Genomic DNA, 72,089 nt, shown 5'->3' with positions numbered 1-72,089 from the left:
ATTTAATACCCTTCTGTCTTCACATGTTTGAGTCTGTAAAACAATTTTGTTCTAAGATACTGAAGATAAACTTCTGAGGTTGAACAAAAGGATTTACTTGTCTCACCAGAAATTCAAAATCATTATGAAATAGAAATCTCACTTTCCCTCAGTAATAGAGTAGCCATGAATCACAGCGTCATGCTGGCTGGATCATAATCTAACACTTCATGCTTCAGACAATAACTTGATTTGTCAAGAGAATATCCCTGTGAGGGCTGCCAATAGTATTGATGCGCACTGAAGAGGATATAATTAAGCCTTTGGTGAACTAATTTCATTTTCTTTAAGAACCTGAGGTGCATAAATGTAAAACACAGAATAAAGAAATAAAAGGTGCTAAAGAAACCTTGCTTTGCCCAAATCTGGTTTTCACCTCTCTGATCTGATAAAGGATGTTTCATGGTGGTGGTGGTTTAGTTGGTAAGTCATGTCTGACTCTTGTGACCCCATGAACTGTAGTCTGTATAGTCCATGGGATTCTCCAGGCATTAATACTTAAAGACATTCAAAACATCCTTCCCTCAAATACCCCACGTTTACAGCATATGTGTTTGTTTCTACTAACTAAGCACCATCAGGCTTTCTCCAGGTATAACAGTTTCTTCCAAATTAACTGCAGAAAAGCTCAGCGCATCATGTTTGTTATCTGCTTCTATTATGGCTTGAGGACAGAGAAATTGATTCTGATTCACTTTACCACTCGCTGTGAGCAGTTTGGAGTAAAGGTATTTGTCGATTAGGGTAATTTCTTAGAAGCTTGTTATTTGCTAGGGAATACATTCATTACCCAACTGGAAGTATAAGGAGCAGAAACAGCCTTACTTTTAGTTAAAGTAAGAATTTTATGTTGAGACAGGTGAGTAGCAGATTAATAGTAATTTTAATCATTCCTATATTGGGATCAACCCTGAAGTTGCATGAGACAAGTGTTCTATGACAAAGAAATAATCTCTACATCAAAAATTCTCTTCATCTTTGACCTTTAAGCACCTTTCATAACTAAGTATAATTCCTTTCAAAATACAGGGAATACATACATACATTATGTATGTCTTGGTCTTATATGCCTTGGTCACAGGCATTATATTAGTTGCGATATTAAGAGGGCTACACTGATTATCCTGAGTTCTGCCCCAAACTGATAACCAATAAGATTTATCAATTTGTAACTCCCTAAATCCTGGGCCCATCCTGGTGGGATGTACAAGCTAAAATGCATGGCAGAGCCTATGTCAAGAGTGGGGTGCACAGTAGTCCATTCATAGAAGCTCTGACAGCGTAGTAGGCAAAGCTGGATTCCTTAGTAGGTAAGAGGACACAGAATGTTATTGAATTGTGTTTTTAAATTGTCACTTTATGATGGGAGCCTAACCAGATGGTCACTTTCACCACTTTCAGGCTCCAGAGGTTCTAATCAGTCAGGGCTAGTAAACAGAGCCAACCAAGGCTGAATTTGTTCATAAAAAAGGGCACAACAAAGTGAATTTAATATATATGTCCTCACTTGGCCTTACTGGCTTTTTTTTTCTTTTTGCCCTGTCTGCCAATATTCCCAAATTCCTAGAGTTTTCAAACTATGAGTTTCTCTCATTCCAAGAGGAAATACTATCCCATAATCTACACGTGCGTGTGTTTGCTATGTTTTGTCTGAGAATCACTGAAATTTTCAAAAGCAACAACAGGAGAAAATACAAACAAAAATGAGTTCAGACTTGTAGCACCTGGGTGTTGGAGAATTCTGGGGGCAAAGGATCTTTCTCAGACTTCTGCCCTCAGGATACATGAGGATTTTTCTTGTTTCCTCCATGCCTGAGGTCAGATGAAATACCCTCATTGATTCTCTGTCGTGGTGTAGTCTAAAACCCAAATCAAGATTTGGGAGACCAGGAGTGTAATACATAGAGGAAAATAAGCTAGTGGTTTTCTCTGTCATTGGTCCAGAACATCAGAATAAATGGGAATCCTTTCAAAGTTTCCTTTCTAGTAATAGAATGCCAGACTAATAGTGTTTTTAAGCAAATAGTGATTTGTTTATCTAACAACAAGGAATTCAGAGGCAGTTTCAAGCATTATTTAAGCAACTCAAATCCACATATAGGTATATCGTTCATTGTCATCTTTCTTTTTCTAACATCAACTCTTTTTTTTCTTCTTAATCACAGACCAATCCTGGAGGGCTTACAAATTAGCCCTAACCATTTCCTACATTTTTTTATTTGTCTATCTCTTCCTGTATCAGCAAGAAACTAATCACTAATGCTAGATTTACCCCCCACCCCCTGAGGGAGGAACAAAGTAAATAGGAATGAGAAGCAGTGGTGAATCATAATTAACTGACTGAACATGGACTGCTTCTCATTGCAGCTGGGGCTCCGGGGTCAGTGCATATTGCTGGGAATGGGTTTATGGAGTCTACAGCACCCTCTTAGATAAATAGTAAATGGAGCATTATTATTCTATCCCAGTGAATCCCTTTGGCCACTCTTACTTAGCAGAGTAAAGAATAGCAGGTATATGGGCTCATCCCCTAGACTTTCCTAGTCTCTCCATGCAAGAACCTAGTTTTGTAAGACGCTTATAAATGAATGAACTATTTCCAAGTGTGAAAACCTGAACCTTCAGATGAAAAAAAAAAAAATCTGTTCAGGAAATGTATCTAGACTGATTTAAAGAGGAAGGCACCTCCTCTTTATCTGAGCAATTCCTTTTGTTAACTTTGGATCTAGACTGTTGTAGTTTCTGTATCTCTCAAGTATGTCTCACTGGAAACTTGTTTCACTTGTTTGTGATCCCAGCATCAGACACTCTTCCTCACAAACTACTTTCCACTCCTATTCCAACTAGATTTCCATAAATTTTGAAGTTTTATGATTTTGAAGCTTTAAAACATAAGCTTTTTACTGGTTCCATGACAGCTCACCCCAGCTCTTCTATGATTTCTGGGGTTTTATGAGTCTCCTTGCCCCTGAATACTGGCTTTATCAGAGATCGCTCTTTTTCTCACCAAACTTTATACATATTCTGATTTTCTCTTTAAATTATCTGACCCATCCAACCACAAACTCCCTGTTGGTTCACTGCATCCAAATTTCTATCTCTTGGAGAAGGAAATGGCAACCCACTCCAGTATTCTTGCCTGGAGAATCCCATGGACAGAGGAGCCTGGTGGCCAAGGTTATGGTTTAAAGCTTCAAAATCATAAAACTTCAAAATTTCTATCTCTAGCCAACTTTATTCTCCTGATATGGGGAATGCTATTTATAATTTCCTTGTATACATCACAGACCAAAAGACCCATCAGCAGGTTGTTTTCAAAGTTTCAAAATGTAACTAAGGGCAACCTACATTAAAAATATGTTTAACATCATTAGCCGTTAGGCATGTGCATATCAAAACACAATGAGTTATCACTATACACATATCAGAATTGCTTGAGGAAAAAATAGTTGCTGTTATGGATGTGAAGAAACTGGGTCATTTGCACATTGCAGGTGGGAATGTAAAATGGCATATCCCCTCTAGAAAATGGTTCGACAGTTTTTTTAAAGTATGTAAATATAATATGACCTAGATTGCCCTCTTGGGAATTTATCCCAGAAAAATGAGAAATTATATTCATACAGAAACTTATAGATGAATGTTCATAGCAACTTTAACCATAATAGCCACAAACTGAAAATGACGCAGATGACCTTTAATAGGTGAGCTGTTAAAGAAACTGTGGTACACCCATACCAAGGAATAATACTTAGCAATAAAAAATGTATGAAATATTGACATATGCAAAATTTGGGGCAGATTTCTAGGAAGTTAATTATAGTGAGTGGAAAAATGACAATTCCAAAAGGTATGACTACTTATATAACATTATATATAACTTATATAACTACTTATATAACATTCTTAAAATGACAAAATTTTAGAAAGAGAGAGCATATTAGAGGTTCCTAGAGTTGGGAGCTGGTGAGGTGGGGAGAGGTGGGTGGGTATGGCTTAAGAAAATGGCCAGATGAGGAATCTTTTGGGACTGGGAACACTGACTGTATCAATGTCAATATTGTGGTTGTGATATTGCTGTTTTACAAGATGTAACTGTTAGGTCAAACTATGTACAGGATGCTTGGAGCCTCTCTGAATTATTTCTTATAACCATGTGTGAATCTATAATAATTTAAAATTTTTAAATATAATGAAAATTGTAATCATATTTGTTTCAGGTAGTACTTAATAAATTAGAAGAGCAAAATAAAAAGAAACTTCAGTTCTTAGAATTAGAAAATTGCTCTTAAAAATTAAGTTGCATAGTGTAACAGCATCCTTCCTTCTAAATTTTTAATCAAAATTTGCATTAATCATATTCTAAAAGACTTAATTTTCTCTACCTTGCTAAGACAAAATTTGTATGACTCTTCTTTCCTGTCAGAAATTCTACATAAAATCAATTAATTTGGGATAAATCATGTCCTTTAAACCATAAAGCAAAAAACGTAGGAAATGTTCTTAAAAGGCACTATAAATATTTCAAGTATGTCTGATACTAAACAGATACCATGTAGTCTGTATTTTTACTGACTTTATACACCTCAGATAAATGTACTTTTTAGAAAAACGTTGCTTTTTTGAGTCAATACTAACGAATATTTATAATTAAGAAAGGGACAAAGCCACAGATAGAATCCTAGAAAGTACCAAGAATAAGGAAATGAGAAGAAGCCAGTGAAAGGGGAAAAGCAGAAGAACTGAGAAAGATTACTATGAAGTGCAAGGGGAAACATATGCTACATTCAACATAATTTCTTCAAATATGTCCTCCACTTAACTTATTCTCTTTTCAACCTTATTTACACTGCTCTTAAAATTATTCATTGAGCTTATTTTTAAATTATGTTTAAGTAAATAAATTTTATGAACAAGTATACAAATTGAACCCTGGTGGCTCAGAGGGTAAAGCATCTGCCTGCAACGCGGAAGACCTGGGTTCGATCTCTGGGTTGGGACGATCCCCTTGAGAAGGAAATGGCAACCCACTCCGGTATTCTTGCCTGGAGAATCCCATGGATGGAGGAGCCTGGTAGGCTACAGTCCACGGGGTCACAAAGAGTTGGAAACGACTGAGTGACTTCAAAAAAAACAAAAAACAAATTGAAAGTGTATAGCTCAATGAGTTTTCATTGAGTGAGCCAAGCCATGTAACCACCACCCAAATCAAGAAATATATCACTAGAACCCCAGAGACCTTCACTGTGCTCTGCCCAAGTGACTAAGCATGCTCTTACCAAAGTTAAATAAAATTCTGACTTTTGTGACCACAAATTATTTGTGCTTGTTTTTGTACATTATTTAAATGGAACTTTAACATATTTTTTAATGAAATTATATTCCCCACAATATACCCTTCTCTTTAAGTGTTTCCTATTTTAGCTTCCTAAATTAGAATGCTTCAAGTCTTCTTCTTCTCCCTCTCCTATTCCCTTATTTCATCAAGTATTATTTCTGGTGTCAGTTACCCAAACATTTTTTCAAATTTTTCCTTGACTCTTGACTACTATTGGCACTGAGGTTATTAAAAACCTTTTTGGAAATCAATAACAAACACCCAGACTGTCTCCTGGCCCTTAATAGTACCCTCTCTTGCTTAAAATGTTCTCCCTACTGCTTGCAACATAGCCTTTCTAAAATATAAACATCATCAAACATATTTAAGAGCATCTAAGATCTTTGGTTCACCTTCAGGAAAAAACAAATGTCCAATAATTTCAGCTGGTTTACAGATGCCTTAAAGATCTGTCTCTGGGATATTTTTTTCATGTTTACTCTGCCTATAAGTCTTTGCATGCATTGTACTCCAGTTATGTGGTATTATTTGCAGTCTCCAAAACATACTCTTTCACACATCTCTAAGTATTTGCATATGCTCTGCCTTCCCAGGATGCTTTCCTACCTCTTTATCAGCCTAGTAAAGAGCCTATTTAACCACAAAAACTCATTTAAAATATCCTCACTATCCCTCATCTCACCCTTAGTGACAGTTAGTAACTGCATGACACTCTTTCCAGTGTAATCTACAACTGCTTCTATGTAACACTAGGCATGTCTTTCTGTTCCACAGATTGAGGAATTTTTCTACTTTTCCCTATATTCTCCATGTTTAGAAAAATATACAATAAAATAATTGGTCTATTTGAATGAAGAATGGTAAACAAAAAAAGAAAAACAAATGACAAAAGTCAAGTAATTAATATTCTCTAGCAGCAACAAGAAAGGAAGGAAATGTCCTTATACAAAAGGGACATTTTAAGCTCAGTCTTCAAGAATGTGTATAATTTAGGTAGGCAAATATTGATCTCTCATTACTCAGAAGCAGTAATACTTGTTTGGGAAAGGTGTACCTGGTGGATCTCAAGCACTTAGAAAGGGTTCAGAGAAGTTCAGAAAATAAACTACTTCACTGGGTCTGACCAAGACCCAGACACTCAGACACAGACACTGTCTCCTGGATGTATTTTGAAAAACTAGAAATCATGAAATAAGCATTGGCCTGGGATTTGAACAATCCTAGGTCATATCCCTGCTGCTTGTAGAATTTGTTGTTTGGTCCTTTATAGGACTCTCATGCATTATCTGTATGATGGAGGTAACACATTCCTTTTCAAGTGGATTAATGAGAGCATCACAGGAAGCAATGTTTATGAAGTATCTAGCACACTATTTGGCAAATAGTCAGTGCCCCAGAATTTTTGGTTCCCTTTTCTGTTCACTCAATGTACGATTGTGATATTTTCCTATTTATACATTAACTGTATGTTGCATACTGCACATTGAACCAGGCTGAGAGGGTAGAGGTGCAATACTGTGTACGTTAACTATGTAGCAAACTGTGGAGGACACTGTAGCCCCAGCCAGGGCTGAGTATCCACAGTAAATCCTGCCATGTGAAGTGTGTTCTGTTGACGTCTGAGATTCCCAGGAGGCTCAGCATGGCCTGGATTGCTGACACAGGCATGATGAGAACTGTGCTGCCCAGTGCAAAACAGCTAGCTTACTTCTTCTGATTTTGCACGGATTCAGAGCACCACATTCATTTCATCTGATTTGTGCTTAGAAGAGGTAAAGGGAAACAAATATCTGAAAACAAAACCCAAATGCTAAGTCAGCTAGTTTTGAAGCTCCAGTCAAGATTGCACATAAATGAATTTATTTTTTCCCAGACAGCTTCTATTCCTGTGCCTTTCAGCAACATTGTATAAGCAGTAGAGTAGAAACAGTTATATCTTACACTGTGAGGACAGAGGGACTCATAAAAGCAATGGTATGACCATGATTTAGCTGCTCAATACATCCATTGCTTAAAAAAAAGAAACTAGTTTAGTCACTACATGTTTTTTCTCTGAATAATGCCACTTACACTCATATATTTGACACATACTTTTTAAGCATCTACAAAGTGCTAGACATAGTGTTTGCAGTATGCTATAGATTCAGTGGAAAACAACACAGATGTGGCCTGTGATCACAAAGCTTAGTGTTGATCAATCAGTTCAGTTCAGTCATTCAGTTATGTCCAACTCTTTTCAAGTCCATGGACTACAGCATGCCAGGCCTCCCTATCCATCACCAACTTCCGGAGTTTACTCAAATTCATGTCCACTGAGTTGGTGATACCATCCAACCATCACATCCTCTGTTGTCCCCTTCTCCTCCCACCTTCAATCTATCTCAGCATCAGGGTCTTTTCAAATGAGTCAGCTCTTCACATCAGGTGGCCAAATTATTGGAGCTTCAGCTTCAACATCAGTCCTTCCAATGAATATTCAGGACTGATTTCCTTTAAGATGGACAGTTTGGATCTCCTTGCAGTCCAAGGGACTCTCAAGAATCTTCTCTAACACCACAGTTCAAAAGCATCAATTCTTCGGTGCTCAGCTTACTTTATAGTTCAACTCTCACATCCATACATGACTACTGGAAAAACCATAGCCTTGACTAGACGGACCTTTGTTGGCAAAGTAATGTCTCTGCTTTTTAATACACCATCTAGGTTGGTCATAGGTTTTCTTCCAAGGAGCAAGTGTCTTTTAATTTCATGGCTGCAGTCACCATCTGCAGTGATTCTGGAGCCCAACAAAATGAAGTCTCTCACTGTTTCCATTGTTTCTCTATCTATTTGCCATAAAGTGATGGGACCAGATGCCACGATCTTAGTTTTCTGAATGCTGAGTTTAAAGCAACTTTGTCACTTTCCTCTTTCACTTTCACCAAGAGGCTCTTTAGTTCTTTTTCACTTTCTGCCATAAGGATGGTATCATCTGCATATCTGAGGTTATTGATATTTCTCCCAGCAATCTTGATTTCAGCTTGTGCTTCACCCAGCCCGGGATTTTGGATGATGAACTCTGCTTATATGTTAAATCAGCAGAGTGACAGTATACAGCCTTGATGTACTCCTTTCCTGTATTGGAACCAGTCTGTTGTTTCATGTCTGGTTCTAACTGTTGCTTCTTAACCTGCATACATATTTCTCAGGAGGCAGGTCAGGTGGTCTAGTATTCCCATCTCTTGAAGAATATTTCAGTTTTTTTGTGATCCACACAGTCAAAGGCTTTGGCATAGTCAATAAAGCAGAAGTGTTTTTTTTCTTTCTTTTTTTTTTTTTCTGGAACCCTCTTGCTTCTTTGATGATCCAATGGACATTGGCAATTTGATCTGTGGTTCCTCTGCCTTTTCTAAATGCAGCTTGAACATCTGGAAGTTCACGGCTGTAGCCTGGCTTAGAGAATTTTGAGCATTACTTTGCTAGCATGTGAGATGAGTGCAATTGTGCATTTTGCACTAAAGATGACAAAATATTTCAGTGTATTAGCACTAATGCATTTTACATACATACTGATACATTTTACATACATTTTTACATACATACTAATACATTTTTCATAACTTACATGCACTAATACATTTCAATTTGTACTAAAGACCACAAAATATTTCAGTGTGTAGCACTAATAGATCAAATTTGTTAAATTAAGTGACTGAGTCTATAAAAATTAGACTCCTGCCTATAATGAGCAGGTTTTCAGAGTAACTAAGCCAATGAAAAGACAACCTATTCTTTTTACACAAAACTTTGGATGGATGGGATAACAAGGAATATATCCCTTTTTTCTAATGTCCTTGGAGAACAGTGGCTAAACTACTGTTATAAGCTAGTGTAACTTAAGTAGGTATCTTACTAGTTTTAAAGACATACTTCATTCTGGCTCAGTTCTTGGTGTCATCCAATAAATCACTCTGATATCATCCTCCAGGAGTCACAATCTTCACATCTAACAAGAACCACAAGATTTCAAAGAAGGAAACCTGGACTGTGAACGTTCCCTGTTTTGGGGACATGGATTATATACTTGGAAGACCTACAACTGATGTCACTGCATCCTTAGGAACCCACTACATCTAAAATCTTTCTTTTTTGAGAGACTAAAATAAAATGCTCAGTCAAATGGGTCTACATAGCAATGTTAATGAAAAATTAGTTAGGATTTTGTATTCTAATGGAGAAACCCAAGGAAGCTGCAGTGTAGCAGTTCTTTTGATAATGTATGAAAGTGAGTAGTTCTAGAGCATTGGGCTTCAACCTTTGGTATGCAGGTTCTCATACACAGAGACTCTGGTGAGGCTGGACTGATTTTAAGGTAAGTGGTCTTGAAACCATACTTTAAGAAATGCTGTTCTACAGTAACACAATAACAGTGAGAGATTTTAATATCCCACTCATGACCTATGGATAGATCAACCAAACAGAAAATTAGCAAGGAAACACAGACTTTAAATGATACAATGGACCAGTTAAAACTAATTGAAATCTATAGGACCTTTCACCCCAAAACAATGAATTTCACCTTTTCCTCTAGGGCACATGGAACATTTTCCAGGATAGATCACATCCTGGGCCATAAATCTAGCCTTGGTAAATTGAAAAAATTGAAATAATTTCAAGCATCTCTTCTGATCACAATGTGGTAAGATTAGATGTCAAATTACAGGGAAAAAAACTATTAAAAATACATACATTTGAAGACTAAACAACACGCTTCTGAATAAACAACAAATCACAGAAGAAATAGAAAAAGAAACCAAAGTATGCATAGAAACAAATGAAAATGAAAACACGACAACCCCAAACCTATGGGGTTTAGTAAAAGCAGTGCTAGGGGAAGGTGCATAGCAGCACAAGCTTACCTCCAGAAACAAGAGAAAAATAAAATGAATAACCTAACCTTGTACCTAAAGCAACTAGAAAAAGAAGAAATGAAGAACCCCAGGGTTAGTAGAAGGAAAGAAATTATAAAAATTAGGGCAGAAATAAATGAAAAAGAAACAAAGGAGACTATAGCAAAAATCAACAAAACTAAAAGCTGGTTCTTTCAGAAGATAAATAAAATAGACAAACCATTAGCCAGACTCATCAAGAAAAAAAGGGAGAAGAATCAAATCAAAAAAATTAGAAATGAAAATGGACAAATCACTATGGACAACACAGGAATACAAAGGATCATAAGAGACTACTATCAGCAGCTATATGACAATACAATGGACAACTTGGAAGAAAGGGATGAATTCTTAGAAAAGTATAACCTTCCAAAACTGAACCAGGAAGAAACAGAAAATCTTAACAGACCCATCACAAGCACAGAAATCAAAACTGTAATCAAAAATCTTCCAACAAACAAAACCCCAGGGCCAGATGGCTTCCCAGGTGAAGTCAATGAAAAATTTAGAGAAAAGTCAACACCTATCCTACTCAAACTCTTCCAGAAAATTGCAGTTTGTAAACTGCCAAACTCATTCTATGAGGCCACCACCACCATAATACCAAAACCAGACAAAGATGCCACACAAAAAAAGAAAACAGGTCAATATCACTAATGAACATGGTTGCAAAAATCCCCATCAAAATTCTAGCAATGGAAACATGCCATATTCTTATAGTTCATTAATGCTGCCAACCATATTGAACGGGTTTATATGACTGTAAGAGATGTTTCCCTATCCATCTGTTACACCCAACCCATTCAAAATATAGGCATTGAACCTGTGGGCAAATTCAGCACCTGGTTACAATGCTTGTCTCTTTAGCATGATGTGAAGGGCTCATCCAAGTTTATTAAGACCTTCCTTCCCAGTCTGCTTCCCCAACACTCTGCTGCCCTTGCCTTTTTGAATAGGGTGGGCTTCTTCAAATTGCTGTTTGATTTCTGTCAAACTCATGGACTGTCCAAAGAGTCAGGGCTGTCCTTAGGAGTGAGTGCTCGAGCCTGGGGGTCAGGTGAGGGATTGAAGGAAAAAGTTCAGGATTTCAGACACCCTTGAAGGTGAGGCATGGGTCTGGCAAGCCTTGAAGGATGGTGGTCCTGAAGCACACTGATGGGATTCAAGATTTCCAGGGATTGAAGGCAATAAAGAATAGTCTTTCCTGAATGACAATCACCCAAATAGTGTTGATAGATTCCTTAAAGGTTTATGAAATTATAGGCCCTAGGATTTCTGCATTTGACTTTGTGCCATCAAGACTCTATAATGTCTTCACATATACATGAGTGGGATCTATATATGTAGCCACTGGAACCTTGTGAGAACCAAGTAATGCATCTTGAAATGAAAAGAGGAGCTCTGTGCAGCAAATCTTTTAAATGACACCACAAGTGTGTTGAAATGACAGCATTGACTTCCCTCCCAAGTTAAAAGGGGGAACCACAGATGCATTTTCTCTTTTTTGAAAGGATGAAAGAAGAACCAAAATTTGCATCACTACAGAATAAAAATGATCACACTACATTAAATGTACAATGTATTTCTCATTAAAACACTTAAAAATTAAAAAAAAAATTAGCAAACAGAATCCAACAACATAGTAAAAAGATCATTCATCATAACCAAGTGGCTTTATCCCAGGGATGCAAGTATTCTTCAATATTCACAAATCAATCAATGTGATACACCACATCAACAAATTGAAAGATAAAACCTATATGGTTATTTCAATAGATGCAGAGAAAGCCTTTGACAAAATTCAACATCCATTTATTATTTAAAAAAAACCCTCCAGAAAGCAGGAATAGAAGGAACATACCTCAGCATAATAACAGCCATATATGATAGACCCACAGAAAACATTATCCTTAAAGGTGAAGAATTGAAAGCATTTCCCCTAAAGTCAGGAACGAGACAAGGATGCCCACTCTCACCACTACTATTCAACATAGTTTTGGAAGTTTCAGCCACAGCAATCAGAGAAGAAAAAGAAATAAAAGAAATCCTGGTTGGAAAAGAAGAAGTAAACTATCACTGTTTGCAGGTGACATAATCCTCTATAGAAAACCCTAAAGACACCACCAGAAAATTACTAGAGCTAATCAGTGAATATAGTAAAGTTGCAGGATATAAAAGTAACACACAGAAATCCCTTGCATTCCTATACAGTAACAATGAGAAAACAGAAAGAGAAATCTAGGAACCAATCCCATTCACCATGGCAATGAAAAGAACAAAATACTTAGGAATAAATAAAACTATGAAACACTGATGACAGAAATCAAAGATGACACAATAGATGGGAGCAATGTACCATGTTCATGGATCGGAAGAATCAATATAGTGAAAATGAGTATACTACCCAAAGCAATCTATAGATTTAGTGAAATCCCTATCAAGCTACCAACGGTATTTTTCACAGAACTAAAACAAATAATTTCACAATTTATGTGGAAATAGAAAAAACCTTGAATAGCCAAAGCAATCTTGAGAAAGAAGAATGGAACTGGAGGTATCAACCTGCCTGACTTCAGACTATACCACAAAGCTACAGTCATCAAGACAGTATGGTACTGGCACAAAGACAGAAATAAAGATCAATGGAACAAAATAGGAAGCCCAGAGATAAAGTCACACACCTACGGACACCTTATCATCGACAAAGGAGGCAAGAATATACAATGGAGAAAAGGCAACCTCTTTAACAAGTGGTGCTGAGGAAACTGGTCAACCACCTGTAAAGGAATGAAACTAGAACATTTTCTTACACCATAAACAAAAATAAACTCAAAATGAATTAAAGATCTAAATGTAAGATCAGAAACTATAACACTTATAGAGGAAAGCATAGGCAAAACACTCTCTGACATAAATCACAGTAGGATCCTCTATGACACACCTTGCAGAGTAATGGAAATAAAAGCAAAAATAAACAAATGGGACCTAATGAAACTTAAAAGCTTTTGCACAACAAAGGAAACTATAAGCAAGGTGAAAAGACAGCCTTCAGAATGGGAGAAAATAATAGCAAATGAAGCAACTGACAAAGAATTAATCTCAAAAATATACAAGCAGCTCATTCAGCTCAATACCAGAAAAATAAATGACCCAATCAAAAAATGGGCCAAAGAACTAAACAGACATTTCTCCAAAGAAGACACACAGATGGCTAACAAGCACATGAAAAGATGCTCAACATCACTCATTATCAGAGAAATGCAAATTGAAACCACAATGAGGAACCATCTCACACCGGTCAAAATGGCTGCTATCAAAAAGCTTACAAACAATAAAAGCTGGAGAGGGTGAGGAGAAAAGGGAACCCTTTTACACTGTTGGTGGGAATGCAAACTAGTGCAGCCGCTATGGAGAACAGTGTGGAGATTCCTTAAAAAACTGGAAATAGAACTGCCATACAACCCAGCAATCCCACTGTTGGGCATATACACCAAGGGAACCAGAAATGAAAGTGACATGTGTACCCCAATGTTCATCACAGCACTGTTTACAATAGTTAAGACATGGAAGCAACCTAGATGTCTACTGGCAGATGAATGGATAAGAAAGCAGTAGTACATATACACAATGGAATATTACTCAGCTATTAAAAAGAATGCATTGAATCAGTTCTAATGAGATGGATGAAACTGGAGCCTATTATACAGAGTGAAGTAAGTCAGAAAGAAAAACACCAATACAGTATATTAATGCATACATATGGAATTTAGAAAGATTAGGTAATGATGACCCTATATTTGAGACAGCAAAAGAGACACAGATATAAAGAACAGAGTTTTGGACTCTGTGGGAGAAGGCAAGGGTGGGATGATTTGAGAGAATAGCACTGAAATATGTATATTACCATATGGGAAATAGATCACCAGTCCAAGTTCATGCATGAAGCATGGTATTCAAAGCCAGTGCACTGGGACAATCTTAAGAGATGGGATGGGAAGGGAGGTGGGAGAGGGGTTCAGGATGGGGGACACATGTATACCCATGCTTGATTCATGCCAATGTATGGCAAAAACTACTACAATATTGTGAAGAAATTAGCTTTCAATTAAAATAAATAAATTAACTTAAAAAAATGCTGTCTAGGAGACAGTAGACAAACTAGGTTGCTGCATCTATGTAAAGACTATTCAGGCCTAGATTATAGTGATGTGGGAAAGGGAGTTGGGATAAAGTTGGAATCCTTTTTTTTTTTTTTTTTTTTTTTGGTGTTTTTTAGCTTAGACTCTACTTTTGAGGCAACAAAGCATCATGCCACTCAGAACAGATATTTAGCAGAAAAATATTCTCTCCCCTCAGTCTCTTTCAGCTTCCAGAGCCTGCATTTTATCATTTAGACAAATAACATCAGAGAATTCTATAATACAAGGTAACAACATAATGCAACTAAATGACATGGTAACAACTCCCTTAACATGTATTTGTAGGATCACTTATATCTATGTTCAGCTGGTGGGTGGGGGGGCAGGGAGCCAGTCAAGTCACAGAAAAACTTCTCAGTTTACAAAACAGCAACAAATTATAAGTGAACTACAAATTCTTAAGGAATGTACATTAGCACAAAAATAAGACATTAGCTTATTTTGAAATGAAAGTATTTTTATTCATCAACTAGAGAGAATTCAATAGCTTCTTGGTCATTCTTAGTATTTCTCTCGGCAGTAAAATTTCCACTTCAAGAAGACCTTGAGGAGGTTGGTAGGTTTAGAATGGAGAAAAAAAGTAAAAGTGAGACTTCATAAATTCAGATCTTTTCTTTGTGGTGAGATGCACTATGTGAAGTGAAGTGGCTCAGTCATGTCCGGCTCTTTGCAACCCTATGGACTGTAGTCTAACAGGGTCCTCCGTCCATGGGATTTTCCAGGCAAGAATACTGGAGTGGGTTATGTGGGCTCCCTTAAACATAAATCTGATGTTTATCTCCAGAAGAGGGAATCTATTTTCCTAGAGATGGAATCCCTCTGTGTCCCCAGAGGACTGGCCATTTGGGCATCCCAAGGAGGCTGGTCCAGGAGCCAGGGGGTTTAATGGAATGACCCATGGGCCCTTTGTTAGACTCTCCCTTCAGGAAGCAGTCCCTTCTGAAGCCACTGGAGTCTTAGTGACTGGCAGTGCCATGTGTGAAGGGCAGTGTTCGAGTCTGGAGAACTTGGTTCTTGACCCAGAGCTGCCTTGTACAACTTTAACCTACCTAGGTAACCATCCTGCACCTCACTTTCCTCAACTTGAAATTAAAGCAATTAAGCTAGATGAGAGCTCAAGCCTTCCATCTCTGCCATTATCCTGACATTGAAAGCTAAAGTTTTAAATGTGGGAAATCAGAGTAATCAAGAATCACAATATATAAGCATTTAAAAAAAGCCTCAAATTCTTGTGTAATCTTGTCTCTGCCTACCCAGTCAGCTCATTTCTAGACATTCTCTTCTAGAATAGTATATTATCCATACTCCCAATTATTTTCCCAGCATAAAGTCTTTGCATATTCTATTTCCTCCTCTGTAAGATCCTGCAGAGTCCTTAGCTTGGCTGTCCTCTACAGTCTAGCAAATGTCACTTTCTCAGGGAGGCTTTTCCTAACTCTCCCAACCTAAATTAGATTCTCAGTAAGCATAACTTTCTATAATAATTCCTCCCCTTTACACCATTATTGAAGTGTATCATGTATATCTGAAAGCGAAAATGTTAGTTGCTCAGTGGTGTTCAACTCTTTGCAACCCCATGAACAGTAGCCCACCAGGCTCATCTGTCCATGGAATTCTTCAGGCAAGAATAATGGAGTGGGTAGCAATTCCCTTCTCCAGGGGACCTTCCTGACCCAAGGATCAAACCCAGGTTTCCTGCATTTTAGGCAGACTGTTTACCATCTGAGCCACTCAGAAATTATTAAATGGCTTTTTCTTCAGAAGACTTCTCCAGAAGGAAAGAGATGGTATCCACTGTGTTCAATACTGGCACTTGAAACATAGTAAGTCATCTTAAATAGATGTCAAGTGAATGAATGAATGAATAGGTCAATGAGTCACTGCAATTCCTTTCCCCATTCCAACATCTTCATCAAAATACACTCACTTTCCATCAATGAATGAGATGTGCACCTATGTGTCTTTAATCTCTGCTCATAAGGGTGGTCTGTAATCTCACTTCCTTTGATGACTTCCCTATAATTTATGCATAACAAGCTGGGATTAAAAAAAAAGGAGATACACCTCTTTCATATTCTCCTTATGTATTTCATGAACAAACAAGATTCTCTGTTGTATTGGCTTCTCATTGCTGCTGTAACAAGTTATCATGAACTTGCTGGCTTCAGTTCAGTCGCTCAGTTGTGTCCAACTCTTCGCAACCCCATGGATTGCAGCACACCAGGCTTCCCTGTCTGTCACCAACTCCATCGCCCCCTTCTCCTCCTTCCTTAAATCTTTCCCAGCATCAGGGTCTTTTCAAATGAGTCAGTTCTTCACATCAGGTGGCCAAAGTATTGAAGTTTAAGCTTCCAGTGCTTGCTGAACTTAACACAGATTTGCTGCGTTAACACAGACTTATTATTGTGTAGTTTTGGTGCTCAGTAAATCCAAAATGGATCTCAATGGGCTATAATAAAAATGTCAGCAGAGGTGCTTTCATTTTGGAAGCTCTCTGGAAGAATTGTTTCCTTTCTCTTTCCCCATTTCCAGAAGCTGCTGTATTCTTGGGTTCAAGGCCCTCTTCCTCAATCTTCAAAACTAGTAAAAGCAGGTTGAACCCTTCTCATAAACTCATTCTGACTTCTATTTCTTTAGTTACGTTCCATGTAAGGTAACATTCAGCAGTTTCAAGGGGTGAGGGGTAAGGTGGCTTTGTTGTATGTACCACGCCTGCACTTTCTCCCCATCTACCACAATATTCATACCTGACTGAACACTCCAAGGACTTACTTCTTCTCCTTTTCTCTTTCTATCTCATAAGATTTTCTCAAGAGTGTTACTACACCACAAAGGAGACTATGCATCACTCACTTGTAATTTACATATATGACTTTAATACTTTTAACTATTTGCTAAAAATCTATAAAGTCCAGTACTTTTTGCATAATACCTTTGCTGAGGCACAAATTTTAGTCACAAGATTTATAAATAAGATTCTTAGTGAAAGAGTGAACTAGTCTCTACATTCAATGTTTACATTTTACATTTAATATGACTCTGGAACAGTTATTGTAATGTTACATGATAAAAATTATATTCTGTAATGTAACCATGTTTGCATCACTCCAGAAAGTCTGTTATTATTTGTGAATATCAAAGATGTAGTTAACAAAAATATAATTATCAATGTCTAACAAGTACTGGAAATACCAAGTTTTATGAGTTATAATTCACATTTCACCTTATCATTTATTATCATAGCAACTCTGCTGGAGAAGCTTTACAGACAAGAAACAGAGATTCAGAGACCACCTGTACTTTACCAAATGTCAAACGCCTAATAAAGGGTAGATCCAGGACTTGAAAAATTTTGGTATAGCAGTCAAGTTATTTCCATGACTTCAAATCTCTAAGTGTATTTTTGTGGTTTCCTTTTGTTAACTTGTCATATAAAATAGCTGCAACTTCCAGGTGGTGGAAGCTCTCAGCTCAGCAGATAAGGCCCTAATTAAAGCCTATTGTATGTTAAACACTCTTCCTCTGGAGACCCAGATAAAGGTCTCAGGCAACTTTAAAACCTACCCAAGCAATAAATGCTGGAGAGGGTGTGGAGAAAAGGGAAACCTCTTACACTGTTGGTGGGAATGCAAACTAGTACAGCCACTATGGAGAACAGTGTGGAGATTTCTTAAAAAACTGGAAATAGAACTGCCATATGACCCAGCAATCCCGCTTCTGGGCATTGGAAACCAGATCTGAAAGAGACACATGCACCCCAATGTCCATTGCAGCACTGTTTATAATAGCCAGGCCATGGAAGCAACCTAGATGCCCATCAGCAGACGAATGGATAAGGAAGCTGTGGTACATATACACCAAGGACTATTACTATTACTATTACTATTACTCAGCCATTAAAAAGAATTCATTTGAATCAGTTCTAATGAGATGGATGAAACTGGAGCCCATTATACAGAGTGAGGTAAGCCAGAAAGATAAAGACCATTACAGTATACTAATGCATATATATGGAATTCAGAAAGATGGTAATGATAACCCTATATGCAAAACAGAAAAAGAGACACAGATGTACAGAACAGACTTTTGGACTCTGTGGGAGAAGGTGAGGGTGGGATGTATCGGGAGAACAGCATCGAAACATGTATATTATCTAGGGTGAAACAGATCACCAGCCCAGGTTGGGTGCATGAGACAAGTGCTCGGGCCTGGTGCACTGGGAAGACCCAGAGGGATCAGGTGGAGAGGGAGGTGGGAGGGGGGATCGGGATGGGAAATACATGTAACTCCATGGCTGATTCATGTCAATGTATGACAAAACCCACTGTAATATTGTAAAGTAATTAGCCTCCAACTAATAAAAATAAATGAAGAAAAAAAAAAAACCTACCCACATGGGACAGGGTTTCCCAAGTGGTGCTAATGGTAAAGAACTAGCAAGTGGTCATTTACCACCTGCCAATGCAGGAGACATAAGAGACAAGAGACTTGGGTTTGATCCCTGAGTTGGGAAGATCCCCGGGAGAAGGGCATGGCTACATGCTCCAGTATTCTTGCCTAGAGAATCCCACAGACGGAGGAGCCTGGCAGGCTACAGTTAATGGGGTCACAAAGAGCTGGACTCGACTGAAGTGACTTCTCAGGTACATACACGGAACAACTGGAACCTATTTTTTTTTAATTTTTAATGACATTTATTATTTTCTTTCTAATTTTACAAACAATACATGTTCACAGCAGACAACTAGAAATACAAAAAAGAATAAAGTAAAACTTAACAATCACTCATAATCCCCACCCCCCAATAGGTAACCATCACTAGCATTTTGATGTATTTCCACCCAGGATATGTATTTTTTAAAATTCAAATATAACTGAGCTACATCACTATGTTAGTTCTAGTTAACATAAAATGACTATGATATGTTAAAACAATGTGTTGAGAAGATAAACTCATTGAGTACAGGATCTTTGTCCATCTTATTCTGATTGGAAACTTTTACAGGAAAAAAATCTCACATTTTTGCCAAAAGGCTTTTACTCAGGACATCAAGATGGAGGGAGAGCAGGATACAGGAAATAGACCCAACGCTATTTGAACTTCAGTTTACAGTTAAGAATAAAAGCATTGTGGAAAACAAACAAACAAACAAAAAAAGGTATCTTTTTAGCATAAAATGTAGGGCAGTTACCTGAGTAGGAAGATAAGTTTGGGGTCAAAGAATTGCAGAATCTAATTAGCAATAATATCTGCAACATCAGAAATGACTGGTGAAAATCAACCTATTTCAAGTAACACCAACTATGGCAACATCTGACATTTCACTGTTTCCATGAAAGCCAAAGGAGTACGTCAAGGCTGTATACTGTCACCCTGCTTATTTAATTTATATGCAGAGTACATCATGCTAAATGTCGGACTGGATGAAACACAAGCTGGAATCAAGATTGCTGGGAGAAATATCAATAACCTCAGCTATGCAGATGACACCACCCTTATGGCAGAAAGTGAAGAGGAACTAAAGAGCTTCTTGATGAAAGTGAAATAGGAGAGTGAAAAAGCTAGCTTAAAACTCCACATTAAGAAAAATAAGATCACGACACCCAGTGCCATCACTTCATTGCAAATAGATGGGGAAATAATGGAAACAGTGAGAGACTTTATTTCCTTGGGCTCCAAAATCACTGCAGATGGTGACTGCAACCATAAAATTAAAAGATGCTTGCTCCTTGGAAGAAAAGCAATGACAAATCTAGACAGCATATTAAAAAGCAAAGACATTACTTTCTACAAAGGTCCAACTAGTCAAAGCTATGGTGTTTCTAGTAGTCATGCATGGATGTGAGAGTTGGACCACAAAGAAAGCTGGGTGCCAAAGAATTGATGCTTTTGAACTGTGGTGTTGGAGAATACTCTTGAGAGTCCCTTGGACAGCAAGGAGATCCAACCAGTCCATCCTAAAGGAAATCAGTCCTGAATATTCAATGGATGGACTGATGCTGAAGCTGAAACTCCAATAATTTGGCCATTTAATGCAAACAACTGACTCACTGGAAAAGACCCTGATGTTGGGAAAGATTGAAGGCAGGAGGAGAAGGGGACAACAGAGGATGAGATGGTTGAATAGCATCACTGACTCGATGGACATGACTTTAAGGAAGCTCTGGAAGTTGGTGAAGGACAGGAAGCCTGGTGTGCTACAGTCCATGTGGTTGCAAAGAGTTGCACATGAATGAGCGACTGAACTGAACTGATGCAAGCAAAACAATGTATTAAATTCACTTATGAAGTTTTCCACAATTCTAGCTAGTACCCCAATTAATTATTAAAATATAATTTCAAAAGGTTAAAAAATAACCAGCATTATAAGTAAAAAATGAACACATATCAAAGATTTAAAGTAATGGAAAAAAGCAGGAAGAGACCAGTTCCAAATACATTCAAGGCAAAGTAAGAATTGTAAAGATAAGACTGCACTGTTGAACACAAAGTTACTGCCCAACAGGGCACTAAATTGCTAAATTGGAGTTAGTTTTTCCACTGGTAAACTATCTTCACCTCTGTTGGATGAAAATGTTTACATTAACCTCTACCCCTAGATCAGGGTTTCTTAGATTGACTAGCACTATTGGCATGTAGTTGTAGGGGGCTGTCCTGAACACTGAAGTATGTTTAGAGCATTCCTAGCCAGTAGCTCACCTCCTCCCAGTTATTACAATAAAAAATGCCTCTGATGTTGTCATCTGCCTCCTGAGGGGCATATAGAATTGTTTCTATAAAGTTCAGCAGTATCAAAATTTATCTAAAATTTCAAAATAGACAAAAGAGATCAATGGGTCTTCTTTCAGTGCAGCACTGTGTTTATACCTTTGAGTTTTTTTGACAGGATTATTGTACTTAAATAGGCAGTTATTCCCAATCAGGAACACTTTTTGGATTACTTTTTGTATTGCAAGCCCACACTATTGACTTTCTATTCAACTCTGCTTCTCAATATGCTTTATCATTAGCTAAATAGGAAAAAAAAATACTAATTTGACTATATATTTGCAAGTAATACCCATTTTTCAAAGGGTGCAATATATTGTGAGCAGTCTTTTTAAATTCTCTTTTTATATTTTAAATCTGTTTTATTTGTTATCCTTTTCTAGACATTTGAGTCAGAATGTACCAATGTTAGGCAAGGACTGTAATTAAATGAAGTGTTGGCTGTTCACGTCTCACTTACAGGTGGCACCATTTTCCTACAGAACTATGTCCACTCCAATTTTCCCCTGCTGTGTACAGAGAAAAGATAATTACTTTATGACCTTCAGTGATGATAATGACAATGAAGATACAGGTCAATCATCCTTGCTGAAAACTCTTGATATGTTAATGAACACTCCCAGTGAGGTCTTGGTCAACATCCCATAACCAAAAACTTTAATATTTCTAGAACTAAACAAATGGACACACACATCAAAAGGGAATTAAAAAAATTTACCAATAAAATCACACCATCTTAGATAAGGCTTTGCTATCAAATGAGTTTGTGACAACTTTATGAAAAATATTTTGATTTTAAGAGATTTCATATGTCATAAATGTAAATTAGGGATTATGGATCTAGAATAATAATAATAACATAATGACAGTAGCAACAGTATCTGATATTTAAGTGTATTCACCAAAAAGCAGGCCCTGTATTGTATTACATGTGATTACATCAGTTCAACCTCCCATAACCCTATGAGGTAATTTTATTATCATCACTATTACACTGATGAAGCTTGAAGAGTTAGGCACTAGTTCAAGGTCATACAAGACAGACCTAGAACATCTGATCAACAGTTCAGGCTCTGAAGTGTGTAGGGTTACATGCTGAAACCTAAAAATGCCAGCCTCATTTAGTACTCAGCCTTTCCTTTTTGCTCTGCTTGGAGTCTACCAAGTATGAATCGAGAACAACATTTTAGTGAGTGATGGGCACTATATGTTCCTCTGCCTTGCCTAGATATTTTCAAGCAAATATGATTTAAAGGAGTACAACTGACTCATTTTACTCAGGTTTACAGGATTTCTTTGCCAGTTTATTCAACTTATCTTGAAGTTTCCTATCAAGAATTTCTTATGCACAAATACACTCAGTATGAATATAGAGAAAAGCTGGTAGTCAGTATTTCAGCTGTTTCCAAATGCATTTATCCTGCTGATACAGGCTCAGGGAGAATTATAATCCATGTGACACTTTCATAAAATGCTTCCCAAATGATTTTATTAAACATTTTCTGTGCAAAACGTCAGCTGAAGGACTGACCAAAAGACAAACAAATTGGGAGTAACAGACTGGCTAGAATATGAGCTTTCCCCTTACAGAACACTTAGAAGCAGGCTTCCCATTTGGGGAACTACAAATATATATCTTGTCTGTCACTGTGTTCATAATTTTCCAGTGCTATTCAAATCAGCTAAGACATGTTTTGTATTCTCAGTAAGCAATGCATCAGCATTACTTTTAAGACTACAGAGTTATCAGTTCATCATGTAATTTTACCTCTTTATTCCCCATTAGTCCTCATTTTTAGAATGATGAAGTAGTCCTATGCCTTGTAACATACATTCATCTAAATGTGGCTCTCTGTAATCTAGTAAGAGAACTGAACCATGTTGGCACCATGGTTTTAGATTTCCATCCCTAAGAACTCTGCCTCTTAAAATCCAGGGGAGAGATTGCTACATGCCACACAGGTATTATCATGCTGACACATCTTCATCAGCTCTGCCTTTGAAGAAAGGTTTAACCAAAGACAAGATCAGCTTGGTGACTGTGCAGATACTCCGTGGCTGGACTTACAGGAGAGTGTATCAGACTGGAAACCCTGTCCCTGGAAGTTTGGAGTCAAGAGGTACAGAGGGATGTAAGACAGAAAACAAGCTCCATAGAACCATCAGGATTCCAGAATGTCCTCACGCTGAGGAGGGTCACCATTCTTTGACCAAACAAACCAAAGGATGCCTATTACATACTGACTTATAGCAGGAACATGGGAAAGCATCTTCTACCTGCATTCTTCCTGGCCTTGAAATGGAGGGCAAAAGACCTAGTTCTAAAAGGGTGGGCTTCCCTGGTGGCTCCGTGATAAAGAATCTGCCTGCAATGAAGGTTTGATCCCTGCGTCAGGAAGATCCCTTAGAGCAAGAAATGGCAACCCACTCTAGTATTCTTGCCTGGAGAATCCCATGGACAGAGGAGCCCAGTGGGCTACAGTCTATGGGGTCGCAAGAGTTGGACCCAACTTAGCAACTAACCAACAACAATTGAAAGAACATCTGTAAAAAAAAGTCTGCATTAGAGGACTTTCAAATTTACCTACATTTCAAAGGAATTTTATTTCTTTCAATTAGAGGCATTAATGAAGACTAACAGCCATAAAAATGGAAAATAATAGGTTACTATCACATAGTATATCTTTTTTTCATCACTTTACTTTTACCCTATCTGTATCTTTGGTATATAACATGTGTTTCCTATAGACAGAATATATTGTTATTGTTGTTTATTTGCTAATCATGTCTGACTCTTGCCACCTCATGGACTACAGCCTGCCAGGCTCCACTGTCCATGGAATTTTCTAGGCAAGAATACTGGAGTGGTTGCCACGACAGAATATGTTGGTTCTTATTTTTAATCCAGTGTGGCAAACACCCCATAAAATTAGAAATAGCCATTTAAAATTAGCCTTATTGAGATATAATTAATGTAGGTATTGTTCACCCTTTTAAAGTGTACAGTTCAGTAGTTTTTAGTATATTTACAAAGTTGTACAGCAATAGATACTATCTAAATCCAGGACGTTTTCAGCTCCCCAGAGGAAACCCCATACCCATACCCCCAGCCCATGTTAATCAATAATCCACCTTCTGTTTATATGCCCATTCTTGTTTTAAATATTTCAGAAGTTGTTTTCAAACACCTTGAACTAGAAAGCCTGTGTTCTGATGATAGATCTGTCTTTGGGTATGGTAGTAATGACTAATTAATACATTTTCTGAACTTCAGTCTACTCTTTAAACCTACTCTTTAAATTGATGAAACTCAGAGATTTCTGCTTCTTATTAAAGCATGATAACAGGAAACTATATCCTTCACCCTTTCACCTCAAAAAATTATAACACTAGTAAAAATATGTGAAACAGCAATTTTCAGACTTTGAGAAGCAAATGGCAGAAGACTATGATTTCTAATAGAAGAAGCACAAATAAATAAAGTGAAACCTGTATTTTCCACAGCTTAATGTCTGAATGCAGATCCCCACAGGAAGTATGGGACAGGGGAACCCAAACTATGCTCAGCATCCTTGTTGAGTACAGAAGAAAGAGATCAGAAGTCAGGCAAGGTTGTTCAAATCCATGGGGAAATGTACTAGAAGAATGGAACAGAAGAGAGACAGCACTGGAGATCTGCAGAGGGTCCCCTCATGTCTTTGGCTGAGTATAGAGTTGTGCATGTGTAGAAAGAAATTACCCAAAGTCATTGAAAGAACAACTGAAAGGCAAAGGTTTAAACAATATTTGGAGCTCATACAGGTGAAGAATAATTCATGTTTTCATCACAAAGAATGAAAAGATCTCATAAAATAAGTAATGATGGATGTAGCTCTTTGGAGAGTATTATGTGACTCAGCATTTCCACTTCTAGATATATATTTAATAAATATAACATAAGCTCATTCAAAGACATGCATGCAAATGTTTCTAATAATATTATTCTTAATAGCCAGAAACAATGATTGGAAAATATTGTGGTAAAATGGAAAAAATATTGGATTGGGAGTTAAAAGAGACAAATTGGATTTCTACTTTTTGAATTATAGCATGTTAGTTTTTTTTTAACTACAGTTTCCTCATCAATAAGACAGAAAATAAATATTATACAGGATTAGTATGATGACTAAATAAAATAATCTTTTAAAATCAATGAAATTAGATTGTAAATGTATCCACATATTATTACATTAGGTAATTAGGTAATTATCTCTTTGACCTCTTAAAAAAGTCTAAACTTCAAATCAGAACGGATACATCATTTTACAGCACAATATAAATAGTATTCAACTAATATAATTACTAAGTTTGGCTTCTGTTTAAGTCAAATTCAAGTCAGTTATCAAAGTTTGGGAAGATATAGTTACAGCTTTCTTATTTATTAATATCTCTGGAGGAATCCTTTAGTTTCCATGTTCCTTAATCATTAAATCTTTAGTTTCATGTAACTTAGTTTTCTTTGTTTTATGTTTTATCAGTTTCTGTGTTTTATAAAGTATTCTTATTAATTATTTTATATATCTAGGTTTCACTATCTTTAAATCAAATAAAAATCACTAAAATCTGTCTTTCAAAATTAATAACATAGCTTTGACGTCTCATAAACCTTGAGCTACAGACATTTCCAGAATACTACAAATAAGTTCAAAGACTCAGTCTCTGAGAATCTCAACCTAAAAAGTTAGTAGAGTAAAACAGGACTAATTTAATTTTAGTAATCACCTCGATATCCAAGACTACTACTCATCAGCTTTTTTTTTTTTTCTGTTCTTGTTGCTGTCTACTAAATTATATTTCTACCCTTGTTAACTTTTAATCACAATTCTAATTTACTGTTGTTTAGCTTTTCTAAGTACTTGACATAAAAGTCACTTACTATAGACTGTGACTTCAAAACTTTCCCAGACTATAAAAATTCCTAGTGGTATCATTACTCAATATTTATGAAGTATCTACTTGACTTTTTCCCTTCTGGGATCCTCAGTTTCCAGATATTCAAACTGATGAGTGTACATTCAATATTATGACCTTTCTCCCTCTCTCTATTTCTTTCATTTACTATCTGGCTTCTATTCTTTTTCAGGGTTTTAACATGTGTACTTGTAATTTTCTTAGTCTTATCAAGAATGCTTGCCAAAATTGGTACAAATTTATTTAAAGTGAGATCTTTGGCTAGACTGATTATTAAATTTTATGTATTTTATCACATTACCCTGTAGAAATATCATGAATTTGAGAGCTAGACATTTTCTCAATCAAATCTGAGTTCTACCAGCTCCAAACTGTATTTGCGTAAATGACTTATTTTCAAGCCTGTCTCCTTATTTGCACATCAAGAATCATAATAAGTCTTATGGGGAGTGAAAAATGATGGATGCAATTTGATTATTACAGAAACAAGCAAGGATGAGGTACTCAGTAGTTTTCATGAAACATGTCAACACCTGGGAGAAACACAACACTCCGCCTCCCATACCCACCGCTAAACAGAATATGTGTTGTGGTTTTTGGTTCACTGAATCTGGTCACAGCTCTGACAAGTCTCACTTCAGGAACTCTCTCTAGAGATCCAGAATGGCAGGCCATTAACAGACTAAGGAAGGAGTGATTATTCTGGCAGGGGTCTTTACACATATATGATACCACTTCACAGGACAATATATTCCACTTGCTTCTTTCACATCTAATATAACATCTAGCAACACAGTGTGATTCATAGGGAACATCACAATTCTGGTTAAGACAGCAACTTGATAATGTCTTTCTCACCTCCAGAAACTTATATAAATTATAAAGAGACTGAAAGGAAAACAATTAAGAAAATTTGAAGATCCCCAAAACTTCCCCTTAAAAAGAAACTCAGCAAAATATTGGCAGAGCCCCACTGACAAAGCCTCTTATTCCAGGCCTGAAAAACTTGGAAGCCTTATTCATCCCTAGGAAGCACGTTGAAGATTTATATCATTTGAGAGTGCTTATTTATCTTTTTTTTTTTTGTCTCTCACCACCATTTATTTTCTTTTTTTAAACTTTTTATTTTATATTGGAATATATGCTGATTTTGAAAAGTCACTACCTTGAAAATATCTTCCTGATATCTTCTGAGATAATAGAGATTTCCCTAATATGTAAGTACTGGTAGCAGAAAAAAATCTAGGCATATCCATAGAATGAACCAATTAGAATCTATACCACAGAGACCCATGTTAACCAACAGCTAGCTTTGGCATAGTGGTATCTTCCAATGCAGGAAAGTAAAATTCCACAACCTAAACAGCCAAAAGATGTAGTCCAAGCTGTTTATCAAGATTCTTAAGCTAAAATAAATAAATAAATAAATGAAAACTTTTAGCTGCAGTATCCTAAGTGGCTTACATAAATTTACATAAAATAAACAAAAACCAGTATTGACCTCAGCCATACCTCTAAGAGTTCCAGCTGAACAAATCTCATAAACCATTAGTGTCCATCTTAGAAAATTAAGGGACTTTGTCCTTAAATTTCTGTTTTGACTTTTTCACTTGGCCTGGGCCTTAATCTAGATATAGTAAGATGCATTGAGAATTGTACAGAATCCATCTTGACCCACAAAGAGGATGTCTAGGGAAATTCTGTCACTTATTATAAGCTTAATCAGTGACCTGAAGACCTCCAAGAGCTGAGCCTGTTTCCCTCAAAGGAAGCAAATTCTCAGGAATACATAGCATACCCCTGGAAAGAAAGTGTTGTCTATAACTAACATGGGATGTGCAGGTGGACAGGACTCCCAATGTGACCTCACCACTGGTTGAAGGCCCTAGGAATCCCAAATCAGTTCTAATAGTTGAGTCTTGTCCTTATAAGGGACCACCTTAGGTAGTCAGTTTAAATCTGTCCTGTTAGTTCATCCCACCAGGGGTTTTAGAGGGGACATTTGTTTCCCTCAGAGAATGGCTGTGTCTGGGAGAGGAATCATTAGGAGGTATTTTGCATGGGCAGTAAAGAAAAGAGGGTCATCCTTGCTACTTCTAATAGACTTTCTCAGTAAGGTTAAAGGAACTGGTGATCAAATCATGACCAGAGCCATCTGGAGGGGGACAGCAGATCCAGCAATCAGTTATACTTAAGGTACTTGCTACAATTCTGGAGAGCTTCACCAGGGCACTTTCCTTAGGGAGGAAGGCTTTAGGGCATTTCTGAAAGACGAAGATTATCAATGCCTCTCCTCCCTCCATATTTCTAGTGGTCCCTAAGTCTCCCTCACCACCCCCTCACTCATAATGCCAGGTCCGTATTTTCCTTATAACACCAAAAATCAGTGTGTCCCATTCCAAGAGCTTTATCTTCATCTGTTTTTAACAATCACATCCCCTACTTGTCCAGAAGGGTCACTAAGAATGTAAAGTAGGATATAATGAAAAATTGCTGAAAGATCCTTAATATAAATCTGCTATTAACTGAAAATAAAATATAGATTTAATGACATTGGAAATGTTGACATCATAAGATTAGTAAAATGAAAAAGATACAAATAGTTTATCTAATTTAACCCTAACAGAAAAAAACAAAAACAATAACAAAGAGACTTGAAAATATATTAAAATTTAATAATAGTAAATTATGAGTTAATTTTATTTTGTAGCTTTAAAGTTCTACATTATTATTCTTTTAACATATGTGTTATGTATGCTATATATGTGTTTACCTCAGGAGGGAAAACAAAAAATGCTATTCTAAAAATTCAAATGAAATGGGTGGAAAGTTCTATGTGTTGTGCTGTGCTCAGATGCTCAGTCATGTCCAACAATTTGCAATGTCATGTACTGTAGGTCACCAGGCTCCTCGGTCCATGGGATTCTCCTGGCAAGAAAACTGGAATGGGGTGTCATTTCCTTCTCCAGGGGACCTTCCTGACCCAGAGATCAAACCCGCATTTTTTGTCTCTTATGTCTCCTGCATTGGCAGGTGGATTGTTTACCACTGGTATCCCACTTTCCTGGGAAGCCCGGAAAGTCCCATAAACAACATGGAAAGAAATCTATTTTAACTTATTTTCCAAATGCTTCTACCTTTAATTTTAATAACTTCTTTCATTTCCTTTTTGTAATTCTAAAAGTTTTGCATGATCATTTTCACAGGAAACATCACTGAAGGGTAAAGAGAAGGAAGGTGTGGGCAAGGAGAGACCCCAGGCTGAAATGCAGGTTTGATATCTGTGAAAGGAGAGACCAGGAAGGAATACCAGGGGCCAAGAGTTTCTGGCTGAAGCACAGTTCTAAAGATGGTCAGGCTGATAGGAGGTATTAATTCAATGTTGACCATTAGAGGAGGGCCCCCTGCTGTAGGAATGAGCACCACTGGTAACCTTCTTCAAGTGCTCAATCATGAACTGGGGACAGGAAGGATGAGTCTGGCCCCTGTGAAAACTCAGAGTTGGATTCAAGGAGGGACACTAGTCTCCTATACCCTACGCAGCAGTATTCTGGGCACATTCCCAAGGTCTCATAATGTGTGTGAGCCTAGCCTTCACTACACTTTCAAAGATGTTCTGAAAAATTTTACTTACAATGTAAAATTTCTCCTGAAATGTCACTGTCACCCGTACCATTGTGAACCATCTTTCTCTTAAAACTAGCAGAAAAGAAAAAACTTTAGTATCTTTCTCTTCATCATGGCGATGAAAAGGAGCTTTGGAGTGAGACAGACCTAAGGCTGATTCTAGTTTTGCCACTTATGTGCTGTATGATGTTTAACATCTCATGTAGATTCTCATTTTCTTCGAGAAAAGTCCTTGCTGCAACAGTATGATAGGAACATTCAAGCATAGTTTCTCAAGGAGGGGAGATTTTTGTAGGAACTTCCCACATGTGCACTTGTACTTATATTATGTGAGACTGTACAACTGGTCATATTTGAAAGCACATGGGGTAGATCGATATTTGATTTCCAATGTGCCAATTAGGATCTTCCAAAATTTGGGGCTTAGGTCACACATGTCAGTGTGTAATACCACTTGAACTTGGAAGAAAAACAAATTTATAACCAACACTGTCCCTGCAGTGCGGTCAGCTTCCATTTTGTGTACATCAAATCACATACTAAAAGAGAGCATCCTGAATACCGAGGCAAAAGCAAGAGATAATTAGGAAGTGATGCAGAAAATCACAACAGATGAAGAGTATCTGCCTTCATGCCAGATTTTCCCATTTCCTGGTATCAGCCTTAGTGTGACTAGGGCATACTTTCTTGCTCTTAAAATAAATTCCCTTTAATACACAAGTTAGTTTAAATGGATTTCTGTTGCTTTTTACCAAAAGAGCTTTTAATCAAATAGACAGAGTCCTGATTAATAGATGCTTTTCAGAATAAATGAATTTCCTTTAGCCTTAGCTTTCCTGAAGTCAGCTATTTTCTGAAACCCATTTTTTCATTTTTCTTGAACTTTCATTTAGCTGGCTTGAGATAGATTATATTAACTGATTATAGCTATGTTTGGTGGTATTACCAGGACTCTTATGCCCTTATTTCCTTAAGTGTGGAGCTTAAGTATGAGGTAGAATAAAGGAAATATTAAAGTGTACACCTGAGATTGCATCATTAAGTGGTAAACTCCTGAAACTTGCAAAAAAGAATCATCAGCTTTAGCCTCTTTGCTAAGAGTTAGTGTAATGGTTAACTGAAGAATCTGACTTCAGAAACAATCAAACAGTACAAAGGCATCCTCTATTCAGCAAAGGTAATTTAATTAAATACTGTTCCTAAAATATAATATTGATTACTGAATATTGTCTCTTTTAACTTTTAGAAAACTCCATTGAAGTCATTATGATATTGTGAGCCACGTAATTATAGTTGACTGTAATCAGGTCAATGCAATATTGCCAATAGAGTATGACAAATGGAGCCATCAACCTAGTGAACAAACTTACATCCTTCATACATAAAGCTGTAGCCACCACATCCAAATTATCAGAAGTAGATCTTTGTTTTGTTTTCCAGCAGGGGAGATGATTTGTGCTCTTTCATTGTGAATAGAACCAGCTTTTGTCAAAAGGATTGCTAGTATTACAATGCAGTCTCGCTAAATCGCAAAATTAGCTGGTATAAACACAAATTGTTCCCTAGTATGAATCCCATTCCCACTGTGTTGCAGTCATCTTCATCGCTTGCCAAGGAATGAGACATCCTTTCCTTTAAATTAGACATCTTACATATGAAAGACATCTGTATGCATCCATTCTGTTAAAAGTTTCTTCCATCCCTGTATTTGCAAAGCAACTCATTATTTCTTTTATTCCATCTCTCGTCACAGTTTGCCTCATATTTGGGTAAACATATGTATCTCCTTAATTATGTGCTTTTGAAAATCCACTCCTATGTCTTCCTCAACTTTGTAACACCCACAGAATGAATCAGTGTTTATACACTGTAAATAATATAAAATTAGCCATTTAATTAAAAAAATAAAATAAGTAACTGATAATATTGATATCGCTTTAAAAGAAGGGATTAAAGCACTTGGAGCTTTGAGGACCTTAAGTCAGGAGATTCTATTTATTTACACAAAAATCCCAGTATAACTTGCTCAATATATCTAGATTCATAAAAACATAGCTATTTTTTAATCACAAAACTTCTGAAAATATTAGAAAAAACAAACATAACCTGATTAAAGACTTTATACACACGGATAACCAGGTCAAAAGGTGCAGAGTTGACCATGAAGCAAGTCAAAGTCTCTTCATATTAATATGACTTGAAGTATAATAATATTTGAAATATATAAAAAGAATCTGATCAGTTCTCCTGACAAGATGGATTATACCTCACAAATAATGAGAGGAACATGTTTAAATGTCACAGGAGAAGAAGCTATACCACAGACTTAAAAGCTTTTCAATGCTCAGAATCTGATCAAAGTAATTATAGCTTGGTAATTCAGAGAACAAGAGATATTTACCTCTCAGAGTAATGAGACATTTGAAAAATACAAATTCCATATAAGAAATGTTTGATAATATCAAAATATCTTGACATTTACTAAGAAAGGAAGCTTAGCACAGGACAAATTTCTTTTCTTTCAGTCTGAAATACTTGATTTTACACTCATTTCATTGTTATGTTATCAAGGAATTTAAATTATATTATGAACACATACAGGGACACACTTTGGTTTGCAGAAGTTTATCTCTTCATTGCAGTAACAGAGGCAGGAATGAGATAGAGAAGGACTAACAGCAAAAGCTGTCAGTAACTTTGTTTCATTGAGATAGGCTAAGGGGGAAAGTTTATATAAGTATGTTTTTAAAAAATCCAAAAAGTTACTTGAAGGAAGCTCTTTGTTTGGGGATAGTAAAGAAGGAAAGATCTTTTTGGAGGTGAAGCCTAAGAGACTATAAAAGTACCTCTATACATCAATAGTTTCTATGTATAATTGTTTCAAAAATAAATGATTTATTTAATGATGAGTAATAACAAAGATAACTTATATGCAGAGTACATCATGAGAAACACTGGGCTGGAAGAAGCACAATCTGGAATTAAATTGCCAGGAGAAATATCGATAACCTCAGATATGCAAATGACACTACTCTCATGGCAGAAAGTGAAGAGGAACTAAAATGCCTTTTGATGAAACTGAAGGAGGAGAGTGAAGTTGGCTTAAAGCTCAATATTCAGAAAACTAAGATCATGGCATCTGGTCCCATCACTTCACAGGAAATATATGCAAAAACAGTGGAAACAGTGTCAGACTTTACTTTTGGGGGCTGCAAATCACTGCAGATGGTGATTGCAGCCATGAAATTAAAAGACGTTTACTCCTTGGAAGGAAAGTTATGACCAACCTAGATAGTATATTAAAAAGCAGACACTACTTTGCCAACAAAGGTCCATCTAGTCAAGGATATGGTTTTTCCAGTAGTTGTGTATGGATGTGAGAGTTGGATGGTGAAGAAAGCTAAGCACTGAAGAACTGATGCTTTTGAACTATGGTGTTGGAGAAGACTCTTGAGAGTCCCTTGGACTGCAAGAAGATCCAACCAGTCCATCCTAAAGGAGATCAGTCCTGGGTGTTCATTGGAAGGACTGATGTTGAAGCTGAAACTCCAGTACTTTGGCCACCTCATGCGAAGAGTTGACTCATTGGAAGACCCTGATGCTGGGAGGGATTGGGGGCGGGAGGAGAAGGGGACAACAGAGGATGAGATGGCTGGATGGCATCACCGACTCAATGGACATGGGTTTGGGTAGACTCTGGGAGTTGGTGATGGACAGGGAGGCCTGGCATGCTGCGATTCATGGGGTGGCAAAGAGTCGGACATGACTGAGCAACAGAACTGAACAGAACTGAATAACAAAGAAAGCTGAGCACCAGAGAATTGATGTTTTTGAACTGTGGTGTTGGAGAAGACTCTTGAGAGTCTCAGACTGCAAGGAGATCCAACCAGTCCATCCTAAAGGAGATCAGTCCTGGGTGTTCATTGGAAGGACTGATTTTGAAGCTGAAACTCCAATACTCTGGCCACCTGACGTGAAGAGCTGACTCATTGGAAAAGACCCTGATGCTGGGAAAGATTGAAGGCAGGAGGAGAAGGGGATGACAGAGGATGAGATGGTTGGATGGCATCACTGACTCAATGGACATGAGTTTGAGTGGGCTCTAGGAGTTGGTGATGGACGGGGAGGCCTGGTGTGCTGTGGTCCATGGGGTCACGAAGATTTGGACACAACTGAGTGACTGAACTGAACTGGACTGAATAACAAAAAACTGGTATAGAATTAACACAAATAGAGAGTAAGAAAACAAGATGATCAAGAACAGCAGAATCTTTTTAAAAAAGAATGTTGAAGAAAAACATTTTCATCTGCTGATGGGCATATAGGTTGCTTCCATGTCCTGGCTATTATAAACAGTGCTGTGATGAACATTGGGGTACACATGTCTCTTTCAGATCTGGTTTCCTCGGTGTGTATGCCCAGGAGTGGGATTGCTGGGTCATATGGCGGTTCTATTTCCAGTTTTTTAAGGAATCTCCACACTGTTCTCCATAGTGGCTGTACTAATTTGCATTCCCACCAACAGTGTAAGAGGGTTCCCTTTTCTCCACACCCTCTCCAGCTTTTATTGCTTGTAGACTTTTGGATAGCAGCCATTCTGACTGGCATGTAATGGTACCTCACTGTGGTTTTGATTTGCATTTCTCTGATAATGAGTGATGTTGAGCATCTTTTCATGTGTTTGTTAGCCATCTATATGTCTTCTTTGGAGAAATGTCTATTTAGTTCTTTGGCCCAGTTTTTGATTGGGTCATTTATTTTTCTGGAATTGAGCTTCAGGAGTTGCTTGTATATTTTTGAGATTAATCCTTTGTCTGTTGCTTCATTTGCTATTATTTTTTCCCAATCCGAGGGCTGTCTTTTCACCTTACTTATAGTTTCCTTTGTTGTGCAAAAGCTTTTAAGTTTCATTAGGTCCCATTTGTTTATTTTTGCTTTTATTTCCAATATTCTGGGAGGTGGGCCATAGAGGATCCTGCTGTGATTTATGTCACAGAGTGTTTTGCCTATGTTCTCCTCTAGAAGTGTTATAGTTTCTGGTCTTACATTTAGATCTTTAATCCATTTTGAGTTTATTTTTGTGTATGGTGTTAGAAAGTGTTCTAGTTTCATTCTTTTACAAGTGGTTGACCAGTTTTCCCAGCACCACTTGTTAAAGAGGTTGTCTTTTTTCCGTTGTATATCCTTGCCTCCTTTGTTGAAGATAAGGCATCCATAGGTGCGTGGATTTATCTCTGGGCTTTCTATTCTGTTCCATTGATCTATATTTCTATCTTTGTGCCAGTACCATACTGTCTCGATGACTGTGGCTTTGTAGTATAGTCTGAAGTCAGGCAGGTTGATTCCTCCAGTTCCATTCTTCTTTTTCAAGATTACTTTGGCTATTCGAGGTTTTTTGTATTTCCATACAAATTGTGAAATTATTTGTTCTAGGTCTGTGAAAAATACCATTGGTAGCTTGATAGGGATTGCATTGAATCTATAGATTGCTTTGACAATCTATAGCCATTTTGACAATATTGATTCTTCCAATCAATGAACATGGTATATTTCTCCATCTGTTTGTGTCCTCTTTGATTTCTTTCATCAGTGTTTTATAGTTTTCTATATATAGGTGTTTTGTTTCTTTAGGTAGATATACTCCTAAGTATTTTATTCTTTTTGTTGCAATGGTGAATGGTATTGTTTCCTTAATTTCTCTTTCTGTTTTCTCATTGTTAGTGTATAGGAATGAGGAATGAAAAAAAAATTAAAAAAATAAAATTGCTAATAAAGAAAATGGACCAAAAAAAAAAAAAAAAAGAAAAGAAAAACATTTTCATGAAGCACATAAAAATTGTAAGCAACTATTTTACCATTAACTTTCTTAAGTATTTTTATAAAGAAATGGATTCATGAAAAAGAACTATAAAGAACATCAGTTTAGGATATGGAGAAATATAAATTGACAAAAAGTGGGAAAAAAGTGAAAAATTTAATTTTAAAAGGAAGACAAAATTTAAGGGAACAAACAGGATACTATATTCTGTAGGAAAGGTCTTGTGTAAAATATGAGAAGTGGTCAAAATAAAGTGGAAATAACGATTTTTAAAAGGTTTGAAAGAAAAAGAGAAATAAAAGAATAACACTAAAAAGCAAATTAAAACAGTGTAACAAAACAGGTATTTAAGGATAATATTTTTAAAGTTTGCTTTTAAAAAAAACAACAAAAAGACAATATTCAAATTTAAAATAATGTCTCAGGAAAAATCAACACAATATTCAACACTATGACATTTCCTGGTAAGCACTGATTATAAACAATGAATATAAAGGAATTTAAAAAAAACCACACCTCTGGTCATCAGATAAAACATACCTGACCTCAGACTTCCCCCCAGCTACATTCAATGCCAGAACATTATGGGGAGATAGCCACAGAATGGACTTCCCTGTGGATCAGAGGTAAAGAATCCCCCTGCATTGCAGGAGTCTTGGGTTTGATCTTTGGGTCAGGAAGGTCCCCTGGAGAAGGAAATGGCAACCCATCCAGAATTCTTGTCTGGGGAATCCTATGGACAGAGGAGCCTGGCAGGCTACTGTCTATGGGATCACAAGACTCGGACATGACTTAGAGACTAAACCACCACTATCAGCCACAAAATGCTTAAGAAAAAATAGTGTAAACCAAAGATTGTATACTCAGTCAAGCCAATATTCAGGTAGATAGACTGAAGACAAACTTTTTTATTTTTGCCACAAGTCAGGGAATGTTCTACTATGAGTTCATCCTTGAGGAAATTATTCAAGAATGAGCTTCAGAAAACTAATAAATGACTTTGAAAACTAGTGGAAAAGGATTGATGGTGGGCATAAATTGTATTTTAACTTCAAAACAAAGAGTAAAATAAAGATTAGAATGAAGAGATAAAATTAAAATTTTAAATAAAAATATAAAAGAGTGTAGGATAAAAGTGTTATATGCCTGGACACCACAGAAATTATATAGTCAACCAATATTTGGGAAGGGATAAAGAAAGTGGAACATGGTGTAGGCTGCTCATTATCACTTCTATAGTGTTTCTGAACCAAGAGATATCAATCTAAGGTGACAAATCATATATGAGAATTTTACACAAAATTTATAGTAGCAAAGTAAATGCTAAGATCAAAATTGGTTTATAGAAGATATGAGAAAGAAAAGTTTATAAATGTTATCACCAATTATAACAGGGAAGCAATAGCTATAGTTTAAACAAATGCATTAATTGCTGCTTAATCATATATTATAAAAATCTTTCCACATCACCCAGAGAGAATCTATATCTGTTATTTATTGGATGAATAGCATTTATCTTTCTGAATATTAAAAAGAAATAATCCATACTATTGGGTATGTAGATGTTCCAAAAATGTTATTTTTAAGAGAAATAGTGCTATGAACTTTAAAGGTATGTTTTTATGTATTTATGTTTTACTTTTCCAGTTGAACTATTAGTAATATAATTCTTGGGTCAATAGATTGACAAATTTTGGAGGCTTTTGTAATTTATTGCCAAAGAACAAAAATGGTGTATTTTTTTTCTTTAGATTCCACATTTAAGTGATATCATATGATATTTGTCTTTCTCTGTCTGGCTTAATCCACTTAGTATGATAATCTCTAGGTTCATCCACATTGCTACAAATGCAATTATTTCATTGTTTTATTATAGTTTAGTAATATTCCATTGTCTGTATGTATCACATTTTCTTTATTCATCTGTTGATGGACACCTAGGTTGCTTCTATGTCTTGCTTATTGTAATAGTGCTACAATGAACATTGGAGTGCATGTGTCTTTTTGAATCATAGTTTTCTCATGATATATGCCCAGGAGTGGGACTGCAGGATCATATGGTAACTCTAATTTTAGCTCTTTAAGGAAACTTCATACTGTTCTCCATAGTGGCTGTACCAATTTACATTCCCACCAGCTGCATAAGAGGATTCCTTTTTCTCCATCTGTGATTTATTTTTGTCTTCTTTTCTGCTTTCTCTGATTTACTAGGAAATTTTGCATAACTACATTTCTCTCCTCTTTTAGCATATAATCTGTACTTCTCTTTTAAATATTTTTCATGGTTTCACTGGAAGTGAAAGTGTCAGTCACTCACTCCTGTCTCACTTTTTGAGAACCCATGGACTGTAGCCCACCAGGCTCCTCTGTCCATGGAAGAACACTCCAGGCAAGAACACTAGAGTGGGTTGCCAATGCCTTCTCCAAGGGATCTTCCAAATCCAGAGATCAAACCCAGGTTTCCTGCATTGTAGGCAGATTCTTTAACATCTCAGCCAATTTGAAATATATATTTACAACATATCCATGTCCACTTTCAAATAACACTGTACCACTTCGTGGGTAGTGTAGGTAACTTAGAGTATTCCCAATTCTTTCTTCTTTCCCTTATTACATTTCTATTGTTCATTTCACTCATCCATAAGTTGTAATCACCTGATACACTGTTGTAAATATCATTTACACAAACTATTCAAATGTTAGATCAATTGTAAATTTTAAAAGACAAGATTTGATTTTACTTTTATTTATTGCTTCTCTAATACTCTTCTTTTTCATGTAGATTTGAGTTTCTGACTTATATCATTTTCCTTTTCTTCTAAGATCTTAGTTTAACATTTCTTGGTACACAGGTCGACTTGTGACAAATATGCTCAACTTTTGTCTGCAAAAGTATTCCTCTCCTATGTTTGAAGGATAATTTCACTGAATACAGAGTATGTTGGTATTTTTTTTTAATAGTAATTATTGCACTCTATTTCCTTGTTGGTCACATAAATTTTGAAAAGAAGTCCAATGGAATTATTTTCCTTATTCTTTCATAGGTAGGCTTTTCCTTGTTTTTTATTTTTCTTGGATTTTGGTCTCTGGTTTCTTTCAAAATTTTCTCTTTGTTTGACTTCCTGGTTTGGATATGATATTCCTAGATTTAGTTTTTAGTGTTTTACCTGCTAGGTGATTGCTGAGCTTCTTGGATGGGTGGGTTGGTGTCTGAAGTTAATTTTGGAAAACAAGTAGTCATTATTACTTAAATTTCTTCTGTTCTTCTATTGTCTTTTTTTTTTTTTTTTACTCCTCCTGGCATTCCCATTTTGTGTATATTACACCTTTTGTAATTGTCCCAAGGTTCTTGAACATTCTGTTTAGTATTCAATTTTTTCATCCTTTTTTTTCAGTTTCTCTTGACATATCTTCAAGCTCATGATCCTTTCCTCAGCTGTGTTCAGTCTACTTATGATGCCATCAAAGGAAAACTTCATTTCCATCACAACGTTGTTTTTTTTTTCCATCACAACGCTTTTGTTCTAGCATTTCCTTTGATTTTTTATTAGAATTTCCATTCATCTAATTACATTTCCAATCTCCTCTTGTGTGGTGTCCTCTTTTTCCATTAGAACCCTTAGTATAGTAATCATAGTTATTTTAATTTCTTGTGTTGATAATTTCAAAATTTCTGCCATATCTGAGTCTGTGCTTTATTTGTGTTATTGTGTGCTGTGTTGTTTGCTTTGTCTCTTCAGATTCTGTTTGTTGTTGTTACCTTCTAGCATGCCTTGTAAATATTCATTGTAATCTAGTTATGCATTAGGCAAAAGGAACTGAGATGGACAAGTCTTCAGTGTGAAGTTTATGTTCATCAGTCTAGGAGGGAGGTAGGCTCTGTTTACTTTTCACTGTGGTTGCCCTGTCAGAGGTTAAAATGTATTCCAGTACTTGGTTATGATCTCCCCGGTTGTCTTTAAGTTTCATTAGAGACTTATTAAATAGGTTCTGAGGCTTGCAGTTCTTTTAACTGTTAATTCCCTTACAAATATTTTTTTTTCCTTACAAATATTTTTATTTCCACCATATCTTTTTGATGTCCTTTGTAGAATTACCATCTCTCTTCTTATGTTATCAATTTGCTTTTGCATATTATCTACTTTTCAGTTCAGTTCTGTCACTCAGTCGTGTCTGACTCTTTGTGACCCCGTGGACTGCACCACGCCAGGATTCCCTGTCTATTACCAACTCCCGGAGTTTACTCAAACTCATGTCCATTGAGTCGGTGATGCCATCCAACCTTCTCATCCTCTGTCATCCCGTCTCCTCCCACTTTCAATCTTTCCCAGCATCAGAGTCTTTTCCAATGAGTCAGTTCTTCACATCAGGTGACCAAAGTATTGGAGTTTCAGTATCAGCATCAGTCCTTCCACTGAACACGCAGGACTGATCTCTTTTAGGATTGACTGGTTGGATCTCCTTGCAGTCCGAGAGACTCTCAAGAGTCTTCTCCAACACCACAGTTCAAAAGCATCAATTCTTCAGTGCTCAGCTTTCTTTATAGTCCAACTCACATCCATACATGACCACTGGCAAAACCATAGCCTTGGCTAGACGAACCTTTGTTGACAGAATGTCTCTGCTTTTTAATATGCTGTCTAGGTTGGACATAACTTTCCTTCCAAGGAGCAAGTGTCTTTTAATTTTATGGCTGCAATCACCATCTGCAGTGATTTTGGAGCACAGAAAAATAAAGGCAGCCACTGTTCCCAGTGTTTCCCCATCTTTTTGCCAAAATGCAATACTTGGATGCAATCTCAAAAATGACAGAATGATCTGTTTGTTTCCAAGGGAAACCATGTAATATCACAGTAATCCAAGTCTATGCCCCGACCAGTAATGCTGAAGAAGCTGAAATTGAATGCTTCTATGAAGACCTACCAGACCTTCTAGGACTAACACCCAAAAAAGATGGGGACAGGATTGCAGAAGTAGGAAGTCAAGAAACACCTGGAGTAACAGCAAATTTGGCCTTCGAGTACAGAATGAAGTAGGGCAAAGGCTAACATTTTTGCCAAGAGAACACATTGGTCATAGCAAACACCCTCTTCCTAAAACACAAGAGAAGACCCTACACATGGACATCACCAAATGGTCAATACCAAAATCAGATTGATTATTCTCTGCAGCCAAAGATGGAGAATTCTATACAGTCAGCAAGAGCAAGATTGGGAGCAGACTGTGGCTCAGATCATGAACTCCTTATTGCCAATCTCAGGCTTTTCAGTTAATGACTATAAAAATTGGTCTGTTTGGGGACTTTTTAGTTCTTTTTGTTTTTTAAATGCTGAGCATTAACATTGCAATATCTTTGTTTTATCTGAGTTTGATTCTGATGCTTGCTTTGTTCCTTCTGGTTGTATTCTTAGCTCTTCCTTTGATATGGTTTGTAAGTGTTTTTGTTGAAAGCTGGACATGTCATATTAGATAATAGGAACTGCGTTAAATCGGTCTTTAGTCTGAAGATTTATGTTAATCTGGTTAGGACATGGATTGTGTTTATTGATTAGACTGGAGATTACAAATTTCCTCATGTTCTATCTTTGTCTCTATTTTCACACGTATTTCTCCATTGATATTGCTATTTTTCTCCCCTTAAATAAGACAGTAAGACTAAAGGGGGGTTAAATTGAAGGAATGCCCATCTTCTAGGTGAGGTAAATCTCTGGTGAAGTATTGTTCCCTGGAGATCAGGTCTTTGTTATGGAGGATACTGTGGGCCCATTTAGCAATGATTACTCTTCCCCTTATACTGTCAGGAGCCAGAAGAAACTCTCTCTAAAATCTTAAACACGAGACTTTGATAGGGTTCTTAAAATTAAATGCCCTGAAAGTGTGGGCTCCTCTAGAGCCTGCAGCACCCAGAAATTTCTCACTCTCATGCAATTAGTCTCAGTCTTCAGTAATTTGTCAAAATAACCATTTAAATGTTCCTAACAGTTTGTGGTTCTAGTCACTTATGCTTCAAGGAAGCAGATCTTGGCTCTGCCTCTGGATTTGCCTGTCTCTTTAGATTTCAGCATCATGTTTTGTCCCACACTGTATGTTCTCTGATGGGTCAAAACAAAGCTAATTTGTAGTTTATTCCATATTTTTCTTACTATAAGGCGAAGGATGACAACTTCCAAACTACCTGTTGGGGCTGAAACTGGAAATTCATACTTGCTTTTGTATTTTACACAGATTGTAATTCCTGCCAGCTTGAAATGGTGAGCTCTGTCCCTCTTTTTCAGGTAGTGAGTAATGATAGAACTGAGGACAAAATAAAGAAAGCATCTTCTAAAAAGTCCTACAGACAATTAAAGTGTAAGTGGATCTGAGTAATTTTCTTGTTCTTTTTCCTTATCACCTGCTGCCTCCCTTGACTTCCTATAGATAACCATGGAATTTATTGTTCCTTAATGAGATCTGTAAATAACTTTTGTCCTTAAATCATAGAAACATATATGCCATAGCTCTTCCTACTTAGTAGAACCTTCAAGTTATGGTATTAACTTGGAATGTGGACAAAACAATGGGAAAAAAAAGCAAAGAAACTTTTAAAAATACTTTTTCTTATAATCACTGAAACTTCCTTTTGAATGTTTTCATTTAATGGTGTATAAGCAGAATTTCTGCCATAAGGGTGGTGTCATCTGCATATTTGAGGTTATTGATATTTCTCCCGGCAATCTTGATTCCAGCTTGTGCTTCGTCCAGCCCAGCGTTTCTCATGATGTACTCTGCATATAAGTTAAATAAGCAGGGTGACAATATACAGCCTTGACGTGCTCCTTTTCCTATTTGGAACCGGTCTGTTGTTCCATGTCCAGTTCTAACTGTTGCTTCCTGACCTGCATACAGATTTCTTAAGAGGCAAGTCAGGTGGTCTGGTATTCCCATCTCTTTCAGAATTTTCCACAGTTTATTGTGATCCACACAGTCAAAGGCTTTGCCATAGTCAATAAAGCAGAAATAGATGTTTTTCTGGAACTCTCTTGCTTTTTCGATGATCCCGCAGATATTGGCAATTTGATCTCTGGTTCCTCTGCCTTTTCTAAAACCAGCTTGAACATTTGGAAGTTCTCGGTTCACATAATGCTGAAGCCTGGCTTGGAGAATTTTGAGCATTACTTTACTAGCATGTGAGATGAGTGCAACTGTCCCGTAGTTTGAGCATTCTTTGGGATTGCCTTTCTTAGGGATTGGAATGAAAATGGACCTTTTCCAGTCCTGTGGCCACGGCTGAGTTTTCCAAATTTGCTGGCATATTGAGTGTGGCACTTTCACAGCATCATCTTTCAGGATTTGAAATAGCTCATCTGGAATTCCATCACATCCACTAGCTTTGTTCGTAGTGATGCTTTCTAAGGCCCACTTGACTTCACATTCCAGGATATCTCGCTCTAGGTGAGTGATCACACCATTGTGATTATCTGGGTCCTGAAGATCTTTTTTGAACAGTTCTTCTGTGTATTCTTGCCACCTCTTCTTAATATCTTCTGCTTCTGTTAGGTCCATACCATTTCTGTCCTTTATGGAGTCCATTTTTGCTTGAAATGTTCCCTTGATATCTCTAATTTTCTCAGATATGCAGATGACACCACCCTTATGGCAGAAAGTGAAGAGGAACTAAAAAGCCTCCTGATGAAAGTGAAAGAGGAGAGTGAAAATGTTGGCTTAAAGCTTAACATTCAGAAAACTAAGATCATGGCATCTGGTCCCATCACCTCATGGGAAATAGATGGGGAAACATTGGAAACAGTGGCTGACTTTCTTTTTCTGGGCTCCAAAATTACTGCAGGTGGTGACTGCAGCCATGAAATTAAAAGACGCTTACTCTTTGGAAGGAAAGTTATGACCAACCTAGATAGCATATTAAAAAGCAGAGACATTATTTTGCTAACAAAGGTCCATCTAGTCAAGGCTATGGTCAGTGGTCATGTATGGATGTGAGAGTTGGACTGTGAAGAAAGCTGAGCACCAAAAAATTGATGCTTTCAAACTGTGGTGTTGGAGAAGACACTTGAGAGTCCCTTGGACTGCAAGGAGATCCAACCAGTCCATGCTAAAGGAGATCAGTCCTGGGTGTTCATTAGAAGGACTGATGTCGAAACTCCAGTACTTTGGCCACCTCATGCGAAGAGTTGACTCATTGGAAAAGACCCTGCTGCTGGGAGGGATTGGGGGCAGGAGGAGAAGGGGATGACAGAGGATGAGATGGCTGGATGGCATCACCAACTCGATGGACATGAGTTTGAGTAAACTCCAGGAGTTTGTGATGGACAGGGAGGCCTGGCGTGCTGCGATTCATGGAGTCACAGAGTCGGACACGACTGAGCGACTGAACTGAACTGAAGCAGAATTTTGATACTTTAACATCATCTGTGACTTATATTCTGCAAATTGCCTTGAACTTATAACATCAATGTTAAAATATATTTTAATGATGCTAAAATTCATGAGCAAATAAAGTTATAATAGAAAATTATTAAGTTAGATATTTCACCTCAACCAACGGATATTTAAAGGAAACAATTAAGTGAACAAAGATCTGAAACTTGGAGACCTGGTCTCAGGTCCATATCTTTGTTGTTTCATATCTCAGCTTTGGTCAGATTTGTTGGTGGACTTAATTCATTCACACTCCAAGACTATTCTGAACCTTAAAATGAAGGAGAGATGTATCTACTGGTGAGGGAATTCGCTTTCTATGAATGACTTCTTAATAACTCTGGTATGTTGTCATTACTCTATTATTTTGACCTTGTAATTTTCTAGTTACTTGGTTCCAGTTTCTGATTATTTGGGTTTGTGTGTGTGTTTGTGTGTGCCTGGAATTTTTCCTTAAAGTCTAACATCTAGCCTCTAACCAGGCTCTGTTCCTTACCTCACAGCATCAATTTACAATTCTCACCTAAACTGATTTTTCATGGGCTGAACAGCACTACATGCTGCCTGTTGGTGGGTTAACAGCTTTCTAGCTACTTTCTAAAATAGCTCAGCTTTTGATATCCTTATTCCACCCAAAATCTGATATGGCACTAGGAAAGTTATTTGCTTTGTTAAAGTTATTTGATATGTCTCTCCAAGTCTACATGTTTAGAGGCAATTTTTCAAAGCATCACAACATAGGTAAGCATAAGTTATTTCCTGCACAATATACTTTCAGACAGTTTTTAAGAATACTATCAGCAAAAAGAGGAAAAAAGGAAGAACAGACAAGAAAAAAACAAAAAGATTACCTAATTTCTATCAGTACAAACCTAATGCTTCTTTGCTGTTTTGCACATGGTGATATCTTTAAATGGGAACTCTGGTACTTAGATCAACCTAGTGTTTTCCAGTTTCCTTGCTGAGCAACAAAAAACATCTTTCACAAAGGGAGGAGGGAGTATATAAAGTTTTCAAAGAACACAAAAAACATATTAAATCAGACTGGGTTCAAATCTAGGACTTGCCACTTCCTAGCTGTGTGACATCAGATAATATACTTAAATTTTCTGACGCAGTAAAAAGTGTATGATACTTATCTCATATGCTTATGCTGCAAATTAAGTTTAATGTATTAGTAAGTGTTCAATCAATGATATGATACTATTGCGCTTTAATTACATAGGGGCAAAAATCAATTATTTCACTACCCAGAAACTCCAAATGAGCAGTACATATCCTCAAATAAGAATGTTGTGAGAAAAATACGAAAGGATTTTTTTTTTATAAGAAGCATAAATGAGTGACTGATTTATTTTTCATCAAGGAGTGAGGAGTTCTACAGAGGTACATTTTTCAAATAAAGAAGTAAGTTATCAAAAATGTCAGTTTGTTTGATTGCCCATGGCTGATATGAAGCATATTAATTATTGCATGGTAGAGTAACACTGTAGCAAACACTTTGGACACCTATCTAGCAAATATTCCTCAGTTCTTCTTTGATGTCAGAATTTAAATTTTGTGAATCTTGATTAGTCTAGAGCAATTATGACAGTTTCATATTCCTTGGAGGAATTAATAGACTTTAGTTTTTAGAGAGCTTTTAGGTTTACCAGTAACTAAACAAATAATAAAGAAATTTATCATATACGCCCTCTGTCTCCTACTCAGTTTCCCCTATTATTAATACTTTGTATTGATGTAGTGTATTTGTCACCATCAATGAACCAATATTGATACATTATTATTAACTAAAGTCCATCATTTTCATTAGAGTTTACTCTTTGTGTTGTATAGTTCCATGGTTTTGATGGATGTCTAATATCATTTATCCACTATTGCATGTCATACAGAATAGTTTAACTGCCTTAAGCACATCCTTCTCTCCACATATTCATTTCTCATTTTCTTCCAGAACTATAGTTTTGCCTTTTCCAGAACTCCAATAGAGCTGAATTCATACAGTATGTAGGCTTTTTTGACTGGCCTTTTTCACTTATTAAAATGCATTAGAAATTCTCCCATGTTTCCTGGTGGTTTGATACCTCATTTTCTTTTATTTTTGAATACTATTTCATTCTATGGATTCACCACAATTTGTTTATCCATTCACCTTTTAAAGAACATATTGGTTATTTACAGCATTACAACTATGAATATATATACAATAAATATAACTGCTATAAACAGTTGTGTGCAGATACTGATTCAACCCATTTGGATAAATACCTAGGAATTCAATTTCTAGATTGGGTATTTAAGCCCATTTAGCCTTGTAAGAAAACTAGAAACTAACTTCAGAAGTTGTTACACCGTTTTGCAAGTTCATCAGCAACAGATGAGAGTTTCTGTCACTACACAACCTCTCCAGCATGTGATATCATCGGTTTGCATTTCAGTCATTCTAATGGTATGTAGTAGCATCACGTTGTTTTAACTTAACAGTTTCTTAACGGCATATGATAGTAAGCATCTTTTTACATGTTTATTTACTACTTATTTAGCTTCTTTGGTGAGGTGTCAGTTTAGAACATTTCTTATTTTGTTAAACTTCTTTATTAAGGTATGATTGACATATTAAAAGCTCTACATAAAAGTGCAGGCTCAGATGGCTTCGCCGGTAAATTCTACTAAACATTTAAGAAGAATTAATACCAATCTTTCTCAAACTCTTCCAAAAAATAGAAGAGGAGAGAACATTACAAACTTGTTTTACAAGGCCAGCATTACTCTAACTAAAACCAGACAAGAATGCCACAAGAAAAGAAAATTACAAGCAATATCCCTGATAAACAGGGGCTCAAAAATCCTTAATAATATATATTAGAGAACTGAATTAAACAATATATTAAAAGGATCATACATCATGATCATGTTGGATTTATTTCAGGCATGCAAGAATGGTTTGATATCCACAAATCAATCAATGTGATACACAACTGTAACAAAATGAAGGATAAAAATCATATAATTATCTCAAAGAAAGGCAAAGTATTTGAAAAAAATAAACATTCACTTATGATAAAAACTCACAACAAAATAGGTATAGTGGGAACTTACCCCAACATAATAAAGGCCATTTATGACAAGTCCATAGCAAACATCACACTCAGTGGTGAAAGGCTAAAATCTTTTCTTCTAAGACTGGGAACAAGATAAGGATGCTCACTTTGCCACTTCTATTCAACACAGTACTTGAAATTACCACCAGAAGAATTAAGCAAGGCAAAAAGTATCCAAATCAAAAACAAAAGAAGTCCAGTTGCCTCTGTGTGCACATGATATAATTAAATGCACAGAAAACTCTAAGGATTCCACACACATACACACACAAAAACTGTTGGAACTAAAAAGCAAATTCAATTTAGTTCCAGGATACAAAATCAACATACAAAAATCAGTTGTGTTTTAGCACACTAACAATACATCATCTGAAAAAGAAAATAGGAATAAATCCCATTTATAAATGAATCAAAAGAAATTAAGTACCCAGATATAAACTTAATTAAGGAAATGAAAGATCTCTACAGTGAAAACTATAAAGCAGTGATGAAAAAAATTGAAAAAGGTACAAATAAATGCAAAAGCATTACACACTCATGGATCAGAAGAATGAAAAGCATTAAAATATCCATATTACCTAAACAATCCACATTAAATGCAATCCCTATCAAAATCCTAGTTTGTTTTTTTCTCACAGAAACAAAACAAAAAATCCTAAGAATCACAAAAGACTCCAAATAGTCAAGACAATCTTGTGAAAGAAGAAATAAGCTTGAGGAATGGTTTTTCCTGATTTCAAACTATAATACAAAGTAATAATAAGGAAAACAGTATGATACTGGCATAAAACAAGTATATAGATCAAAGGAACAGAATAGAGGAACCAGAAATAAACCTATGTATATTTGGTCAACTAATTTATGACAATGTAGCCAAGAATTTACAGTGGGGAAAGGAAAGTCTCTTCAATAAATGTTGTTGGGAAAACTACAATCATATGTAAAAGAATTAAGCCACTATCTTATATGATACACACAAAAAACCTCAAAATATACTAAAGTCTTTAACCTAAGATATGAAACTGCAAAACTCCTAGAAGAAATAGGTGGTAAGCACCTCAACACAGGCCTTGGATATGATTTCTTTAGAACTGACACCCAAGAGCCAAGGCAACAAAAGAGAAAGTAAACAACGAGGGTATATCAAACTCAAACGCATCTGCACAGCAAAGGAAACCATCCACAAAATGAAAAGGCACCTCCAGAATGGGAGGACGCATTTGAAAATCATAGATCTGATAAGGAATTTATTTTCAAAATATATAAAGAACTTCTACAATTCAACAGCAAAAACGCAAACAATCTGAATTTTAAATGGGAAAAGGATCTGAGAAGACATTTTTTCTTTTTTCCCAAAGAAGTCATACAGGTAGCCAACACATACATGAAAAGGAAGGTGTTAACGATCACTAATCATTACGGAAATATAAATCCAAACCACAATGAGAAATCATGTTAAACCTGTTAGAATGGCTCATATCACGAAGACAAGAGATAAAACCTGTTGGTTGGGAGATGAAGAAAAACGAACACTTTTGCACTGTTAATAGAAATGTAGACAGGTTCAACCACTATGGAGAAGAGTACTGAGGTTCTTCAAATTTAGAACTACCATACAATCCAGGAATTCCACTTTTAGTATATTCATCTAAAGAAAACGAAAACACTAACTCAAAAAGATGTTATACTCCATGTTCACTATAGCATTATTTATAATAATCAAAATATGGGAGCAACTTAAGTGTCCATTGATTAATTAATAAATAAAGAAAATGTGGTATATAATAAACAATGTGATATTATTAAGCCATAAAAAAGGAAGAATCTTGGCATCTGTGACAATGTGGATGGACCCTGAATGCATTGTGCTAAGTAAAATAAGTCAGTCATGGAAAGACAAATACTGTATAATCCCATTTGTATGTGGAATCTGAAGAAATACATACACACACAACACCTGAGTTCATAGATCCAAGAACAGACCTGAAGAAGAAGGGCCAAAAGATCAAGAGTAAGAAGGAAGCATTGCAGTAAGTGTACCATATTTCCTGCTTTCACCAACTAACTATGGAATTGCCATTTTTCCTTTCATTTTTACTTTTGACCACAGAATTTAATTTCTCATTTCCCTACAATAAGTATTTTCATGTAAGAGTAGGGTCATTTTTGGATAGAAGAAAGGATTGAAAGTTTTCAAGGTAGTTATTAGAAGCCAGTTTATTTCAGGTCTAACTAATTGGTCTGTGTTACATGCTCGCACATTTCTGAGTTACAGTTTACAGCCTCTGTAGCCATTTGTGAGGAGTGATATATCATTAAACTTGTATTTATCAGTGAAGACATCAACAGCAACAACAACAAAATAAGCACAGAGACAGCTGGGGAGGGACAAAATGGAGAGGGCATTTAGAAGTACAAAATATCTGAAAGCTTCTAAGTGAGTAGAAACCTTTCATCATGAGAAAAAATTTCTATAACTATGAAGGCGATAAACATTACCTAGATTTTTGTGATCATTTTTCAGTATCATTATGTTATATACCTGAGAGTAATATAAAGTTATATGTCAATTATACCTCAACAAAAATAATTAAGTTGTAAACATATGAAGTTACTCCATACAAAGAGTTTAAAAATATAATTCTGAATCTGAGCCTTTGGATAGGTCTTATATAGTCTCTGAACAAAAAAAAAGGAAAATGATGAAGAAAAAGGAATAAGAAAAATAGATCCTGAAGCAATGTTCAATGCACTGATTTCAAAATTATAATAGAAACATAAATGGAGCTTTTCTTCTCTTGCTTAATTCTAGGCACTGAATGATTTAAGCATGTCAAAGGAAAACATATGGAGAAGTGTCCTAGACTAAATGTGATCCAACTCTCAGAAGTTTTGAAGGTTAAATGGTGCCATTATTCCTTCTTAATTGTGCACAAGTGCACCAAAATGTCACTCCCCCCCCCTCTACTTTCCATACTCTTTATTTCCTTTATCTATTCTTTCACCTGCTGTCTTTGTAAATTGGCAGCTTTCAGGAGTCCTAGTGAAATTCTTATATCATTACTTGTTCTTATTCTTAATGTCTTCTGGCATCTGCCATGTTAGATTACATGAGAATGGAAGATATACTTCCCTGAACAGTTTAAAATTCTACCCTAAATGCATCATTGTATATTTTCTTTTACTATTTTCTTTCACTATTTTTATTTTCTGCCAGAGCTGTGGGTTCATCCATATGGCATCTTCTCAAGAAGATAGCCAATTTTCCTATACTATTGTCTAATTTACAATTTCTGTGGCTTTTGTTTTTTGACATGCTTACACTTCTGAAATCTTGTATTTTGGGAGATCCTATTTTTCAATTCCTGATAGCAATCCCATTGAAGAATATATTGTTTACAGATACAAAATGGGCCTGCAAATAAGAAAGTATAATTGAATTTGACCAAAGGAGATATTCACGATGGTGTGATCACTTACCTATGGCCAGGATCATGGAATGTGAAGTCAAGTGGGCCTTAGGAAGCATCACTATGAACAAAGCTAGTGGAGGAATTCCAGTAGAGCTATTTCAAATCCTGAAAGATGATGCTGTGAAAGTGCTGCACTCAATATGCCAGCAAATTTGGAAAACTCAGCAGTGGCCACAGGACTGGAAAAGGTCAGTTTTCATTCCAATCCCAAAGAAAGGCAATGCCAAAGAATGCTCAAACTACCACATAACTGCACTCATCTCACACACTAGCAAAGTAACGCTCAAAATTCTCCAAGCCAGGCTTCAACAATATGTGAACTGTGAACTTCCAGATGTTCAAGTTGGTTTTAGAAAAGGCAGAGGAACCAGAGATCAAATTGCCAACATCCGCTGGATCATCGAAAAAGTAAGAGTTCCAGAAAAACGTCTATTTCTGCATTATTGACTATGCCAAAGCCTTCGACTGTGTAGATCACAACAAAATATGGAAAATTTATCAAGAGGTGGGAATACCAGACCACCTGACCTGCCTCTTGAGAAATCTCTATGCAGATGAGGAAACAACAGTTAGAACTGGACTGGAACAATCTAGAATGACAGACTGGTTCCAAATAGGAAAAGGAATACATCAAGGATGTATATTGTAACCCTGCTTATTTAACTTATATGCAGAGTACATCAGGAGAAACATTGGGCTGGAAGAAGCATAAGCTGGAATCTATATTGCTGGGAGAAAAACAGTAACCTCAGATATGCAGATGACACCACCCTTATGGCAGAAAGTGAAGAAGAACTAAAGAGCCTCTTGATGAAAGTGAAAGAGGAGAGTGAAAAAGTTGGCTTAAAGCTCAATATTCAGGAAACTAAGATCATGGCATCTGGTCCCATCACTTCATGGCAAATAGATGGAGAAACAGTGGAAACATTGACAGACTTTATTTTGGGGGGCTCCAAAAATCACTGCAGATGGTGACTGTAGCCATAAAAGTAAAAGATACTTACTCTTTGGAAGGAAAGTTATGACAGACCTAGACAGACTATTAAAAAGCAGAGTCATTACTTTGCCAACAAAGGTTCATCTAGCCAAGGATATGGTTTTTCCAGTAATCATGTGTAGATGTGAGAGTTGGCACTCTAAAGAAAGCTGAGTGTTGAAGAATTGATTCTTTTGAACTGTGGTGTTGGAGAAGACTCTTGAGAGTCCCTTGGACTGCAAGGAGATCCAACCAGTCCATCCTAAAGGAGATCAGTCCTGAGTGTTCATTGGAAAGACTGATGTTGAAGCTGAAACTCCAATACTTAGGCCACCTGATGCGAAGAACTGACTCATTGAAAAAACCCTGATGTTGGGAAAGATTGAAGGCGGGAGGAGAGGAGGACAACAGAGGATGAGATGGTTGGATGGCACCACCAACTCAATGGACTTGAGTTTGAGTGGACTCTGGGAGTTGGTGATGGACAGGGAGGCCTGGCATGCTGAAATTGATGGGGTCACAAAGAGTTGGGCATGACTGAGCAACTGAACTTAACTGAACTGAAAGGAGATATAAAAAGGAATGACTGACACCTGCTCTGACTGGTTAAATGATACTTATATTTCAGAAATCATTGTGAACCTAGACTGAGTAATCTCAAACTATCCTTTGACCTAATTTTCTCTATAAAGTGGAAAAAACATGACAATATATAGACATGGGTTCAATTTAAACTCCATGTCTTAAATTGCATCAACCACATATAAAATTTGCAAAGATTTAATATAAGGTAGTTTAGTAGCTTTTGAACAAACTAACAAAAAAACTGATCTATAAAAGTGTGATGTATATTGGATGTTGGTAAAGGAGTTGCATTAGAGGATTCTTGTGAAGATAATTTTCAATAAAGCTGCTGATATATAGTTAATACCTCCCCCTCACCCCAGCTCATCCTAAACACACACATACACACTCAGGCGAGAGGTTGGAACAGGTACTTTCTTTGACCATTCAGAGTTTGATATGTATCCCAAGTAGTTATAAGACACACTAGGTTGGTGTCTTGCTCCTGCCTAGGAAATCTGCAGCCCGAGGATAAGCTAGCGAGCAGCTTTCACGACAATGTGAAGAAGAGTTGCTGATGTGTTAAGATAAGCCTATGGATCCTAGAGTTAGCACAGCTCATAATAAATTAAATGACTGAATTCCTAGTTGCTGAGGAAGGAGTAAGTGACCTTTAGAATAGAGTGCACTTGCCCAGATTTAGGAACTTGTAGGTGAGCAAATGACACATACAAGTGATGGAAATGATCTCCAGAGGTTCCATGGAAGTGTCAAACCAAAAAAGAAAAAGCACCTCCCAAGCCATAGCGCAGAAAGCCAACTGAAAACAGTACCAGTCAAAAATTAATTCTCTTACATCTTTTAACTCTCCTTCCTCAACCTGTTCCCTGTTATCTTAAATGGGTTCAAGGTTGTAGATATAAGGTGAGGGAGGAAGTGAATAAGAGATGAGATAGCCACTGCCCCTTCCTTGAAGTAACTGGTTGTGGCGAGAGAAGACAGAAATCTGCTTTACCTTTGATCAAATTGGAAGCTTTCGTGATTATATGGGAATGGGCATTTTTAATTAATAAACTGTTTGTGAAACAAATTGACCTGGGCTGACCAAAAAAAAACTCTTTTTTTCCTTTAACTGAAAGCCGAAAATTAAAAGTAAATAATACTTGCAAGTCTCTAGTACAGACAACTAAGCTCTTAGGGTCTGTGTGTAAATAGGAATGGAGAATATTTCTCAAATTTATAAAGAAATAAATCAAAATTGAGACAGAGGGAAGGTGAACAAAGGAGAATAAGAAAAGAAGATACCATGACTGGTTAAAAAACATAAATCACACAGTAATGTCTGTTGAATTGTCAGGAATTTTTCAATGGTTTCAACTCTCAATTATTTACGATATCCCATTCAATGGTGCATTAAAATATAAACATCGGTATTTTATGTTTTTGCATTTATAATCATGTCTCTGCCACACAGATTCACACCTGCATATCCAATCTTCTTATGCAAATAACTTGGTAGAGCTATATTTTAAACATTTAGTTCCTAAACTGAACTCTATTTTTCACTGACTCCAGACATGTGAAGCACCAAAATTTGGTAGTTGAGAAGGAAAAGGGACCAACAGAGATCTAAACTTGAACAAAGTCTTGACTGCAAAAAATGCTTCAGTTCCAGTTCATACCTCATTGAAGAACCGATTTACAAAAACAAAACTTATGAATTAAAATGAAGAACAACAAAATATGCAATAAAAAATAGCATACCTTATTGTAAACAGAATGGCTTTACTATGTTGCTAACTAAGCTGGATCTCAGAGTAGGCTCTGTCACTTACTAGCTCTGTGTCCCAAGAGAATGATTATCAAACTTAGGTGCATACCAGTCATTTAGGAATCTAGTTAAAATGCAGATTCTGACTCAGTGGGTTTATGGTGGTTCCTGAGATACTGCTTTTTAACCTGATGTGAAGAACTGACTCATTAGAAAAGACCCTGAAGCTGGGAAAGATTGAAGACAGGAGGAGAAGGGAATGACTGAGGATGAGATGGGTGGATGGCATCACCAACTCGATGGACATGAGTTTGAGCGGACTCCGGGAGTTGGTGATGGACAGGGAAGCCCGGTGTGCTGTAGTCCATGGGGTCGCAAAGAGTCAGACATGACTGAGTGACTGAACTGACTGACTAATCAGGGTATGCTCAGGCCACTGACCCAAGGACCACACTCCTAGTTGCAAGTTCCTAGGACAAGCCACACAAGGTTGCCACAGCTGTTTCTAGTCTTTAGGGAAGATATCATAACTCCCCCTATATTGATGAAATGGTTACCCTTTGAATATCTTTCTACAATCTTTAATGTGGTTTTCCTTGTGATGGGTTTATTTCAGTCTCAATTTTTCTCAAACCTGAGAGAAAGTTTTGACAGTTAAATTAGAAATTTCTGTAAAATACTCCTAGTAATTGTGCAATTAGGGCACCTCAAGTTTCCCATCAGTATTAAAGAGTTAATAAATATTGCAGTTTCAGTATTACTAAGGCCCTCACCTTGGACTATTAGTAAAATGACCTTGAGGCAACCAGCTGTCTCTTAGACAAAAATGCCTTATAAGGCCTGAAATAATGACACCACATGTTTCACCCCAAATCTGCATTTCAAAACCAGCAAAACGCAGCTGTCTATCAGCCTGTCTGAAATCATTCAGCTCGAACCTAAACGTGTTTTTACGCTTTTCACCACAAATTTTAACAGTGACAAATTCAGGGATGGCTTCTTTAACCTAATGAAACTCTGAGAGATCTCCACCCCCTTCTCTCAAATGTTTCCTGAAACAAGATGTACAATGTCTGTGTCACAGAGGATGTCATGGCTCATTTGTCATCTAACCTTACACTTTTGAGCAGCCTGGTAAGGACAAGGGAAGAGACTAGTTCTCTCAAGGTGGTAAATTCCAATGCTTTGAACATAAGACTCATTGTCTTAACTCGATTTAAGGTATTTTCAGCTTTTCCATTTCAAAGTAAATCTCTAACGGCTATATTAATAATCATGAAGGCATATCTATCTTGAGAAATGAACCAATATGCATTTTGTCACGTCTAAATTCATTGACTTCCCTTTAATATTAATGTCTCTAAATTTGTTTATTGACTGTCACTTAAGCATACTTTTTAAGCTAAAGAAAACCTATTAATAATATAATTCATGTATGAAATGTTTAATATTTAACACTAACTCCTAGATGCTCCCAATCTAATATATTAATACAGATGGATCATTATGCTAAAGGAAATGCCTCACAATGTTACAAAATGTTATAGACCCAAAGGAGCAATGTCTAGTTAATTACTAAAGAGGAATCTCCATCTGGTAGATTCTGTCTTCCCTGGTTTATTCTCTGATAGGTCTCCAGATGATCTCTGAAACAGTCTCCTTAAGCACGCAAAGGTTTCAGAGGTTATTAGTAGTAATTGTGTTGCACAACTGAGGGAATTTTGTTTAGCGTGATGAAAGCAGCAATGCCATTATTAGTTGATTAGTGTGAACAATCTTTGACAAACTGCAGCATCAACTATGACTCCAACTGGCGGCAGCTCATTATTCTGATTGCTATTTGATTTGCAGTATTATTGACTGCAAAGTGAGCAACACAGACCAGGGAAGAAAGGCAGTAATTGGAAGATGTTTTTATGACCAATAGGAGACATGAAGATTTCATTGTTTAAGAAAATGAAGTCTGCTGTTAAGCAAATTTTGGAGTTAGATTTGGAAGTCAGAAGTCCAGTAAAGTAACGCATAAGACTTACTCTCACAGGTATTTTTTGTTAAATTAAATGTAAGGTATTAAGGCATTGTGGTTTTTAGTATTTGTCTAGGGACAATATCATTTGCAAGGCAAAACAAAAACACACAAAAAAATGGAAATACTGAGAGGAGTGTGTTAGTTGCTCAGTCACGTACGACTCTTTGCAACCCCATAGACTCTAGCCCACCAAGCTCCCCTGTTGATGGGATTCTCCAGGCAAGAATACTAGAGTGGGTTGCCATTTCTTTCTCCACTGAGAGGAGGAGAAACTGCTAAGAGAAGTTTGGGAAGTAAATCTAGAGCAGTCTACGACAAAAAAAAAAAAGTTTCTAAGTGAACAAACACTACAACCTTAGAAGAATCTAAACAGAAACATTTTATGTTAAATTTAAAAGACAAATATTTTCTGGTGAACTCCAATGGCAATATAATAAAATAATAAGTGTTTTTTTTTTTTCTATTTTGAGGCTTTTCAGTTGCTTCAAATGATATTACATGATATTATAACATATAAATATCACAGATAGAAAAAATATATATCTAAAGCCTGTCAAAGAAAAATTGCATCACACAGAATTAAATAGGTAAGAAAATTTTATTCAAGACTTGCAAGAGGGGTCAAGACTACTGCAATGAGAGAGTTTAAAGTCAATTCAATTGAAATAAAAGGCAGAAGAGTTCCTAGATTATGGAGTGGGCTGTGGGAAAAGCACTGGACATGTTAGGGGAGGATGGTCAAGGTGATTAGGCATCTGAGTTTGCTATTTGGACTTTATAAAAGCTAGTCTTCTACTCTCTTACAGAGACTGACAGATAGGGTCTCTGTCTCTCTTAATGATGACATTTCAAAGGGATGGTTCCAAGGTCTCTAAGAAAATCATTCCTGCTTGTAAAACCAGCAAAAACTAGGAGAATTTACTTTCTAAGCAGGCAAATAAAGAATTTATAATTGCAAATATTCTAGGGGAAATGCTCTAAGAAAAAAGAGAGTTCTGGGGCCTATATAATAAAGAAGAAACTTGTCTGAAGTTTAGCCAATCTGAGGGGAATGTTAAGGTCATCTTAATCAAATCCCTCTATTTAGACACATTGGCCATTAAACTTTTGGAGAACGTTCTTGGCTTCCCTGGTGGTTCAAACAGTTAAGAATCTGCCTGCAATGCAGGAGACATGGGTTCGATCCCTGGGTCGGGAAGATCTCCTGGAGAAAAGGATGGTTACACATTCTAGTATTCTTGCCTGGAGAATTCCATGGACAGAGGAACCTGGAGAGCTACAGTCTATGGGGTCACAAAGAGTCGGACATGACTGAGCAACTAACACTTTTTCATTTTCACTTGTAGCCCTAGACAATTTTTAATCTACAAGTTCACATTGGATATGCAGTGTAGGTAGGTCCAAATATAGGTTTTTTTAAAAAACTAAACTGGATTATATCCTAATTGTTATTTGTGAAACTATTTTGACAATATATCATGGAAATATGACTATTGCAAATGATACATACACAACATTCTTTTTAGTGATTTCATTGTATTCAATCCTGTGGGGCCATAATTTTATCAACTTATTTCTAGTGGCTAAACCTTAGCTTCTCCCATCATTCCTCCCATTAAAATTAAATAACTTTGTGTGTTTGTGCTTGCTCAGTTGTGCCTGACTCTTTGTGATTCCTTGGACTGTAACCTGTCAGACTCCTTTGTCCATGGAATTTTTCAGGCAAGAATACTGGAGTGGGTTACCATTTCCTTCTCCATTAAATTTTACATAACTTTAAAGCTGCACTTCTTGAAATAAAACTGCTTTCATTACTTTGCACTTCAAAATTCTGCAAAGAAAAACAATTACCAAATACTATTTTTCTGAAACATGACTGTATCACAGGGCAAATGCATTGTTTTTAGCTAGTTATTTAATTATTTTAACATTTTTTTCTTAGTTTACTCTTGATTTTGATATTGATATTAAGGATTTCAAAACTGAATCTCTGTAATAGGATATTTAACTAGTTCAAGATTTGTGCATCTATTTACACCTTTATTTTCAAAGGAATATTTGAAATTCTAAGTTAATTTGCTATGGCTACATTGGATCTGTAGTCATATTGACAGACCTGCTAAGCCTGATCCCTGCTGTGAGATGTACTCTATAAAATTCCAGAAAAATTCGTGAAATACACATACATTAATTCTCATAATAGGTTTAAAGGAGAGGGTGTTGTTGTTGTTGTTGTTGTTTGCTTGCTTTGTTTTTTCAGCAGTAGATAATTTAAATAAAATATTTGGGGAATTTGTTTTTTTCAAAATAGTGCAAGGTCATTATTGGCTTTGTAAATAACTCTATTTCCAACTTCCTGCTTATTTTTTCCTATACTGTAGATATAAAGCAGTTGCTTTTGGACACTTAGAAGATATCTTCATGTAGAACTAGAGAAGGCTGAGAAAAACAAATTGCAGCTGAATCTCCCTCCCTTTCATTCTGTTATTAATGTTATGAGAACATTAGCATACCTTAGAAATGAAACAGAAATTATTTTCAGTGTTTGCAAAAAATGTATCATATAGAATAGTTTCATTCATTGAAATTCTGTAAGATTGTGGCAGACTTCAACTGAACATTCAGATTAGAAACAGATCTTTAGTTTGGCGCACCCGGAAGTCAGGGTCACATCAGTGAAACCCAGCCAAGTTTATTTTCTTAGTGGCCACTTTGGTTTAATAGTAAGAATTCTGTTCTACAGCTATAATATGAAGCCTTCTATTCTGTATAGAAAAGTTATTGTTACACTCCTTGCAGGGGGAGTAGATCTTTCTTGACTTCTATTTTTTCATGAACCTTTGTTGTTCCCTGAGAATCACATTCATTATGACTTTATCCAACTTCATTGGTCAAGTAGAGTATGTAAACTGGGAAAGATCAGAAAAACCAACAGCCAAATAAATTAACAAAACCATATTTAGTTTAGGCATATCATGCCCTTTACTAGCTGCAATTAATGCAGGATTCTCCAATGGAAATGCTTGAGGAAAAACAAAGCAAAATAGTGTTTTTTAATAGTTGGAAGCTCAGACACGTAAGATAAAGTAGTTCTTTTCTTTTTCAAATAAATAAAGGCAGTTTGAATAAGAAGAGCTTATGATATTACCACAGTGGGACAACACTCAACTTGACTAGAGACCAAGAAACCAAAGATCAGAAGCTAGAATCCCTCCCTTTACTAGGGTCATTGACATGAATGATAACGATTCCTTCCTTAAACATATTCCCACCTTTCAAAATTAATTGGAATTCCAAACTCTAATATTTCAAAAAAACAGAGAGATTTGAATAGGTATGTGGAAGGAAGATGTTATTCCTTAAATGATTTCCTCTCAACACAAAATGTGTGGCAATATCTTTACTACTTCTCACTTTTTATGTTCTCAGGATAGTAGGGGCAATCAAGCTTAGGTGATGAATTTCAGCATGTTTACATGTGGTCCCCATGTTACAAAACTTCCAACTATAATTGGACATTGTTGATTTTTCTCTACTGCTATTTCCTTGATACAGGAAATTTCCTTGATATAGGAAATATTTCCTTCCTATGATCCACCTAGTTCTAAGTTTCTTCCATGGGTCATTCTTCTAAGGATGGTCTCTTAAACTTTGATGTTCCTCACATTTTTACCCTTCTCACTGTACATTTTATCTCATAAAAATCATACCTACTTCTGTATTCCTGATTCTAAAAACTATTTCCAACTTAGTTTTCTTTCTGAGTTTTAATAATCTAATTGTTATTGAACATTTCTTCTGGATTGTGACAGAAGAAACTCAATCGATCATTTCCCCCTTCATTCTTACATTTTCCTATTTTCCATTTTCTTTTTCCTATCTTATTGAATCTTTCCACCAACTACCCCATTACCTAGCCAAAATATAAGTATTAACATTTCCTCCAACTTACCCTGTGCATTCCATTAGCCACTGAGTTTTATAGCCTTTATCTCTTGATTCATCCATTCCATTCATGGTACTATTACCATAACTGTATCTACATTATTCTTTGCCCAGATTCCTGTAATATCCTCTTAACTGTTGTTCCTCCTTGTTTCATCATCAATCCCCCATATTGTATACAAAGTGATTTTTCATGATCTAAAATGATCATGGCTCTCCTCTGCTTAAAACTTCTTAATGGTTGTCAAAGCCTTGAGATAAATTATAACATGGAATACAAAGCACCAAAACCATGTAAAGTTTCATCTTTTACCACCTCTGTTCTTTATAGTAGAACACTTGTGTTCTAACCATCCTGAATGAGTTCTACTTTTTGGACATGCTCTGTTTTCTCTTTTCTGTTAAGTACTGCATTCTCTAACCACTTCTCCTCTGTGTCAAGCTTTTATTTTCTTTCTGGGCTCTTTCTCTGATTCCTTAGGATGAATTATAAATTACAGTTCAGTTCAATAGCTCAGTCATGTCCAACTCTTTGCAACCCCATGGACTGCAGCATGCCAGGCCTCCCTGTCCATCACCAACTCCTGGAGTTTACCCAAACTCATGTCCATTGAGTCGGTGATGCCATCCAACTATCTCATCCTCTGTCGTCCCCTTCTCCTCCTGCCCTCAATCTTTTCCAGCATCAGAGTCTTTTCCAATGGGTCAGTTCTCTGCATCAGGTGGCCAAAGTAGTGGAGCTTCAGCTCCAGCATCAGTCCTTCCAATGAATATTCAGGACTGATTTCCTTTTGAATTGACTGGTTTGATCTCCTTGCAGCCCAAGAGACTCCCAAGAATCTTATCCACACCACAGTTCAAAAGCATCAATTCTTTGGCACTCAGTTTTCTTTATGGTCTAACTCTCACATCCATACATGATTACTGGAAAAAACATAGCTTTGACTAGATGGACCTTGGTAGGCAAAGTGATGTCTCTGCTTTTTAATATGCTGTCTAGGTTTGTCATGCTCCTATATTCTCTCAGATCCTCATTCATTGGTCCTTATACACTTTAGTTCACTCTTTCTGTGTACTTACTGATAGCCCCTGCCATGTTGTACAAGATATCAATTTACCATTGAACATCTCACCTAGCTCCCTTCTTACGTGGCACATTATAGAGAATCCATATTTGTTGAATAAGTGAACATATGAATGAATATTAAATCATTTTAATCCACATTTGACTTGTATATCTTCTTTCTCTGAACTTTCCTAGCAATTTCTGTATGCATTGTATTTTACTTTAAATTTGCTATTTGTAAAATGAATCTATAATCTCTCATTTCTACAGAGTCACATCTCAGAAGAATGTAATTTTATTGAGTTGTGTGAATTTTTGCAAACAGATTTTTTTCCCAATCTATGTAAAAATTGATAAAATTCCACAGGGAAGGCAAAAGGTCAAGCCCTGATCACATATTACTAATCACAGCATCTTCTGATGTTTCTAGAATATAAATATATAGATGAACACTGCCTCTTGTAATTAATATTCTTGAGAGGATGTGAAAAAAATCTGCATAATCATGTCTGGGAAGCCAACTAAAATAAATCCTTTTTCAGAAGGCCACACATGGCAGAATGAATATAGGAGATTTCTGTAGTTGCTCTTTTGCTTATATAATGCATATCTAGTTAGGTACATAACAGCTGAAATTTGAATGTCAGTTTTTATTAATGGAAGATATGGAGTAGCAGATATGATGGAGAGTGACCTGATACAAACTTCAAATGACTGATTAAATACACAGAAAGGAATTTATTCCACAAATGCAATCTATTTTGAAGATATGTATGGTTCCTCTAAGGTATTAGAGAGGAATACTGAGGTTTGATTTAAGATAATGAGTCAGTTTTCAAGCACCAAATCTCTGATCTGAGTGTAATAGCAGATTAGCTGTTATATTTTAGAGAACCAGGAAGAAATTGGTCATAAAAAGAATGCAGTTGTTCTTTTTTGGTGTATTGCTCATTTTAACCAAATATTTATAAAAGAGTGCTTGACCCAATGCTTCTCTTAATCCATATCTGTGACTTAAATGCTTCAAACACTGGCTGAAATGGAGCCCCATTGAAAACATAATTTGAAATAATATGTCTTTTGGCTATAAAATACACTTTTGGTTTTTTAGAAGCAAGGATTTAGGAGTCAGGGTGAAAACAAAATGAAGTAATTAAACTGGAACAGTATAGCATATTGGACAAAACCATAAATATTATTTATTGTAATGATAAATACTAGGTTCTCTATTTACATAAAGTATATGTATAAATACTACATATGTAATTATCTTCTACTAGTCTGGGGCTTTTTAAAGGCAAATAGTGGAAATCTTTTCTACCTAGTTCAGTTCCTACTTGCTCAAGGTCCAAGTAAGCAAATCAGTAAATATGTACTCTTAAGATTATGCTAATATAAATAAAATAAAAAAGGGTAATATATTTATAATTAGATATGAAAAGAAGTGGGGATATCTTTGGCTTATACCTTATTAACACAAATTTATCCTTTCAAAAAAAAGCATCATATGGTATCATTACATAGTCGATGCAAGACTACCTCAATGGGTGATGAAGGAAGTATAGAAATCCTCACATTTTAAATAATTGGGTGAAAAGTGAATTATACTTTTTATTCAGTAGCAAATAGATTTCTCAGTAATACTTTCCTTAATTCAATCACAAATGAAAAACATAGAAGTGCAACAGACGAGTAGTAGGGCGCACACTCAGTTGTGTCCAACTCTATGTGACCCCAGGTACTATAGTCTGCCAGACTCCTCTGCCTATGGAATTTTCCAGGCAAGAATACTGGAATGGGTTGCCATTTCCTTCTCCATGGGATCTTCCTGACCCAGGGATAGAACCCATGTCTTCTGAGTCTCCTTCATTGGCAGATAGATTCTTTACCACTGAGCCAATTGTGAAGCCCAGCAGAGTAGTAACTGAATGCAACATATAAATCAGCAGAGCTTAGTCCCAGGCTTAGCATACTGTTGCATGGTCCAGACTTAGTCTCTACGGTTAAGAGAGAGGTAAAATTGAAAATATCCTTTTCTCAAACAATAGCAAGCAAAAAGATTTATTATGCATCTCTATCTCAATTCTTATTTTCAAGGCCATCTTTTATGGACCAAATAATCCCATCACCATTAATGTTATTATTGTAAAATTCTGATAATTAAATATTACTACACAAAAATGAAGACTTCAGCCATGGCGTTATACATTAAAAAATTGCCTACAGTTCAGATATTGATCAACTGAGAACAATATATTCCTAGCATAATGATCACACTTTGAAGGCTTGTAGTTCAAGTGATGTTTCTGTCATTTCAAATTTCCAACTTCAACCACGCAGGATAACAAGTCACATTCCCAATATTATGTCCCAGAGAAATAATTGGATTGCTCTTTTCCTCTCGAATCAGAAGGAACACTATTGAGCACGTCTTGTGAATGGAAATCACTTCCATTGACCTTGTGACCTCTTACTCATTCCTCATTATCTTCCCAAGTAAGATCACTCAGGATACTTTCTGAAAAATGAGTGCTATGGGATTTGTCATACAGAAGATTGGCTGTATGACAAAGATTTTAACTGATTGGTATATAAAGTGTAGTGTATATGAAAAGTTTGTAGGGAGAGGAAGAATTCACAGTGTTCAGCCCATTTTCAAAGATCACAACTCATAAAGATTAAGAATTATTTATTTGAAGATATTTTTAAAAATTCCAAGACTTTTGGCATTGCTTGAATAATAGAGAAGAAAATGATGCAAGAAATTTTATCTACTATTTTTCTGTTGAGTACTTACAATATGTATGTTAGGCGTTATACCTAACAATGTCTCTTATTAATATAACAGCAATATAGTTATATACAAAATGCAATATACTGGAGAAGGGAATGACTATGCACCCCAGCATTCTTGCCTGGAGAATTCCACAGACAGAGGAGCTGTGCAGACGACTGAGCAATTAACACTTTCAGTATACCATAGATGCTGTTATTCTTATTTTACACCTACAGAAAAGACCTATAGCACAGACAGGTCAGGTAATTTGCCCAATGCCATGCAACTTGAATGATGAGGTCAAGACTCAAATCCATATTTTCTTTATATTAAAGTATATGCTGTTTACATTATGCAATACAGCCAAACCCTGAGGTTGGTTATGTCCAGAGAAGACTAATAAGGTCTCAAAGTCTCCATCTTATCAGTAACTTCCTTTTTAGGTCCCTTGTAACCAAAGGAAACAAACTGCTGCCCATGTGTATCTAATACATTGAATAGCCTCTATGTTTTACTTCCAAGTGAGATTGTGTTTTAAGTTTGACTATTGATTTTCTTTAAAGGCAAATAATAGCATCAGACCAGTTTTTCTTCTTCCAGCGAGTGAGGCTTTGGGGGAATAAAGAGCCGGCACTATACATAGACTATATCAAAGGGGACACATAAAAGTTGATATTTTCTTTTTATTACTTGAGAAAAGTACATAGTGGCAATTAAAGTGCCTGAGTCTCTGAGCTCAAATCTATTTATTGTGGCTGATAATGGGCACAATGAGAAGATGTGCTCTATTCCAAGAGTAGAGAAGGCTTTAATAGCCTTTTAAGTGAAAACAAATAGTAAGAAAAAGCAGGCAAGAGAGTTCCTTTTTGGAGGTGCAGGGGATGTACAAATTCCATTATTTGCTAATAGGATTTGTGCTACTCCCCCTCATCACTTTGAAACTGTTTGCAGCTTCTCACATCTCTCTTAGATGTTGGCCTCCTGGGTGGCTGTCAGCAGGACATCCATCTGTTTCATAGCTTCTCTTTAAACAGAGTCAAGATCACATAAAATGCTATTGGGTATTTCCAGTCCTTATTAAAAGAATAAAATAAATACTAAGTAATTATTATATATGCTTCAAACTAGTTCTACGGATTAGTTACCAACTTGGAAAGTTGCCTGTAAATTGTTACTTTGGACAATTGGGTAAAAACAAAGTTTTATTTAGGCAATCTTCACATTCCTGGATTACATGCCATCTGCCATTGCTGCATCCTCTTTACATGTGTTATTGTGCATGACCCCGATTGTGGAAAAGTGGAAATTGTGATGGACTGGATAGACATGGCCAGTAGATAGAGGACAGCAATCTGAAAGATGTGCTCTGTTAGCTTCTGCCTATTACATATATTTGCAAGGATGGTGACTACTTCATCAGAAAGATATCACAAGACTGGCCATAACTTGAAGTAAAAACAACAACTAATGATTCTGTCAGCAGGCATGGGTTACATGTTACTGTCAGCTTTGTATCCATCTAGACTCAGTGATTTTCAATTGTGGCTACACATTAGAATTACAGGGAGATAGTTTAAAAGTACTGAGTTCGGGCCACACTCAGACCAATTCAATCAGAATCTCTGGGGATGGAATCCAGGAATCAGTATTTTAGGGTTTTCTCAGATGATTCCAATGAGCATCCAAGACTTACAACCACTAAACCAAGCCTCAATTGTCAGCAGCACCAGTGTGAACATACTTTCTTATGTACAATGTTAGAAAGAAAACTGGGTACATGTAGTTTAGTCTCAGAATGATATTGTATTCAAGAAAAACAGACCAATAGCCAGAAGTCATTAAAAAGAAATTTAAATGTTTATGTATGTATAAAAATTATTAAGGAGAAATTAAATAGTTTCTTTAAAAAACCTGTTACAATACATCTTTCCTCTCCTATGTATTCTCTCACATTCCAAAACTTTTTCATCTGTGTTTTCAAACACTTAATAACATCTTCCCTTCTACCACTGCTACCATCAGCCTTTCTGGTTTTCTATTTTCTTTCTGCCTCTTTCATATTCATTCCTCACCATTTCCTTCTGCTTAGTATTTTATTAAGTAGATTGACAACAGTAGTATGAAGGAATCTTTCCTCTCTTGGAGGAATACAAAATGGGAAAAATTGGGCTGACAGTTCTAGGTCAGTTTGGTGAGCTGGACTGAGAAACAATTGTAATACCCCCATATTACCATTGTTGGTGTTTCCTCATGTATTTTGTCAATCTGTAAGCCTTTCTTTTTAAAAGTTATGATGTATAAATCCTGTTCCCTAAGAGAGTCCTTGTTCTGTTCTGTTTCCCCCTCCCAGGGGCCTCCAGAGAGGCTTGCAGGAGCTTTAAGATGAAATCCCATAATTCTATCTCAGTCCCTCCACAAATGTTGAGTCTGAAAATATGATTTATTAGGAAACAAATAGTGCAGCATTAGCATTAAAAGTCTTGACTATGTTGAACTTAACCTAAGCTCTGTCCTGGAAAATCAGCCATGGTTGAGAAATTCCCCCATAGTGTAGAGTTCTGAGATACATCTGGCCCAAAGGACCACCTTGCCCTCATGTATCCAGACATAAGACTAGTCTTCCACACTTCAGAAGAGACTCCATGTCCACTCTCCCTCATGACTTACTTGTTATCTTCCTCTATAAATTCCACACTCATTTCCTTTTTTTTTCTTTGAGAGGTTCCGTGCATCAGTGAACACTTCCTGACTTCAGTAGTGTGAATGAACACATCCTCCTAGTTGTCTGCTGAATTTTGTCTTTCACTTATCTTATTCTTATAGAAATCTCTTGTGAGATGATGAAAAGGTACATGGGGGCAATGAGTAACTCCATGTACCACTTTTGACACAGTGAAGCAAGAATAAGGATATTTTAAGTAAACTTTTTTTTTCCGTGTCTCTTCTATTTTTTTTTTCTTTTTTCCATTTATTTTTATTAGTTGGAGGCTAATTACTTTACATCATTACAGTAGTTTTTGTCATACATTGAAATGAATTAGCCATGGATTTACATGTGTTCCCCATCCCGGTCCCCCCTCCCAACTCCCTCTCCACCCGGTCCCTCTGGGTCTTCCCAGTGCACCAGGCCCGAGCACTTGTCTCATGCACCCAACCTGGGCTGGTGATCTGTTTCACCCTAGATAATATACATGTTTCAATGCTGTTCTCTTGAAACATCCCACCCTCGCCTTCTCCCAGAGTCCACAAGTCTTTTCTAAGTAAACTTTTAAGTGTGGAAAAATGTAGACTTGCATATGAAGATGAGCCAAGATTATACAGTGTTCCTATATTTCCCTTACCTACTTTATACAATTGTTCACATCTTATATTAATATTTTTCAAAGCTAAGAAACTAACATTGGCATAGCACTGCTAACTAAACTCCAGACTGTTTAGATTTTACCTGTTTTCCACTGAGAAACAAACTGCCATGGCAGACAGTCTCCACATAAGGATGTGGAGATGATGTCATCACATGATGACAGTTTGACCACACACACAATGCTTTGAATGCAGACCGCAATTTAAAGGCTTCCCCTTCTCCAATCTCTCCAACAAATAACAACACTGCTTTCTGCCTGGAGGTTTTTTCTCAACTACAGAGCAGAGAGGTGAAGTTTAAGAAAAGTCTAGTGGCTGCATTTTGTAAAAGAAACAGTCTCGCCAGAGGAAGAAGCTGGAATCTGGGCCAGAAAAGGCAACCGGAATTTGCAGGTCAAAGTTAAAATAAAGAAAGGAGCTCTTAAAATCTGCACGGAGGTTTTACTCAGGTCCCTGACCAAACCTTCTCCAGGAAATATCTGTTCTGATCTTTCTGCTACACAGTACCTGAAAAAAAGTAGCATCATACATTCTTGTCAGTTTCAAACATAATGTGAAGATAAATCCAATCCAGTGACATTTGAGACCTAATTTATTTTGTTTTCATTTTAATCCAAAATTATTTTGCAGATATGTGTTATGGTGATAGTATGGTGATTTTTTTAACCTACTATCTATATAAAAGTCTCTCCTTGTCTCACTCATATAGTAGTATTCTCCCCTCAAATTCTACTTTATCTAAAATTAATATTGATGAGTAAGTATTAATACCTCTCTATATGCATTGATTTATTTCAATATCTATTCAGCCCCATGTCATTTTTTTCAAATATGTTATTGTTGATTCTGTTCTATTATTTAAGCATTTTTTTATCTTGTGAAGAATGACAGCTTTTATGTTTGTTCTCTTTTAATATTTTTCCTCTTATCTTCTCTCATTATTTCTTGAATCTTGGGGAATTTTAATGACTAAGCATTTCACTGGTCTGATTCTCAGCTCAATTCTTTTTCTATTCACTCCAAAGTGAATTTTAATTTTGTTTTGAAATTTGGGTTTTCTTATGGCACTATACTCTTATCAAGTCTCTTTTGTGTCTTCACTACTTTTGTCTTAGATTTTCCTTTCATAAATGTCTGCATTTTTTAGAAGCCATATCTTGTTGCCCTCAATTGAAGATATAAATGATAAAAGAAAAACAAGGTTATTTTAATCCATTCCTACTTTAAATACTGTATTTTATCTGTGAGTTTTAAAGATGTTTCTTTCACTAGAGTTAATTTTTACATCTCACATAACATTTTGTTTCTCCACTTCGCTATTAGCTTTCTAGGGCTGCTGCAAAAAGTAAAACAAACTGAGTGGTTTAAAACCACAGAATTTTTTTTTTTCCTCACAAATACAGTGGTTAGAAATCCAAAATCAGGGTAATACTACCTCTGAGACTGACTGGAATCCCTCCTTGTTTCTCCCTAGCTTCCGGTGGGGGCTGACAATCCTTGGCTTTCAGTTGCTTCTCTCTGATCTCTACCTCTGGCTCCACACGGGGTTCTCCTCCTGTGTCTTTGTCTGTCTTTGTGTTGTCTTCTTATAACAACACAGTCATTTGGGTTAAGTGCTCACACTACTCCCCCATGATCTCATCTTAACATCTGCCATGACATTATTTACAAATATGCTTTCATTCAGGGTGAAAATTTCAACATATCTTTTTGGAGAAACACAATTCAACCCATAATGACTGCTAAATAAGGAAATATTTATCCATACATGGTTTTGCTAAGAGGAAGGATAAGTAACATGTCTTTGGATTTGGTCACAGGTCCACAGGTCACTTAGAATAGTTGCCAGATTGTTTCAACAGAAACAAAGCACTAGGTTCATGTTCTTTCATGTATGCAGCAAATCAGTCAAATTCTATACAGAATAGGCTAATAAACAGAAAAGTTCATGTATATGTCGTATTATAAAATGCTCAATACCCAAACACCTCATGTAATGGATTTTTATGTTCAAAATACTGACAATGAATAACTCCATTGCTTGATTTTGCAAGAATTTTCCAAATCTTTACCTGGAAGACAGGTTGACTAGAATAGCTTGTTCCTAGCTCAATATTCAGCACCTCATAGGCATTCATCCAGTGCAGCTCTTCTTGATTGAGGTGGAATTTTTTCCTGCCTTTTTCTCTCTGAACTGATGGAATTTAGATGTCACTATTCACTCCAGAAAGCATGATTTGTAGAGCTACTCCCCTATGTTTTTCTACAACACCTGATATGTCAGTAGTACCTCTGGCATGCAGTATGTGATCACAAGTCCATATTATTTAATGCCCTATTTTTTCCCCTATGAATTTCAGTCTTTTAATTCATGCAGAGACATATTAGGAAGAGAAGGGTGTCTCTAAATATTTTTTTTTAAAGCCTTTCTGAGTTTTCTTAGATACTTTGGTAAGATTTTTACTACAAAACAAATGTTTTTAATAAGAACTCCTTCGACTTATAATGAGGTAACATCCAAACAAATTCATAGTAAGTTGAAAACTCTGTAAGTCTAAAATTCATTTAATACTCCTAATTTACTCAATATCATAGCTTAGCCTAGCCTGCCTTAAACATGCTCAGAACACTTTGCCTACAGTTGGGCAAAATCATCTAACACAAAACCTATTTTACAATAAAGTACTGAATGTGTGTGGGTGTGCTCCATTGTGTCTGACTCTTGGTGACCCCCTGGACTGTAGTCTGCCAGACTCCTCTGTCTGTGGGATTTTCCAGGTAAGTATAATGAAAGTGGGTTGCCATCTTGTTCTCTAGGGGATCTTCCTGGCCTGCATCTCCGGTGTTTCCTGAATTGGCAGGTGGATTCGTTACCACTGTTCCACCTGGGAAGCCCCCGAAGTATTGAATATATCATGTAATTTATTGAATACTCTCCTGAAAGTTAAGAACAGAACGGCTGTTTGGGGACAGAATAGTTGTCAGCGTGTCAGTTGTTTATCTCCTGATTGTGTGGCTGACTGGGGGCTGCGGCTCACTGCTGCTGCCCAACATCGCAAGACAGTGTCATACTGTACTGTATATCACTAGTCCAGGAAAAGATTAAAATTCAAAGTTCAGAGTGTGGTTTCTACTGAGTACATACCACTTTCATACCATGTAAAGTTGAAAACTTGTATGTTGAAACATTAAGTCAGGGACATCTGTGTGTGCATGTGTATGTGTGTGTGTGTGTGTGTGTGTGTGTGTGTGTGTGTATATATACTCCACTTTATATATGATTATATATAATTTACATATGATTTTATAAATAAATTTAAAATTAAAATACAAAATTATCTCATATAAGACAGTTACACATATCTGAAGATTTATTAAGAGCACTTATTTAAATATGAAATGTCTTTTTTTTTTTAATATCTCATTGGATCTAAGAGACTTGACACACCAATTACTAACACTAGTAGTTTCTTTTTCAAGATGTTCAACAGAACTCGGTTTCTGAATAAGAAGTTTAGATAATTCATGTAGCTTCTTACCATATTAGTAAGTAGTTTTACTACCTAGTAGTCAAAAGCCTGTATTAATTTTTCTAAGGTGTTTTGATATACTTTTTTATTCTCCAGCTTATTAAAAGGAACTGGATTTCAAACTACTAAATTAGAAGACCACTTGTAACTGATTGGTTAACCTAAGACTTTGATTCACTATGGCTTTCATGATTGCTGCCAGCTACATCACTGCTTTCTATCTTCTTTAACATTTCAGAAAACATTCATGTGTGAATACTAATATCTGGTTGAAGAATCTGGTTTGTGACTTGGCTTTGATAGTTACAAGCTGGGTGAACTTGAGAGGAAACAAATCTAAACTGGATTTCCTTTTGGTGAAGAAGCTTAATAATACCATCCAGAACTGTTGAAAAAATAAAAATGATATGGTATATCATATATTCTCTTTGTAAATGAGAACATAAATGTTGGGAATTTTGATTATTATTATTCTAATGATGATGGTTATCAGACAACTACAATTTAGTAAAAACAAAAACTTTTGACACATAAATATATGCTAAATAAACTTGGTTTCCATGAATTTCTTTGACAAGGCTTCCCTGGTAGCTCAATGGTAAAGAATCTACCTACAATGCAGGAGCCAGTGGGTCCCATTGATCCCTGGGTCAGGAAGATCCCCTGGAAAAGGAAACAGCAACCCGCTCCAGTAATCTTGCCTGGAAAATCCCAGGGACAGAGAAGCCTGGCAGTTTATAGTCCCTGGGGTCACAAAGAGGTCAGATGCAACTGAGCAACAATGCAAGCAAAATCGGATTTCTTTAACATGTACAATCAAAGGTTCTAGTTCCACTCAAGATGGAGTAACTGCATTTTTCTCTGTCTTTCCCACAGAATGCCTCTCAAAACCCTGGATATGAAATAATTATATCTGGACTCTGAAGAATATTTAGCACAATATCTATTGGAAAATGAAATGAGAACTTAAAACAAACTGTCCCATTTCTTGCTCCAGGCTCTCATCCTATATTCAGTCAATATGTAACCCAGAACTCTTTACTGGATGCAGAAAGAGTACCAAAAGAAGCTAAACATTCTGCTCTGAATAACAGGAAAGAGGGAAGCTTAAAGGCTAGAAAGAATGGAAAAAATCTTCTGGAATTTTTGTTGTTCTCTTTCACTCTAGACTCGAGGGCATTTTGGGGCAGCAGCAGCAAAATGATAGCAGTGCAACTGGGCAAGAATCCACGACTCTGAGAATCAGTATGTTTTCTGTGACCACAAGAACTGTGATACTGAGAGCATGAGAAGAATTCACACTGTTGCTTTCCTCTCTCTCTACACACACACACACACACACACTATCTTTTCTTGGCCCTAGAGGAAAGACAGTGCTAGAATTTATGAGACCGGGTGGAGAAACTAATGGT

This window comes from Odocoileus virginianus, chromosome 6 (assembly GCF_023699985.2).
Source record: "Odocoileus virginianus isolate 20LAN1187 ecotype Illinois chromosome 6, Ovbor_1.2, whole genome shotgun sequence".
Lineage (NCBI taxonomy): Eukaryota > Metazoa > Chordata > Mammalia > Artiodactyla > Cervidae > Odocoileus > Odocoileus virginianus.
This window is presented reverse-complemented; position numbering follows the sequence as displayed.